Genomic DNA, 69566 nt, shown 5'->3' on the forward strand with positions numbered 1-69566 from the left:
AATAATCTGGTACTATAATGTTTTAGAGGGTTGGGAATTAATGTTATGACTGAAATTCCAAATTTGGCCTAAAATGTCAGTCATACCACAGAAAACATGGTTGTTTAAAATTTGCCTTTTGCAGTATTGAATATTTTAGACATAAAGGATTTATTGGCACCTGAGTTTAAGTGGATAACCTTATTCAGAGACTAATGAGCTTATCCTTTTTTTCTGTTTAAGCGTTAGTTCAAGTGTACACTAACTATAACCTATGTAATAGAGTCTCAGAAGAAAGAATTGCCTACTGTTATAACAGATTGAAACTAGAACCCTTCAGGGGTCTATGGATATAACCTGACTCTGCTTCAGAGACCAAAATGAAGGTGAGAACCAACCAAAAATCCAAAATATGGGTTATTAAATTAAAATAGGCTCTCTCATATGCTATCTGTAGCCACAGCCACATATGAAACTAAGACTCCAGCAGTACTTCAGAGACTTCAAAGCCAATCTACTGACTGTCCAAAAAAGAAGGTAATCTTTCTGATCTCCTAATATCCAACTCATAGAAAGGAAAACTGAGGCAGAGAATTTATGGATTCCAGGAAGAGGTTCTACTAGCAGAAGAGATAACTGGGCTAATCAAAACATAAGTAAAATTCAAACCCATTCCTAAGTGACTATCCACACACAACTCACTTCCAGGTGGAAGGAATCAGAATAAATCAGAAGACAGTGATTTAAATAGTTTATTTTTTTAAAAGGTGGTTATTTTAAAAAAAATTTTGCAATGCCACGGTTATAGGAGTGTATAGAGGTGACACATCGTTTCCTTAACCATGCGTTTTACCTTCCGCAGAAAGGTAAAAATATTTGTTAATCTCCTAGTTAATGGTATAAAACAGAGGTCAGCAAACATTTTCTCCGAAGGGCCAGGTGGTAAATATTTTAGGCTTTAAAGGTCACATAAGGTCTCTGTCACATATTCTTTCTTTTACAACCCTTTAAAGATGTAAAATCCATTGTTAGCTTGCACCATACAAAAACAGACTGGGCAAAATTTGGTTGCTGGCAGTTGTTTGCCCACCCCTGGTATAAAATATCTACTTTCTGTCTTGACAGAGGAATTGCTGTCTTCAGGCTTCTTGACAGTCTACTGCCTGAAGTAGGGAAAGGCCTGTTTACAACCGAATGTGGCTTGTGACAAAAGTAGACATGGAGGAGAGTTCCTACTCACTTTTGACTCTCCCAAGCAGTTTTTCCATTCACTCACTCATTCAATAAATTTGTTGCACCTACTATGTACACTCTTAAATATCTTTGTGTTAGCAGAGATTTCCAGTGTTTCTTCCTTAAAAGGGTTTCTCTAAACTTGTAATTATCAGGTCCTTATATGTTTTAGGGCAGATCAGGATTAAAATCTCTACTAGCACTCAAGAGGATTCATGATTATAAAAAATGAATCTAGCTAACAATGATATCCTTACACTCAATACTGACACATCCTTCTTAAAATCACAGCCCAGATGAGGAAAAATATATAACTATCTCTTATTAAAAGACACTTTGTTTCCTACCATAGGCTGAAACTTTTAAAAAATCTCAAATGTATAACATCCACCAAATAACTTCTTCTCATTTTTCAGTTTGTTGCCATGTAACATAAAGTCTGGATTCAGGTAGGGCTCTTCATCAGCTTCCTATTTCAGCCATAAAACAATACATTTAGGGGTGAATACTACTTCTGAAGCAATTGACACTCCTACATTTCATCCCAGGGAAGGAGTGGTCATGATTCTGCTCCTTCAGGACAAAAACTGTCAGCTTTCTGAATATTCCTGCTCTTCATCCCAGGTGAGGGAAGACTTTTTAAAGTGGCCAAAAGGAGTACAGGACTTCAGTATTAAAATATAAAGGTTGCCCCCATTCCAGATCTTTGGTACAGACATCAACTACAGTAATCTGTTTACCCACACCACAGAGACATGGCACATTTTGTAATTTGAAGTGTTTGTGATTTTCCTTTTGACCATGTAAACAAAAGGGGAAATGCCTTGGGAAACCACTTTTGCAATGTTTTCTCATTTCTCTTAAATACACAAGTGCACAACCAGTTCTCCCTTTGACCAAGTTCATGAGGAGAAAGAATAGAGTGGACCAAGGTTATCGCTTTCGCTCTCCTTTTTGAGTCCTTTTCTTTTCCTTTTCCTTGCGCTCCTGCTTGGCTAGCTTGTCCCTCTCCCTCTGCAGCTTGTCCTGTTCCTTCTTCCTTTGGGACTCATCCCGAAGAGAGTCTCGCTCCAGTTTTCGGGCATTGAGGACATCTTCCACGTTGGTGTTTCGAAACAGAGCTACAGGTGAGTTAAGGGATGAGGGTCCAGGTCACACAGGTCTCAACTACTGCTCTCTCCTCATTCTTGCTGTCGTCTCTCTACATGCTGAGTCTTCAATACTCTCTACCTATCCCTAGTCTTAAAAAAAAAAAAACTTACGTTTATCTTTGGTCTAATGGGAAATCTTAAAACTACCATTAGTAAAAAATTAGAATAAAAATCTCATTCAGACTTATCTGAGTGTTAAATATTTCATGAAAATGAAATTTCATTCTAGAATAAGTACTTATATCATTCACTGATGGAATTATTGTATAGTATCCAGGCTAGTTTCAGTAACTAGAGTATTAAAGTAACTGGCAAAATTTTTATGTACTTGGCATTATTAAAATGCTTGAAAAGAGTTGTTTAACCTAACTAAACTTTATCAGGTTGCCTTTTTCCCTAGACCACTAAAGCTTAAGTGAAAATCATGTTCTAAGGAAATAAGTTTAACCAGTTAGAAAATACCTAGCCAAAAACTCTACTCTTCATTTCTTACAACTTTAAAACATAACCTGTTACTACCAGACAAGCTCCTCTTTACTCTTAAAACATATTTTCTGCTTTAGTGCTTTAAAATGAGTAAGTCTCCATGAAAAAACCCCCCTTCTCAGATAATCCACCATGCTCGTCACGTTTAAGGTGGATTTCTAAATCCACCTTCTCTAGGAAGCTGCTCATAAGTGATTCTGTTGGTAGGGATTTTCCTCAGCACGTATGTTTCAATCTGTCCGTATTCTAACTTAAAGTCTTCAGTGTTTGTAGTCTCTTTCCACTGAATTATAAGGTCTTTGAGGACAAAGACCAAAACTGCAGTATTGTTCTATTTGCTTCCACATTGCTCGGAAACCCAGCGCTATACACAAGGAATATAGATTCTCATTTTCCCTTAGAAATCCTTTCTCTAAACTAACCCCTTCACAGTTCATGTTAACATATTTTCTTTGGGGAAAATTCTTGCTAAATTGACTATTTAGTACTGTCCTAGGACTGGGGCTCACAATGCTGGCCTGACCTGTGTCCTTGGAGGTAAATGGAGGCCCCAGCAAGGACAGTAAAATAAAAACTGACCCACAAGAATATTCTATGGAGAAACACATGGGGATGGACACAGAGAAGGATACATTTCTCAGAACCAGTGCTCATCATGGTGGCACCTGCATCATCCTTCTCATCTGCTTCAGTGAGTGACGTTAAGGAAAGTCGGATGGAAAACAAAGGTTAGCACATCCCAACCCAACATCAGAAAATAGTGATTTGGGCTTCTCTGGTGGCGCAGTGGTTAAGAACCTGCCTGCCAATGCAGGGGACACGGCTTCAAGCCCTAGTCCAGGAAGATCCCACATGCCACGGAGCAACAAAGCCCATGCGCCACAACTACTGAGCCTGTGCTCTAGAGCTTGTGAGCCACAACTACTGAGCCCACATGCCACAACTACTGAAGCCTGCACACCTAGAGCCCGTGCTCCGCAACGAGAAGCCACTGCAATGAGAAGCCCGTGCACCGCAACGAAGAGTAGCCCCCACTCACTGCAACTAGAGAAATCCCGTGCACAGCAACGAAGACCCAACGCAGCCAAAAATAAATAAATAAAAATTAAAAAAAAAAAAGAAAATAGTGACTAAGGTGATGGGTAGCAAAAGCACGCTGAATGGAAGGACTCTGTCAGGGATATGACGGTAGACCCAGGAGAGTCATCTCTGGAAGTCTCAACTTGGGGGAGATTGCTCAGAGCTTCTGTAAAATCCTTATCTGTCAGAGGCTGAAAAGAAACTGAAGCTGGTCTGGGTGGACTGCCACATTACCTGGGAGTCAGGGGATGGCAAGATAACCTCAAAAACAGTGGTTCTCAAAGTGTGGTTCCCAGAACTCCCCGAGAACTTGTGAGAAATACACATTCTTGGGCCCCACTCTGGATCTACTAAATCCAAAACTGTGGGGCATAAGGCCCAGCAATCTGTTTTAACAAGTCCTCCAGGAGAACCACTGCTTAAAACATTCTTTTCTAGCCCAGGAAATGAGATTTTTGTAGTTGGAACCTCCGCTCTGCCAAACCTGGCAAGAAAAATCATGAGGGAAAACAAGAAGAGGAGTTGGCCCCAAAGAGCCTAAGAATTCTTTCCTAACCTAGTGACGTTTCTGGTACGATGTCCACTCCATTCAAGCAGGCTCAGTAAGCTAAGCATTCCCTAAACAAATTTCAAATTCACAGGGAACCAAATCTGCCCCTACCAGCAACACTTTCTTTTTACACAGTCCCCACTCAAATTCCAGGTTTATTCTGGTGCTGCTTTGGGGGGTTCAGTCTCACTTTGGGGGTTCAGTCTCACTTTTATTAATTATGTGGTCACTGGAATATTAAAAAAAAAAAAAAAAAAAAGATTCAAATGAAACTGCTCCAAATTTGGGAATCCAAATTCAAATCCAGGTTCTAGTCCTGGTTTTGCTATTAATTCTCTGAATGTCTCTGATCACCCATTCATCTCTTAGTGCCTCAGTTTCCTTATCAACTGTGAAAAAATATAAAGATGGATTATACATGTAACACTGTACTTCATAGAAAGGTATTATACAAATACAAAGAATCATAAGTGTAAATCAACTATAAAGAATCATAGCTAGAGCATATTTTCTGAAAACACAATAACAGTGGTCCATTCAGGCATTATTTGTTTCACACTGAAGTTTTCAGGAACATATAGACTGTGTCTTAAAAAATGTAAGTCCAGTATCAACCATTCCAACATCATTCCTCACGCCCACCAAGGGGTATAGATCACTGCCATTTTAGAGGAGAAAATTAAGCTATAGAGGGGGATTGGCAGCTTCCCAGAGCTCACTGTAAACCAGCAAAGGCTTTTGGCTCAAGCCTCAGGGAATGGCGCTGAGACTCCAGAAAGGATATTCCTCTTCGTCTGTCACGTCAGCATACTGCGCCAGGAGCGCAGCTTTCCTCTGCTTCTCCTCTTCTGACACCATCCTGGGCTTCACCACAATCTGCGCCTGCTTCTCAATGAGGGTGGCAATGGCCTGGACCTCATCTGGGAGGTGGTGGGAGGGAAGGGAGGGACAACAAGGTTGTATGTGAAAGGAAACACGCTCACCGAACCACTAGTCCATGCTGGCAGTGCTTGGAGTAAAGGCAAGGGCATCTGCTGACTACTTAGAGCTCTGGGGTGCAAAGGAGGTGCCTCGGGGGCCAATGAGAAAGGCAAGGAAAGGCCATGCAGGCCAGGCTTTAGGTCTCATGTCCGTCTTCAATCAGAGCAGCCCTGCTTTTACTTGTTTTATATATTGAAGTTCTGCTGCTTAAAAAAAAAAAAAAAAAGGTTGAAAAGCACTGCATTAGAACCATAGACAATAAAGCCTCCAAACATGAAATTTTCTCTCTTCTCAACTCAGAAACCAAAGAAGGAATCTAGCACCAACTTAAGCTGGTCTATTTCATGTTGATAATTATGCTAGGTGAAATTCTTAGATTATTTTAAAATAAAATCATCTGTTGACTTCTCCATTCTCAAAGAAAGGAGGCAATGGTGTCAAGCAGTGGTTCTCATGCCTGGCTGCATATTAGAATCATCTGGGGGAGCTTTTAAAAAGATAGCAATGCCTGGGTCCCCACCCCGAAGATGTTTATATAATTGGTCCATGGTGCGGCCCAGGCACGGGCACTTTTATTTTTATTTATTTATTTTAAAAATTTATTTATTTTATTTTATTTTTGGCTGTGTTGGGGCTTCATTGCTGCGCGTGGGCTTTCTCTAGTTGCGGCGAGAGGGGGCTACTCTTCACTGTGGTGAGCGGGCTTCTCATTACGGTGGCTTCTCTTGTTGCAGAGCACGGACTCTAGGCACATGGGCTCAGTAGCTGTGGCATGCAGGCTCAGTAGTTGTGGCGCATGGGCTTAGTTGCTCTGCAGCATGTAGGATCTTCCCAGACCAGGGATTGAACCCGTGTCCCCTGCATTGGCAGGCAATTCTTAACTACTGTGCCACCAGGGAAGTCTTGGCACTGGCACTTTTAAACATACAGCAAGCAATTCTAGTGTACAGCCACAACTGAGAACCAACATATAGATAGCTTAGAATAGATTCTATTCAAGTTTGGATTTATGATTTGAGCTTTCTGCAGCTGATTTGTCATCCTAATGGTAACATCTCTTTCATTTTAAAGGGTGGAGGGTTTAGCTGAATAAAGCAAAAGACCAATCATAATTTGTGTTAAGAAATGAGAATATGAAAAAGGTGGGAAAATATAGTTGACCCTATACCTGCAGAGCAAATCTACAAGGGGGAGTGGGAAGAGGAATGAAAACGAAAAAAGAAAAAACCACAATGAAGAGAGCCATGGTCAGCTGAAGCGGAAAAATGTAAAAGGAAAAAAGAAAACCAATGTTCAGTTAAAAAGTTAAAGTAAGCTGCTCTGTGTTTGCCAGTTTAACTTATTTTAGGGCAAATGAGCATCCACTGGAGAAAACTGAAAACTCTTTCTCTAACAGCTGTAGAGTAAAGGTTGTTGGAGATTGGACGTAAAAACTCCAACTCTACCTTCTTTTTTCACTTTGGTGACAACATTCTGAGTTTCCGACCATCGTTCCACAATCTCCTTGCAGATGTTAAGAAGGGAATCTTCTTCCTGGTTGGAAAAGTAGACCAATTAATTTCCTGAGAGCCCTCAACCTGAACAAAGTCTATGCAGAGGGCAGAGCTCCCCCTGCTGGTGATGAGAAGAAATCACAGGGAGGGTTTGGGAGCCACAGAATAGAGATTATGTTTCTCTTCTGAGGCTCCAAACACAGAGGTAATCCTGTGTGTGAGTCCCAGAAGCCACACCTGCTAGGTCAAGAGCACCCACCCCATCCTGCCAAGCTCCAAAGGATAGGATTCTCACCAACTCAGGGCAGTCCTTCTCCTTTTGGGGCAAAAACCTGTTGCTTGAGTCAAAACTCTATGAAATCTTCCTTGGCCAATTTACTCAACTCAGAACACTCTCCAAAGTTTATCAACTTTCTTACTGGAACATATCCACGAGCTTGCTGATCCATAATAAAGAGAAGTTAAGTGAGTAGATGGTCTCCTGTACAACCATCCCTCTCTCCATTTCTCATAAGCAGACATATTCTGCACACCAACCAATCTTCCTCCTTAGCATGGTATGACAAAAAGGATGTTGGCTTTGGTGTCAGACTTACTTAAATTCAAATCCCAGATCTATGAGCAAGTTTCTTAACTTTTCCAAGCTTCACATCTTCCCAGGATTTTAGAGAGGATGAATGTGTATAAAGGGCCTACAGTCCTAACCGCTGGTGGTCCAGCGGTTAGGACTCCGTGCTTTCACTGCCGTGGGCCAGGATTCAATCCCTGGTCAAGGAACTAAGATCCCACATGCTGTGCACCGCCAAAAAAAAAAAGGCCTACACCACTGGGCAAAGAACAGGCATTGCAACAAATATGGGTATTTCCCTCCACCTTCATTATGGCTGCCTTCACCATCTTCATCTTCTACCCCTCAGGATGAGCTGTGAGTGTTCACATTTCCTAACGTGTCAGGCACTGTTCAAATACATAAGAACTCTCAGAGTTCTTAGAACAATCTCAAGAAGCACTCTCAATTTAGAGATGAGGAAACCAAGGCACAGAGGTTAAGTAACTTGCCCAAGGTGATACAAGTAATAAGTGGATTAAGCAGGATTTGAACCCAAGCAGTCTGGCTTTGAGCCCACGTTCTCAACCACTATATTACACCATCTCTCAGAGAAAAGTAAGGAGAGGCAGAACACAGACTTACTGTGGATATCCTTATTTTGTACCCAACAAAGGATTCCATCCTCTACCCTGCATCCTTTTAGCATGCATGCCAGACATATTGAACTTCTTTGGTCCAGAGTTCCTGTCTTGCAAGGATCCCCAGCAGGAAAAGCGAAGGGAGAGGAAAAGAAAAAAGGGTAGGAAAAGGAATGGAGAGGCAAAAGAGAAAGGGCACTCTTGGAGGACGAGGTGGTTTATTCCCCCAATCTCCTCATCCAAACCAAAGAAGTTCATTCCTCCATTCGTTCATTTATTCATCCAGATGGTTCCTGCCATATTCAAGGCACTAAGATGAATGCTAAGAGATGAATGAGAAACAGTCACTAGCCTCATAACACTTACAATTTAGAAGGCTGGTATATAAACAGCTGCGATGAAATGTAATATCCTGTTTACGAAACTCATTGTGATAATCATTTCATGATGTATGTAAGTCAAATTGTTATACCGTACACCTTAAACTTATGTAGTGCTGTATGTCAATTATATCTCAATACAACTGGAAGAAAAAAATGTAACGTCCTACTTAATGCTATGACCCTACTTAAAATTGCTCACCCCTCCATTCCACTCCTGATCCTCTTACAATGCTCCTTTTTTCCTAGCACTAATCATTTTCTAACATACTATATAATTTACTGATTATGTCTCTCCTTACCGGAATATAACCCTTTGAGGGCAGGGATTTCTGTCTGTGTTGTTCCCTAAAGTACCCCAAGCACTTAGGGCAGTGCCTGGCAGAGAGTAATCCATCAATAAAAATCTGATTAATCAGTCTATAAAAATTTGATTAATCAGTCTATCAAATTAATCAGTCTATCAGCGTGGGACTTCCCTGGCAGTCCAGTGGTTAAGACTTTGTCTTCCAATGCAGGAGGTGCGGGTTAGATCCCTGGTGGGGGAGCTTAGATTCCACATGCCTCACGGCCAAAAAACCAAAACATAAAACAGAAGCAATATTGTAACAAATTCAATAAAAGACTTAAAAAAAAAAATCAATCAGCGCAAGTGCAATCAGAAGGAATAAAGGGAAGGATGACAGAAGTTTTTGTTTACTGTCATTTGCTCCCAATTATATATACTATTCTTGAATCTTACCTCAAATTGTTGCTGACAAACTTCTAAATTCCTAATATTGAATCTAGCCCAATATGGCGATTGATTTGGCTATGCCTTTTGTTTTTCCCAGAATGGGATTTGGTACAATAGTCGGGAGCTTCTATATGCAGCCCAACTGACTGACAGACAATAAGCAGTGCTATGAGTGATGTGTTTGGTCTATACCATACTCATTGGCCTTGCTGCCCTGTAAAGTTGCTCCTCAGTTTTCATGGACAGGACCCCTGCCTCCCCATATCATTCCTGGCCAATTCTTCCCAAAGTCATTTTCTACATAGAAGGGGCTGGGAAAACTGTGAGAAAATTAAGCATGGTGTGTGAATTGGGCAGAGGGAGGGAAGCCACCTTAAAAATGAGTTTGTCTTCTGCAGTTTATGCAAACAAGAGGGAGATACAAAGAACCAAATCTGGTCTAGATAACTCTTCTACCAAGAGACTGTTAAGAGTCTAAGGCAAATTCATGCCTGCCTTTATCAGCAGACATACAGTTCTAAGTAATGATACAATGTAAAGAACAGGTCAAGGAGCTGGTACCAATGAGTACCCAAATTACTTCAACTTCTTTTTCATGGAATCTTTAGAAACTTCCCAGTGGGAAATCTTTTAAAAAGTAACTTAAATTGCTTGCCTCCTACTCTTTCCCTCTACGACCTGCAATGTAATGATTCAAGAAAACAATTTATTCCACTGTGTTGTATTTCCACTGAACTTATGAGTTGCATCACAAGCTGTGTTAAGGCTTTCCCATTTATAGGTCAATCTCACCAGAGCAGGCTCTGGAACTAAAAGGGGGCCCTTGCCAGGAGGCCCTGGGACAGCTGCACTAGTGTTATGTTTTAACCACGTGATCAGTCAATGACCTGCACTTTCACCAAGTAAGTGTACATAGAGATTAGGGCAGGAGAAATGATCAGGTTGGAAAAGTGAACATCCTGGTGACTTACTACTTAAATACAGTTTAAAGCACACATTTCTGAATTCTTGAATCTGCTTCTAAAAGGCTAAGTATCAAGTTTATCTCTCTTCTTTAAAACTCTGATCTCTCTTACTCCCCAACCTACTCCCCCCAATGATTACTGCATTTCTAAATACAGTAAAGGATCAAGCACAAAATTTGTTTCCGTTCTGCCTAGGCGTGAAAAGACCTCTACCGCCTAAACTGACCTTTTTTGGACTCCTACCTCCAAAATAGGAAACCGAGAGGGTGCCTCCTGCAGGCTTTTGTCAGGGGCACTGCCTCTTAAAGGGCACAGACATCTCAGAGCACTTAACTCCCCCCTCTGAACACTGTCAGCGGATGGGAACGAAATTGGTTGTTAGACGTTTATGATAAAACTCATTTAGACATTTCAACGCCTTTGGAAGAATACTCACCCAGCTCATCCACAGGCATCTGAGAGGGCCTTGTCCTCAAGAATAAGGGAAAGCCTTTCCTCTCTATGCACCTGCAACCTTCCGGCTCCCAAAACCCTGGATGGGGAGCAACTCCCTTCCCCCGAGGCCCAGGGCTCAGAAGAGTATTCCTCTCCCAGGTGAGACCACTAATCCTCTGGGACACCAAGTAGGGGAAAGGGGATACGAAGTACTGACAGGGGCCGGCAGAGAGGATAAAGGAATGTGTCCGGGGTTCTCACCAGGAAAGCAGAGAGGATACCCTGCAGAGCGTCCAGCTTCTCCTCTTCCTCCTCCTCCTGAAGGACACCCAGGATGTAGGCACCGTAAACGGCTCGGTCCACTCCCAGCGCCTCCAACCGTCCGTCTAGCCACGATTCAAAGCCGCTGCCCCCTCCATCGCTCTCGCCAGAGGTAGCAGCGGCCACTGCGCTGGGCGCCGCCATCTTGGGGCCAGGGTCCTGCCAGCCCCCAGGGCGCCTACCGCAGCGCCTGACGGGCCGCGCCACGGGCTCACTGCGCGTGCTCAGAAACGAAATCCACGCCCCGGCGCGCGGGGCGTAGAATCTAGTCGACCCGTAGTGACCTGCCGGGGCGTTTTGTACCTTCTAAGTAGAGCGCATCTTGGCTTACGCACGGTCACGTGGTCTCTCAGGAATCCTGGCTGGTGAGTAGTCTTAACCGACTCTTTTTTTACAGTTGGGGAAGTTCGGAGGGGTTCAGTGACTTGGCCAAAGTCACGCGGCTAATAACTAAACGGGACTGGAACTCACCTTCGATTCTAGCGCCTCGACCGGCCTCACCAAGCCGCGCTTTCACGCCACTCGTGGGAAGCTAAGCCACCCACTCCCACACAGCTTTCAAGGGGGAAACAGCTGGCTCTGTCGGGAACGCCCACTGTCTCTATCAACTGCTACCACCTGCGCCTTTGCATGCTCCTCCCGTATGAAAACTCAAGCTCCAGAAAACCTTCCCTGATTCCCTGCAATCTGTGTTAAGACCACGCCAGTGTGCTGCGGTTGCTTCTCTGCATTTACATGCTGTGCTTAACGCGCTACTGGACACATAGTGGGTGCTCAATAAATGAACAGGCAACCTCGAGTCATTTCTTTCATTCACTCACTCAACACTTAAACAGAAATAACTCTGAGGAGCCTTCTTTACCCATTGTCAAGCATTATCTAAGACCTTCTGATACATTATCTCTTTAATCCTCCCAACAACCGTGTGAGGAGATGCTTTTATTGTCCACATAGTAAAGATAAGGAAAATGAAACACAGAGTCACACAGTTACAGGGAGCCTAACCAGAGGCAAGTGTTCCTGCACAGCCGGCGGAGCCTCAGATGGCTCTCAAAACACCAGGCTTTGGGCTGAAATGAATTACCCAAGAACCCGGGTTGGCTTTGCCTGAACTGCAGAGGAGACTGGCAGGTCACTGGCCTGACTTTTTCATTCACTAAATATTTATTGGCATTGCTGCTAGGCACTGAAATATAAAGATAAATGTCACAAAAGCTCTCCCTTCAAAGGGTCTTCAGTGGAAACAGACATGTTTAATCATGACAATACAGTGAGATAAGTGTTTCAATGTCTAATGGAGATTGCAGTAGGTTGCCTGGAAGAAGATTAGCTTAACATTGCCTGTTGGATTGGAGTTGGAAACTGGAGATGGGAGATCTGGGAAGGCTTCTGGTGGAGGTGATACTTTCACTTTTTTGAAGAACAAGTGAGAGTTCTTTAGGCAGAAAGACTAGAAGAGAAAGGGAGCAGGCCCAGATGCACGGCGCTGTGTGGGCCCTCCAGAGAATCATGGATGGCTTGAGCAGCAGAGTTCAGATAGAAGATTTTCAAGGGATGACAACAAAAGGAAAGGAAGGGTCTTATATACCTGGCAGAGCACCTCCTGAGAGAATCCTCTACCCTTATTATCGTTGGGATAATGTAAATGAATGAACATGGAACATTGTAAAGCTCAGTAGAAATACAGGATACTGTGACTATTAGCCCCATGTCTTCTGTGTGCTCCCTGAGTTAGAATGTGACAATAATGGAGTCAGAGGCCAGAGTCAGCCCCCAAAGACTTGCCGCTATTTCAGATACTCAGATGTACTTTCTAATCCAGTTGCTGTCTCGCAGGTGGGGTTTGTTGGTTAACAGACTTGGGAGCCATCATGACTCAAGGATCATAGTTTGAGGTCAGAACCCCCACGATCAGAAAAGGAGCACAGGGGACTTCCCTGGTGACGCGGTGGATAAGACTCCAAGCTCCCAATGCAGGGGGCCGGGGTTCGATCCCTGGTCAGGGAACTAGATCCCACATGCATGCTGCAACTAAGACCAGGTGCAACCAAATAAATAAATATTAAAAAAAGAAAAAGGAACACAAAATTTTGTTCCTTTTTAAGTTTTCACTTTGAAATAATTACAGACTCACAGGGAGTTGCAAAAGTAGTACATAGAGACCTGTGCACCTTCACTCAGTTTCCCCCAATGGTAACATCTTACATAGCTATAGTATAATATCAAAATCAGGAAATCGATATTGGTACAGTGCACAAAGGCTTTTTGAAGACATCCTAGAAACTTCTTACAAAACTGAGTGAAGGTTCTACAGACCCTGCATTTTAAAAAATCCTCATTGGCTATTTTATTACAAAAGTTATAGCTTATAGTTCAAAAAACCAATTCATACCACTGGACAAATGACAGAAAGCTTACAGAAAAAATCAAGATGGCTTTTTACACTGTAAAACAAATAGTGTCATTTATAATTTTTAAAATATGCAAATTAAACTTGCAATGAGATAACATGTTTTCTTCTCAGATTTGAAAGTCTGATAATACTGTGTTAATCTGAGATTGGGTAACAGGCACTGGAAAATGTTTCTGCAGAACGTAAATTGGTACAGTCTTGTTGGAGGGCAACTTGAAAAGACCCAGCATTTATCCTTCTGGGAATTTATTATAATACATGCATGTATTGTACATGCATGTACATGCATGTACATGCAGAATGACATATTTATAAGGATATTCGTTGCAGTGATGCTAATTGTAGTGGAAAGACAGGAATAGTCTACATTCTATCTATAGGAGACTGACTCAAAAAAGCCACAGAAGGAAGTATTGTGCAGCCATAAAAGTGGAAGAAGCTCTTTATGTAGTGACACGTAACAAAATTCAAGATACATTATTAAAGAAAAAAGCGAGGCTCAGAACAGTATGTAATGTTTGCTACCATTTGTGTTTAAATAGTTGGAGGGATGGGGAGAAATACACACACACATATCTGACCTGGCATGTGCATAAAATATCTCTGGAAAGATAGACAAGGGAATGTGAAGATGGTCGTCACTGAGGAGGAGAACTCAGGGAGACTAGTTTTAAAACATCTTGTTTTAAAAGTATGAGCTATTTGTTATATTAATTTTACCTTGCATCTTTTAAAAATATTTATTTTACTTTTGGCTGCATTGGGTCTTTGTTGCTGCATGCGGGCTTTCTCTAGTTGCAGCGAGTGGGGGCTACTCTGTTGCAGTGCGCGGGCTTCTCATTGCGGTGGCTCCTCTTATTGCGGAGCATGGGCTCTAGGCCTGAGGGCTTCAGTAGTTGCGGCTCGCGAGTTCTAGAGGGCGGGCTTAGTAGTTGTGGCGCACGGGTTTAGCTGCTCCGCGGCATGTGGGATCTTCCCGGACCAGGGATTGAACCTGTGTCCCCTGCATTGGCAGGCGGATTCTTAACCACTGCGCCACCAGGGAAGCCCCATCTTTTTATTTTAAAGAAATAATGCCTCCAATCTCCTTTTCTTCCTTCCCTACCAAGAGGTAGCCTCTATTCCTGAATTTGGTATTTGTCCTCCTCTTGAATGTTTTTAAACATAGTACATATTACTACATATGTAGTACATATTATAATGTATGTGTGTATGTGTCCATGTGTATGTATCCATAAACAATATATCACATTGTTTTGCATGTTAGACTTTTCATTCTGCAGTATGCTTTTTTCACTTAAGATCTTGAAAATATTTACCCATGTTGATACATGTAGCTCTTATCCATTCATTTAAAGCACTGCATAGTATTCCACTGCTTGAATATAGCCCAGCTGATCCATTCCTCCGCTGATGGATGTTTAGATTATTTCCCAGTTCTTCAAACAGTGCTTCAAGTCACATTCTTTTTTATGTCTCCTTGCCCACCTGTGGAAAAGTTTCTCTAGGCCAGTGACCATCAAACATATTTTTGCCACATTCTGTTAGCAGTAAAAATATTTTTGCTGTGCACCCCTAAAATATGAATATGTATTTATTTATGAATTACATATGTGAACCACTATTCCAAATTAGTATGACCATCATAAGATATACAAAAAGATAACTGTAAAAAGGGCAATTGAAAAGAGAAGGAAATAATATATTACAAATATTTATTTATTTGTAGTACAAAAATCATTAGTGAGGGACTTCCCTGGTGGTCCAGTGGCTAAGACTCCGTGCTCCCAATACAGGGGGCCCGGGTTCGATCCCTGGTCAGGGAACTAGATCCCACACGCCGCAACTAAGACCCGGTGCAGCCAAATAATAAATTTTTTTTTTTTTAAATCATTAGTGAAAATAGTGTGGCTGAATATGCTTCATTACTTTCCCACCTTATTATTTATTATTTTTTAAAAATTTTAATTGTGGTAAAATGCCCATAATATAAAATTTACCGTCTGAACCACTTTTATGAATTCAGTAGTGTTAAAGATTCATTACTGGCAAGAGCTTCTCTTGAACTTCAGTGATTTTTCTCACCCATTGACCAGCTGACTCTCTCATTGAACCTGAGAGTTTGTACTCACACTTGTGTGTGAGTCATTAGGATTATTTGTAATCTTAATCTTGCTTCTTTGGAGGAATCTTGTTAAGCCTCTTGTTCACTTTTGGGGGCTAGGAAAATCCAGATAGCATAATCTGTAATTCCATTTATCTGGGGATATGTAAACTGTGGAGAACAGTGAAAAACACGCCACCAAACCCTGAAAAGAAAACACAGACAACCCCTCCAAATATGAAGCTCCCTTACCCTTTACCCAGATAACTCATTTGCTTTACTTCCTAACCCAGGATCTCTGACAAGAGCACAGGGAGGGCACCAGCATCAGTCTGTTTCCTAACGATTAGTAAAACTTACTTGTTTTTCTTTTGGATAAAAAAATATATTTAAATACTAATGCTTCCTTTTGGTACCTCTGTGATTATCTTGTGTCTGAGGGATGCACACCTCTCTTTGGAGACCAGCATATACCTAGAAACAGAATTGCTGAGTTGAAGGGCATAAACCTTGTGGATATCACCATATTGCTCTCCCAAGGGCTTGTCCCAGTTTGCATTCCCACCCTTGCCTTCACGTTTTTACTAAAACTTGCTTTTAATATACTTTAATTTTTGCCAGTCAAAGAGGTGTGAAAGAGCATCTAATTTAATTTGCATTACTAGTTTAATTTGCATTTAACTGCTAGTGAGTCTGAGCACTTTTAATACATTTATCAGCCATTAAAATTTCCTCATCTTTGATCAGTTTGATGTTTTGTGACAATCTAGAGGGGTGGGAGGGAGGCTCAAGAGGGAGGGGATATAGGGATGTATATATACATATAGCTGATTTACTTTGTTTTTTTGTTTGTTTGTTAATTTTTATTTATTTGTTTATGCCTGTGTTGGGTCTTCATTGCTGCGCACAGGCTTTTTCTAGTTGCGGCGGGCGGGGACTACTCTTCCTTGCGGTGCATGGGCTTCTCACTGTGGTGGCTTCTCTTGTTGTGGACTATGGGCTCTAGGCGCTCAGGCTTCAGTAGTTGTGGCCCACGGGCTCAGTAGTTGTGGCACACGGGCTTAGTTGCTCTGCGGCATGTGGGGTCTTCCCGGACCAGGGATCAAACCCGTGTCCCCCGCATTGGCAGGCGTATTCTTAACCACTGCGCCACGAGGGAAGTCCCAGCTGATTTACATTGTTGTACAGCAGAAACTAACACAACATTGTAAAGCAGTTATACTCCAATAAAGATATAAAAAAAAAAGAAAGTGAGCAAAAGACATGAAGATATTTTACCAAATAAGAAACACAAGTGGCATATAAGCACATAACAAGGTGTTCAACATCATTAGCCATAAAAGAAATGCAAATAAAAACCACTCTGAGTGAAAAAAGTCAAAAAAAAAATTTCCTCATCTTTGAATTGCCTGTTTATATCCCTTTTGGGTTTTTCTATTGGATCATTTGTCTTTGCCATGCTAATTTGTAGGAGTCTACTTTTTCTTTCCTTTTTTCTTTCTTTTCTTAATTTTTTCATTAATTTCATTAATTTTTCTTAATTTCATTAATTTCTATCCTTTACTATTTCTGACCATCTGTAATCTTTGGGTGTGCTCTTCATTTTCTGACCTCTCAAGGTGAACACTTAGCTGATTCATTTTCAGTCTGTCTTATTTTCTAATATAGCATATACATTTAAGGTCATATATTTCTCTCTGGTTACTTAGCTGAATTTTACAACTTTTTAAAAGGAATCTCACAGCTTTTGATATATCGTTTTTCATTGTTGCAGTTCTAGATATATTACAATTTCCATTGTAATTGTTTTATTCTCCTATCATGAATTATTTAGAAATGTGGTTTTTTAAATTCCAGAGTAATGCATTTTGTTTTATCCTTTAACAAAAAACAAAAAACTTACCTTTTTGTTTTTGATTTCTAACTTCATCATATTGTGGTCATAGGATGTGTTCTGTATGGTGTCGATTTTTTGGTATCGGTTGATACTTTAGTAGCATAGTATGTCAATTTTTATAATGTTCCATGTGTACTTGAACATATTTTCTAATATTTATATATTAATGTTTGTTAGTTATATAATTGAATCTTTTATATGTTGCTAATGTCGTCTTATTTTTGTTTCAGCTATCATCTTTTTTGGAGAAAAGTATCTTAAAATGCCCAGTATATTTGTAGATTTTACAGTCTTCCCTTGTATTTCTGGCTTAAATATTTTGATGTTGTTAGAGTCATATAAGTACTAGGTTATTTCTTCCCTGGCAAATTGTTTATCGTCAAGGAATGACACCTGTATTCCTAATAATCCTTTATCTCTTGAAATCTATCCTGTCAGATTTTAATATCACCGTATCAGTTTTCCATTTTGCCCTACACTGAGAGGCAGCAGAGAGCAATGTTAAGAGCATGGACTCTGAAGTCAGGCTGCTGGGGTTCAAATCCCAGCACTGACACCTTCTAGCTGTGTGACCTCAAGCAGGTTTTAACCTCAGTGTTCCCATGTATAAAATGGGCGCAGTTACTACCTACCTCAAAGGACTATTATGAGGATTAAACTAATTACTATTTTTAAAGCACTTTGAACATCATAGTAAGCACTCCATAGGTATTTGTAAAATAAATAATTAAATATATATGTGCAGCCCTTTTCTGTGTCATTATTTTATAGGTATTTGTCTGACAAACACCATATAGCTGCTAGATACTGTAATGCTGCAGTAGATACCTTTATTACATAAGTCATATCCCATATGTCTGAGTGTATCTCTAGAATAACTCCTAGAAATGGGATTGCTGGGTGGAAAGATATGTGCATTTGTAATTTTCCTAGATAATGCCAAATTGCCTTACATAGGAGTCTGGTGCAACCCCAATGTAAGGCAATTTGGCACTATCTAGCAAAATTGATCTTTGCCAGGCTGTTAAGTGAAAAATGGTATTTCAGTATAGATGTAATTTGCATTTCTCTTATTTTAAGTGAGGTTGAGCATATTTGAATGTTCTTTGTATTTCCTTTTCTATGAATGTTCCCTTACCCATTTTCAATTCGGTGGTTGATCTTTCCTGGATCTATTTGTTCAAGTTTTTTAGATATTGGGAAATCAGTCCTTGTTCTATGATATAAGCTGATTTTTTTTTTCTAAGCACTTCCTCTCAGGAATCAAGAAAAACAATGAGAGAGAAGAACTTGAACTATTATCTCAAAATATTTTTGCCGAGTGGTAAAAGCTACCTTTTTCTGTTCACAGACTTTGTGCTAAACACATCTTTAATCTTTAAAACCTCACTTCCTGGTAGATAATATTATCTTCACTTTACAAATGAAAAAAACTGAAGATCAGAGAGATTCATTTTTTTTTCACTCATTCAACAAATATTCATTAAGAACCTACTAAATTCTTGGGGGCTTCCCTGGTGTCGCAGTGGTTAAGAATCTGCCTGCCAATGCAGGGGACACGGGTTTGAGCCCTGGTCTGGGAAGATCCCACATTCCGCGGAGCAACTAAGCCGGTGCGCCACAACTACTGAGCCTGTGCTCTAGAGCTCGTGAGCCACAACTACTGAGTCCGTGTGCCACAACTACTGAAGCCCGCGCACCTAGAGCCCATGCTCCGCAACAAGAGAAGCCGCTGCAATGAGAAGCCTGTGCACCGCAGCAGAGTAGCCCCTGCTCGCTGCAGCTAGAGATATCCCACGCGCAGCAAAGAGGACCCAATGCAGCCAAAAATAAAATAAATAAATTATTTTAAAATTAAAAAAAAAGAACCTACTAAATTCTTTACTTAGGGGATATAGCAGTGAGTAAAACAGAAAAGGTCCTTGTTCTACGGACTTACATTCTAGGGCGGAAATATAGACCACAAACAAGAAAGCAAATAAGATACTTTCTGATAGTGGTAAGTGCTGTGAAGAAAATAAACCGAAATGGTGTAACTGGCAAGGAATGGGGGCGCTACTGTTAGGTTGGGTGGTCTCAGAAGTCCTAGCTGGAAAAAAAAATGAGATTTGATCTGATGCCTAAAAGGAAAGTTCCATTTTCCTTTTGGAACTGTTAGTGCAAAGCCCCTAAGGCAGGAATGAGCTAGGCTTGTTCAAGACTCAGAGAGGTTTGGTCTGAGGAGCAAACTGGGAAAGCTGCTCGGAGTTTTTGAAAAGGAGGGTAATATGATGTGATTTTGTCAGTGAGGATAAGGTAGGTTCTGGTTTTAGGCCTTTTTCCATTTTTTAAAATGGAGAATGCCAAACAGCTTTTTTGTTTATGTGTGTATTTGTTATCTATTGCTGTGTAACAAATCACCCCAAAATTTAATGACTTAAAACAACACTAATCATTTATTTTCTCTGGTTTCTGCGGGCCTGCAGTTTGGGAGCAGCTTGGCTGGGATTTTATGACTTGGGACCTCTTGTGAGGTTGCAGTCATCTGAAAGCTAGACTAAGGCTGAAGGATCTGCTTGCCAGATGGCTCAATCACAGGATGGGTAAGTTGGGGCTGGCTATTAGCAGGAAGCCTCCCTTCCTCTCCACGCGAGCCTCTCCACAGGCATACTTGTGTGTCCTCATGTCATGGCTGCTGGCTTCCCCTATATCAGGTGATCTAAGAAACAGCACTACAGATATTGAAATGTCTTTTATGACCTAGCCTCAGAAGCCACACATTATTATTTCCTCAATACTCTATTGGTACATAGCCCTGTTGGATGTGGGCATGCTATCAGGAGTCGAGGATAGTCAATGCAGGCCATCTTGGAGACCAGCCACCACAATGTGGGTATCTTTAAATTTATACTAATAAATATATTTTATGTATTTGTGTGTGTATATATATTCTTATAAAATCATATTTGATATTTACCATCTTAGGAATTAAACCAAAGTTTTAAAATACTAGTTTGTTCATTTAAAAATAAGCCCTCTGAGATGGGATAGGGAGGGTGGGAGGGAGGCTCAAGAGGGAGGGGATATACATATAGCTGATTCACTTTGTTGTACAGCAGAAACTAACACAATATTGTAAAGCAATTATACTCCAATAAAGATGTGAAAAAAAATAAAAATTAAAAATAGGGACTTCCGTGGTGGCACAGTGGTTAAGAATCCGCCTGCCAATGCAGGGGACATGGGTTCGAGTCCTGGTCCAGGACGATCCCACATGCCGCGGAGCTACTAAGCCCATGTGCCACAACTACTGAACCTGCGCTCCAGAGCCCTCGAGCCACAACTACTGAGCCTGCGTGCCACAACTACTGAAGCCCGCATGCCTAGAGCCCATGCTCTGCAACAAGAGAAGCCACTGCAATGAGAAGGCCGCGCAACACAACGAAGAGTAGCCCCCACTCGCCGCAACTAGAGAAAGCCCACGCGCAGCAACGAAGAACAAATGCAGCCAAAAATATAAATAAATAAATTTTTAAAAATAAAAATAAGCCGGGTCCGAGTGGAGCGAGCGAGCTGAGTGGTTGTGTAGTCGAGTCCCGGAGACCGGTAGCGCTTGCAGCATGTCTGACCAGCTGACTGAAGAGCATATTGCAGAATTCAAAGAAGCTTTTTCACTATTTGACAAGGATGGTGATGGAACTATAACAACAAAGGAGTTGGGAACTGTAATGAGGTCTCTTGGGCAGAATCCCACAGAAGTAGAGTTACAGGACATGATTAATGAGGTGGATGCTGATGGTAACAGCACAATTGACTTCCCGGAATTTCTGACAATGATGGCAAGAAAAATGAAAGACACAGACAGTGAAGAAGAAATTAGAGAAGCATTCCGTGTGTTTGATGAGGATGGTAATGGCTATATTAGTGCAGCAGAGCTCCGCCATGTGATGACAAACCTTGGAGAGAAGTTAACAGATGAAGAGGTTGATGAAATGATCAGGGAAGCAGATATTGATGGTGATGGTCAAGTAAACTATGAAGAGTTTTTACAAATGATGACAGCAAACTGAAGACATTGTACAGAATGTGTTAAATTTCTTGTACAAAATTGTTTATTTGCCTTTTCTTTGTTTGTAACTTATCTGTAAAAGGTTTCCCCCTATTGTCAAAAAAAATATGCATGTATAGTAATTAGGACTTCATTCCTCCATGTTTTCTTCCCTTATCTTACTGTCATTGTCCTGAAACCTTATTTTAGAAAAATTGATCAAATAACATGTTGCATGTGGCTTACTCTGGATATATCTAATAAGCCCTTCTGCACATCTAAACTTAGGTGGAGTTGGTCAAATGAGGGAACATCTGGGTTATGCCTTTTTTTTTTAAGTAGTTTTCTTTAGGAACTGTCAGCATGTTGTTGTTGAAGTGTGGAGTTGTAACTCTGCGTGGACTATGGACAGTCAACAATACGTACTTAAAAGTTGCACTATTGCAAAACGGGTGTTTTATCCAGGTACTCGTACACTATTTTTTTGTACTGCTGGTCCTGTACCAGAAACATTTTCTTTTATTGTTACTTGCTTTTTAAACTTTGTTTTAGCCACTTAAAGAAAATCTGCTTATGGCACAATTTGCCTCAAATCCATTCCAAGTGGTATATTTGTTTTCCAATAAAAAAATTACAATTTAAAAAATAAATAAATAAATAAAAATAAGCCCTCTGAGGGACTTCCCTGGTAGCACAGTGGTTAAGAATCTGCCTGCCAGTGCAGGGGACACGGGTTCGATCCCTGGTCCAGGAAGATCCCACATGCCACGGAGCAGCTAAGCCCATGCGCCACAACTGCTGATCCTGTGTGCCACAGCTACTGAAGCCCACACGCCTAGAGCCCATGCTCCACAACAAGAGAAGCCACCGCAATGAGAAGCCCGCGCGGAGCAATGAAGACCCAACAGAGCCAAAAATAAATAAATAAATAAATATTTAAATAAATAAATAAATAAAAATAAGCCCTCTGTGTGTTAACATAAATGATGTATTTTTAATGGAAATAGAATTAGAAGAGTGGCATTATTGTACATTTCTGCAAATCTCTTTAATACCTGATTTAACAGAAGAGTGTTGGATTCTCATTTTTGCCTCTGCATACTCCACTGAACATTCATGAGAGAAAGAGAGCAAAAATGGGTAATGAGCATTCGGTGCCCTGAGAGTGAAGCTACAGGAGTGGACCTTTCTTGGGATAACCAAACCTATGCCAAGAGAACGGGCTGGAAACAGGTTCTGTGGTGTTCTTGGTCACCCATTTATGGAATTTCAGAAGGGCAGTGGAGATTACTGCCAGGCACAGCATGACCTCTGTGCAGACAAGTGAACTGTAGAAATTCATTACTACTCCACCAAGAAGCCCCCATAAAAGTGGTTAACCTGGACACAGAAGTGTTGAACTGAAATCCTCAGAGCGTTGTACTTCCTTTCTACTGCCTCAGTATTACTGGATTGAAGAATTGCTGCTTCTTGTTAGGAGGTTCATTTCATTTCCCATTACTCCCAACTTCATACTCAAAAGCACTGAGAATTTCAAGTGGAGTGTATTGAAGTAGACTCAGTTTCTTTGCATCATTTCTGTATTCAGTTTTTAAAATTCTTTCATAACCCTATTGAGTGTTTTTTAACTAAATTAACATGGCTCAAATGATCCACGCAGCTCCTGTGGAAGTCACTTACAAGAACATGAGATTTCTTATTACACACAGTCCAACAAATGTGACCTTAAACAAATTTATAGAGGACCTTAAGAAGCATGGAATTACCACAATAGTAAGAGTATGTGAAGCAACTTATGACACTACTCTCGTGGAGAAAGAAGGCATCCATGTTCTCGACTGGCCTTTTGATGATGGCACACCACCATCTAACCAGATTGTTGATGATTGGTTAAGTCTTGTGAAAATTAAGTTCCGTGAAGACCCTGGTTGTTGTATTGCTGTTCATTGTGTTGCAGGCCTTGGGAGAGCTCCAGTGCTTGTTGCCCTAGCATTAATTGAAAGTGGAATGAAATGTGAAGATGCAGTACAGTTCATAAGACAAAAGCGGCTTGGAGCTTTGAAGAGCAAGCAACTTTTGTATTTGGAGAAGTATCGTCCTAAAATGTGGCTGTGCTTCAAAGACTCCAGTGGTCATAGAAACAACTGTTGCCTTCAGTAAAACTGGGGTGCCTGATGCCATTGCTTGGAAGTGGAAACTAGACGGGATGGAATTTGTCATACGTGTTAGCCAGCACGTTGGCTTGGTGAAGTCTGATGAAGCTTCCATAGGAGTGTTGAAAAGCAGTTTTACCAGGCCAAAACCTGGCAGAATTGCAACCTCTATGTTTGGGTTATGATCAACCTACTTGGGACACTTAGCAAAGGATTCTTGCTGTTCAGCATTTAAAATGTGCTTATCATTTGTACCAATTGACCTTTCCTGAAATCATGCAGTATTGAGTCATGTCTTTAAATCTGTTTCCATGCCAGAATCTTATCAATATATAAGAAATTTAGAAAGACTAGGTGCCAAAATACCCAGGACAATACCTGTATATTTTTGGTATCATATAGGACTAAAATCCCAGGAACTATGAACACTCTGGACCTTGTGTAGTTTATTCCTTCCATCATTTCAAACATAGAAAGTAGGGCCTATAAGGTTCTTTGCTCACAATTCCCACATTCATACCAGTATACATCAGATTTGCTCCTTTTGTTTTTTTTTTTTAATTAACCAAGTCTTACAGTGATTATCTAATGTCTTTCTGTACATCTCATTTTGTGCTGTTATAGAAGACCTCCATTTTGAAAATCTACATTGTACAGAAGCACATGTCTTTAATGTCTCCAGACAAAAAAGCCTTACAGTTAATTTTAATGTTTGCACTTCGGGGTGCAACTTACAGGGAGGGCCTGATGAAAGAATGGGAGGGGGCTATTAAGTACTTTTAGTAAAATGTTGCCTTTGTCCTGTGCAGGACATACAGAATATGCCCTTTAACTTAGTAAATATTTTTTAAAAGGTAGAAATACTTTGTTATTGTAGCTAAAACAATTCTTAATCATAAAATTTCTGAAATTCTTGTAATTATTTTTCAAACTTATCTGAAGTTGTTTACCAACTTAATTTTGTTTTGAAGTGTGATTCCCAACCTCTCTTGCAAAAAAAAAAAAAAAAAAAGAAGTGGGTTTACATTTAATACTTTATATGCCTTTTGAGCTGTGTAACTTAATATTTGGATACTTGACAGTTTGTTTTATTATGTAATTGATAAAATGGTGATGTGCATTAACGTTAGCTCAACCATATATTTATACTGCCCGGGAACATGTGGTTATAGTTCTGTGGGAGAAATAATTTGTCAGTGTTCACCAGCTTGTAAAAATCTAGTGCGAGGGCTTAAACCTTAAATCAATGATGAAAAGCATTTATCGTCATTGAAAAAAAAAGGATAATGATGTTAGTATCACTGTAAAAAGTTTCGACCTCATGGAACCTTCTGAAAGGGCTGAACCACACTTTGACAATCTTGAGCTAGATTCTGATATGGTAACAAATGATGCCCAAATCTCAGTAGGTTACAACAACAAAGGTTTATTTCTTTTTTTCTTTTTTTTTTTTAAGGTGAATGGCTTTTTAAAAAAATTTGATTTATTTTATTTTTGGCTGCATTGAGTCTTCGTTGCTGCGTGCAGGCTTTTCTCTAGTTGCGGCGAGCGGGGGCTACTCTTCCTTGTGGTGCGCGGGCTTCTCATTGTGGTGGCTTCTCTTGTTGTGGAGCACAGGCTCTAGGAGCGCGGGCTTCAGTAGTTTTGGCTCGTGGGCTCAGTAGTTGTGGCTTGCGGCTCTAGAGCACAGGCTCAGTAGTTGTGGCGCACGGGCTTAATTGCTCCAAGGCATGTGGGATCTTCCCGGACCAGGGCTGGAACCCGTGTCCCCTGCGTTGGCAGGTGGATTCTTAACCACTGCGCCACCAGGGAAGCCGTATTTCTTGCTCATGCTACACATCCATTATGGCTTGCCCATGGTTCTGTTCCAGGTACTCTTCACCAAAGAACCCATGTTGACAGGGCACCCTTTGGCTGGACATTGCTAGATAGGGGAAGAGAGAACTTGGTAAACCAGCCTGCCTTTTAAAACTTATTCTTGGAAATGATGTGTGACTTTTTTCCTTTTTTCGTAGCCAAAGCAAGTCACATGGCCAAGCTGGATTCTTCAGAGCTGAAATGTATAATCTTCTGCAGGGAGAGGCCCCATGGATACCAAGTATATGTGGTATATAAACTACCATGGTGCTTAAAGAATATCACTGGTTGCTCACGGAGAATGGATTATACTGGGAAGAGGTAGGAAGCTATTCAAGAGTAGAAGTACGTTAGGAATTGACTGCAGTACTTTAGGCAAGAAGTAACAGTGGGTTGGACTACAGTGGTGGCAGTGATCTGATTCAAGATGGAATTGGTAGAATTTGTTCTGGGAGTGGGGTGGGGATAAGGGAAAGTACTGAAAGGTAACTTCTAGGTTTGAACAACTGAGTGGATGATGTGACATTTACTGAGATGGGATAGGCTGAGAAAAGGATAGGTGAGGTTTTTTGGGGGGGGTGGAACAAATGTTAAACATGTTAAGCCTGAGATGCCTATTTTACACCTAAATGGAAATGTCTAGTAGGTACTTGAATATATGTCTGGAGATCCGGGGAGATGTCAGAACTCGGGCGTTAGCATAGAGCTGAATTGTAAGGCCATGGAGTTGGAAGAGCTCTCCTTGGGAGAAAGTGTTAATAGGGAAGAGAAGAGGGCTGAGGGTTAAGGGCTAAAGCCTTGGCCTACGCCAACATTTTTAAATGGAAGTGGCTTTGGATCCAGCAAAGGAGGTTGAGGAGGAGCCATTGAGGTAAGATGAAAATGGGTAGAAATGGAAGCAAAAAGAAGAAAGTGTTTCAAGAAGGAGGGAGTAGTCTGTTTCAATGTTCTGTAAGTCAGATAGGATTGGGGAAAACGCAAGTCACAGTTGATAAGTGGAGGGGTGAGGATCAAACTCTAATTGGGTGAGTTGAAGAAAAAATGGGAAGTGAGGAATGGAGACACCACTTTTGAGAATTTTTTGGGGGGGGCGGGTGGATAAGTGGAAAAAGGGAGACAAAAGATGTGAAGATGAAATTATGTGTACGTGAAATCTTTATGTAAACTACAAGCGTTAGGCTTATTTTGTTATTTATTATTGAACTCCTAGGAATTTCAAACTAGCGCAGTGTGAAGAATCACTAAGATGCTACTGCTAGTCTCCAGCTTGCTGGCTATTAAGGCTCAAAATATCTCCAGCCTATGAAAAGCCGAGACATGAAGAGACAGAAATAGAGAACAGAGCGGAAAACGAAGGGGAAGGGGGGGGGGGGGGGGGAAGGTTTGCTGAGTTAATATTGTCCTCCCAGGGCCCCCGTAGGGCAGTCTTGCAGCTCTTACGTAATTTTAGAGGCGGAGCGGACAGGAAATTTAAACTGAAGCCGCGGCCCAGGGCGCCTAAGAGAGTGATGTTATAGTTACAGAGGAACAGCCGGTGCACTGGCGGCTGAAAGAGCTCATGGAACCCGCGAATGTGATACGGCGGCCTTAAAGGAGTACGGAGGCCGAGAAAGAGCCGAGAATTTGAGGAGGGAGCCGGGAAAGGGTACGGATGCCGGGAAGGGGAAGCAGGGGTAAGTAGCAAGGCGGAAAGGGTCCTAAGAGTTAAAGAAGGGTACGGGGTTGGAAAGTGGACACAGGAATTGGGGAACAGATAGGTCCGGGAGCTGGGGAGAGTAGAGGGACCGGGAAGGGGGTCACAGGAATAGAGGGGACAGAGGTCTAAAGGGGGCAGAGGGACTGGGGGGACAAGAGCCTGGAGGGAGGCACGGGAATTGAAATGTAAGGCAAGGGGTGGCGAAGAGGCCACGGGAGTTGAGGGAGCAGAGTGTGAAAGGGGGCGGAGGGACTGAGGGATAAGAGCCTAGAAGGAGGCGCGGGAGTGGAGAGGGGACGTGGGTTGGGATGGAGTTGAGTCTTGGGGTTCCCGGGACCCTCGATGGGAATTGTGCGGGGTTTGGGAGGCGGGAGGAGGGGATGATGGAAGGTCGAAGGCTAGTGAAGGTGGTTCAGCTGCTGTTTTGTCCTTCTTTTTCAGGCAACGATTGCCTTGAACTGGAGAGTTCAATGGCTGAGAGTAGGCTCCGAGCTCCGGACCTAGGTGGGTAGCAGGTCAAACCTAGGGATGCAAGGTCACAGTTGCTACTCCCGCCCCAAAGTCTCTTGGGAAGAAAAGGCCGAGAAATGTTAGCTCTCTTAAGGTTTTCTAATTACTTTGTGTGGCGGAGGGGGAGGGGGGGAGTGGAGTATGTGTTGAGGGATGTTATGGATCATTTAGGAATTCATGATAAAGGTCAAACAAGAGCTTTCAGTCAGATATTATGAATAAGATTAGAAGACTTGCTAAGTATTAACTTATAAAACCCGTATTCATGGTTATTTTTACCATAAAATTCTTAAAGTTATCGATAAACTTAAACGGCCCCACCCAATTAGATAAGTATTTTAGCATGTAGTCACTTCCCTCCGTACTGCCTTCTCCCCTCTTTAGCATTATCTATTGAGTTCTGGATTTTTACAGATATGCCATTTGTTTGTTGCCTTTTAAACAGTGATACACTTCACTAAATTATTTACTCTCCCTTCCCATGTCTTGTTGCTTTCTTCTGGATCTATTTCTCTTTTTGCTGATGAACTTTCTCCAGGAGTGTTTTCAAAAGGGGGCTTTATGTGATAAACTTTCCGAGGCTTGTATGCCTGAGAACATGTTTATTTCACCCTTGTATTAAAATTCTTGAGTCAAAGTTTTTTTTCCTTCAACACATTGAAAAATGACAGTGGTTTCTTCTTGCAAAAAGTAGGTGCTGTTGAAAATTGATGTCAGTCTGATTCTTGTTCCTTAGTTTGTGACCTGCTTTTCTCTGTAGAAGATTTTAGATTATTCTCTTTATATTTGTTCTTAAAATTCACTATACCATACCATGTGTGAATTCTGGAGGGTTTTAGTTTTCATAAAAATAAAATTATGAGAAATGAAAACAAAAATTACAGTTTTATGCTTACACAGTTTATTTTTTATTTTATTTTTTTAATTTATTTATTTATTATTTATTTTTGGCTGTGTTGGGTCTTTGTTGCTGCGCGCAGGCTTTCTCTAGTTGCGGCGAGCAGGGGCTACTCTTCATTGCGGTGCGAGGGCTTCTCATTGCAGTGGCTGCTCTTGTTGCGGAGCACGGGCACTAGGCGCACAGGCTTCAGTAGTTGTGGCTCGCAGGCTCAGTAGTTGTGGCACACGGGCTTAGTTGCTCCGCAGCATGTGGGATCTTCCCGGACCAGGGCTTGAACCCATGTCCCCTGCATTGGCAGGCGGATTCTTAAGCACTGCACCACCAGGGAAGTCCCTATGCTTGCACAGTTTAAAAGGCCAAGGTATATCTCACACACACACATACACACACACACACACACACACACAAGAATGGGAGTTGCTCCTCCTTTCTTAACTCCTGATTCCCACTCCCTAGGGTACAACCATTTATGCTCTTTTAGCTAGTTCTTCTAGTATTTACCTTCTTATTTCTAAATAGCATGCTCATACTGCTTTTGTTGTTTTCTATTTTAAATTATATCTATTGATTTTCTAATATAGAGGATAAAGAGATTTTTCTGGCCCCCTCTCCTCTATGCCACACATAAACACATACACATTTCCCTCCTCTCCTCCCATCCCCCCAATATATATGTAGTAATTTTTGTTGTCATTTTTGTATTTATATTATGATGATATTAGCTGAGCCATATAGCAAACTGAAATAAGCTTTGTTTTCTGTGTATGGATCACTAATTCATGTCCAAACTCTTTGCCAAAAATATAAACCTTCTCTCAATACTTTCAAGCTCATCAGAGAATCAGTTTCTTCTTTGTCTGGGGGACATACCTCCTGAGACCATTTGTCTTAGTACCACAGTCTGGTCCAGCTGTGCACTAGGCCTGTTGCACTGATTCCATCCTAGGATCTCCCTTCATCATTCTGTGGAATTCCCTTTGCCGCTTTCCTCTGTAGGGTTCCCTGTGTTCTAAATTCCGTATTTTCCTCTCTGTTCGTTTACGTCCTCATTTTGGTCGAGTACATCTTCTAGTATAGCTTCCTGAGAAAGGGTATGTGACAAATAAATTTTTTGAGACCTTGTAGGTATGACAGTTCTTTATGCCACATAAAGAGTTCTAGGTTGGAAATAGTTTTCTCTCAGAGTTTTGAAGACACATTTCATCTTTTAGCTTCCACTGTGCTGTGGCAAAGTCTGATGTTGTATTTCCACCCTCCTCCTGAACACTGCAAGAGCCTAGACCCCATGTGCTCTGAACCACCCTTACCCCATCTAGCATGATTGCTGTATAGCAACAATACTGTTGTTATTATATGTCTCTCCTTTTTACTTCCGAATTAGTCGTCATTATGATTGTTTTACACAGTCAGTGATTGTTTAGATTTATATATATTTTTACCAGTTTGGGGACATTTCAGTCCTTCCTTCTGGGTTCAGTTTCCTTCTTTCCAAAGTACACCTTTTAGAAGTCCTTTAGTAATAATTGGTTGATGATAAACTGTTTGGGCTTTTGTTTAAAAAATGTGTTTAGTTTACCCTCATTCTTTATTTAATCAGATGTAAAATTCAAAGTTGACATTTATTTTCCCCCAGCATTGTAAATACTTATTTTAATAAAATTAAAGTATTTAATAATTTAAATACTTATTTTATAGTCTATGTCTGATCATTCTGTTTGAAGCTCTTGGGGATCCAATCTTGCTGTCTTTAATTTCTGCTGATTCTTATCCGTGATGGTTTGTTTTCTTTGTATGTTTTTTAATGTTGGAGTGTGAGCTAATGTTAGATGATGCTTTATCTGAGGAAATTCAGGGAACTCTGGACTGAGCTATGGACCTCTAGAGTTGTTTTGCTTTTGATTATTTGAGGTGTGGCCAAGGTGTTACTAGCTGGGATTACTTTTTACATTAATCTCTCTGTTTGGTGATGGTGGTAGTGGGTTCTTAGACCACATGACTAGTATGAATTTGAATTCCAGACTCTTGGGAATCCTGTGGTTTTGGATTCTCAGTTAAGACTTTCCTTTCATGTGGAGCCCAGGCTAAGGTAGATGGTATTCCTTTTTGTCTCTTCTGGTGGATGAATTATTTTCTGGCTTCCCTTTTCTCCTAGATTCATGCAGGAGTTCTCAATCCTCACTCCCCACTTTAGACTGGCACAAGACCTCATCTCCAGGGCTCCATCGGGCTCTTCGATCCTAAGCCCTTTGCTTTTAAGCCCATGGACTTCCTCAGGGCAGTCAGCGTTCACTTTCACCACTGTGGTTGTCAGTTTTCTCAAAATTTGGGGCACTTCTGTTGTCCTCTTACTTATCAGTGGACTTATCAGTTAGATGGGATTTGAATTTATATTTCAACTGGTATTTTGAGGTATTTTGTATTAGGAGGGCTTTTAGATAACCTGGTCTCCAGTATTGCCTGAAATGAAACCAAAATCCTCTCTTTCTCCTCAGTGTCCTGAAATTTCATGACCCATTTTATTTCATGGAGCTAGGTGGAAACTTCCAATCTGGAAGCTTATATTCTTTAGTTCTGGAAGTTGTTGGCATTATTTCTGTAATAGCCATCTCCTCCATTTTCTTTCTCTTCTGTTTCTGATACTCTGCGTTGTTCAGATATTGGATCTCATGGGCTGGTCTTCCATCTTTCATCTATTTGTCTTGCCTTCTATTCTCTGGAAATTTTCTTCAACTTAATCTTAAATCTTTATGTTGAATTTACTTCCATTGCATATTTATACATTTCTAAGAGCTTTTTCTTCTCTGCATGTTTCCTTTCTTATAGTCTTCTCTGTGTTTAATGGGTGCATCGTACGTATTCCTTTACCTCTCTGAGGATACTAATGGTATTGTTTTTGTTTGTTTTCAGTTTTCTTCTGCTTCCTGCATCGTCTCTATTTCCTCTAAGTTCTTTTTTTGGTTTGTTAGCCTAATTTCTCGTTCAAAGCTTTCTTTAAATGTCTGGTGATCTTTGATTACACATTCATATTTAAGAGTGAGGCAATCAAATGCTAATTGGAAGTTCATGAGAGGGAGCTTTTCAGCTGGCAGACTTTGTTGTAGGTAATCTGGCTGGTACCTGGCAGTTGGGAAGATGTCTTAGTTCACTCTGTTTTAACAAAATTCTATAGACTGGGTGCCTTAAACAACAGACATTTATTTCTCATAGTACTGGGGGCTGGGACATCCAAGATCAAGGTGCCAGCAGAATCAGTTCTTGGTAAAGGCCCTCTTCCTGCCTTGCAGATGGTGCCATCTTGTTATGTATTCATATGTCCTCTTTTTTTAATGCACTCAATGGAGAGAGTGAGCTGTGGTCCCTCTTCCTCTTATAAGGACATCAGTCCCATTATGGAGGCTCCACCTTGTGATCTGTTCTAAACCTAATTACCTTCCAAAGGCTACACCTCCTAATATCATTATAGTGGGAGTTAGGGCTTCAACATAGGAATTTAGGGAGGCACAGATATTCAGTGCATGACAAGGGGAACCCCAAATGTAACTATTTGTATGTTTTTGTCTTGAACCAGTAAGTTCCCTACAGAGGAATTCCTCTGATCCTCTGTCTGGTAAGTGTAAGTGTGGTTGTCAGCATTCTGGTAGCTCAGTGGGGGAATTGGTCTGCGTGTCTCACTGTTCAGTATATAGACATCCTCTTAATCTGTATTTTCTTTTCTTTCTTTAAAAATTTTTTTAAATTGCAATATAATTGATGTGCAATATTATATAAGCTTCAGGTGTACAACATAGTGATTCACAATTTTTAAAGGTTATACTCCATTTATAGTTATTATAAAATATTGGCTGGGAATTCCCTGGCTGTCCAGTGGTTAAGACTCCGTGCTTCCACTGCAGGGGACACGGGTTCGATCCCAAGTCGGGAAACTAGGATCCCGCATGCTGTGCGGCACAGCCAGAAAAAAAAAAAATTGGCTGTATTCCCTGTGCTGTACAATATATCCTTGTAGCTTATTTATTTTACACATAGTAGTTTGTACCTCTTAATCCCCTACCCCTATCTTGCCTCTCCCCCAATCTTCTGTATTTTCGTTGGGGCTTAATCCCTGTTCTCAGCAGGTTTTCTCAATGTCAGTACTATTGACATTTTGAGCTAGATAATTCTTTGTTGTAGGAGGTTGTCCTGTGTTTTGTAAGACATTAAGCAGCATGCCTGGCTTCTACCCACTAGATGCCAGTAGCACACCCCACTCCCAGTTGTGACAACCAAAAATGTTTCCAAACATTGCCAGATTTCCCCTGAGGGGGCAAAATCTCCCCCAGTTAAGAACCGCAGCTCTAGTCTTCTGCTGGGGTGGGAGAGGGTTCTGGGAGTCTAGCTGTTCCTTTTAAAGGCTTTCAGATAATCTTCTTTTTCAGCCCCATTTTACTCTGGCATTCTCCTACATCTGCTCCCTCCAGTTTTGGGGCCTTTTGAACTCCAGATTGCTTCTTCTTGGCTTCAGGTTCAGCTTTCCCTTGTCTCCTGTCTGTTTTTCACTCATCCATCTGCTTCCAGCTTCCAAAATTTTACGGCATCTCTTACCTGGTATCATATTCTTGCCAGTGTCTTTGTTCACTTTTACTCCTTCTCTTGTCATTTTAGTGGGATTTGGGGAGAGAACAAAAGTTCTCCACATTTATTCAGAAGCCTGGACCATTATTTCTTCAAATATTTTCTTCACCCCATTATTTTTTTTTCATCTTTGCAACTCCTCTGATGTTCTTAACACTTCTTTCCCTACCCTTTGTGTTTCTTCATTTCCCTGATGTCCAGTTCTTTATCTCTTCCTGATACCTTCTGATTTCAACCTGATCTACCAGCTTACACTATGTTATGATATTCAATTCATCTGTTGAGGTTTTATTTTTCTTTTCATTCTTCATTTTGAAATAATTTCAGACTTACAGAAACTTTTCAAAAATAGTGAACGGGCTCTTGTATACTCTTTACGCAGCTTCTCCCAAATAGTAACATCTTATGTAACCATAGTACAGATAGAAAATGAGGAAACTAGTGTAAAATATTAACTAATCTACAGATCTTACTCAGATTACCAGTCGTCCCCAATGTCCATTTCCTGGCTTCAGATCCAACCCAGAATCACTTGTTGCTTTTAGTTGTCATGTCTCCTGAGCCTCCTCTCCTCCTGTTTGGGAGTAGGTTCTCATTCTTTCTTTGTTGTTCACGCCCTTGATACTTTTGAGGGACAGACTGTCCCTCAATTTGAGTTTGCTTGCTTTGTCCCCACGATCAAATTCAGGTTGACACAGAAGTGATGTTGTGCCCTTCTTACTGTATGGTGTCAGGAGGCACGTGACAACGATAAGGCTCATCACTGGTCACATTAACTTTGAGCCCTTGATTAAAGTGGTGTCTGCTGGGTTTCTCCAATATAAAATCACTCTTTTACCTTTTGTAATTAATAATTTATCTTATGGGAAGACACTTTGAGATAAGGAAATATTGAAGTTTAAAAATTGTTTTTGGGAATTCCCTGGCGGTCCAGTGGTTAGGACTGGAGCTGGGGGCCAGTGAGCCCGGGTTTGATCTCTGGTCAGAGAACTAAGATCCCGCAAGCCGCGCAGCATGGCCAAAAATTTAAAAAAAAAAAAAAAAAGAAAAGTTTTTTTATTGAAGTATAGCTGATTTACAATATTATATTAGTTTCAAGTGTACAGCATAGTGATTCAGTATTTTTACAGATTATACTTCATTAAAAGTTATTACAGGGGGGCTTCCCTGGTGGCGCAGTGGTTAAGAACCTGCCTGCCAGTGCAGGGGACACAGGTTCGAGCCCTTGTCCAGGAAGATCCCACATGCCACGGAGCAACTAAGCCCGTGCACCACAACTACTGAGCCTGTGCTCTAGGGCCCGCGAGCCACAACTGCTGAGCCCATGTGCCACAACTACTGAAGCCCACGCACCTAGAGCCTGTTCTCCACAACAAGAGAAGCCACTGCAATGAGAAGCCTGCGCACAGCAACGAAGAGCAGCCCCTGCTCGCCGCAACTAGAGAAAGCCCGTGCACAGCAACAAAGACCCAATGCAACCAAAAATAAATAATAAATAAGTAAATAAATTTTTTTAAAAAAGATATTACAGGGAGTTCCCTGGTGGCCTAGTGGTTAGGATTCCAGGCATTCACTGCCGTGACCCAGGTTCAATCCCTGCCTGGTTGGGGAACTGAGATCCTGCAAGCCACGCAGCGCAGCCAAAAAAAAAAAAAAGTTATTGTACAATAATGGCTATAATTCCCTGTGCTATACAGTATATCCTTGTTGCTTTAAAAAAAGATTTAACAGCAGTTTTATTGAGATATAATTCACACACCATACAGTTTATCCTTGTAAAGTGTACAGTTCAGTGACTTCTAGTATTGTATATTCACAGAGTTGTGCAACCATCACTATAATCAGTTTTAGAACTTTCATCACCCCAAAGGAGAACCCCACACCTATTGACAGTCACTCTCAATTTTCTCCTAAGCCCCCAGCTCTATACAGCCACTGATCTACTTTCTAACTATAGATTTGCCTATTCTGAACATTTCATATAATTGGAGTCCTACAATATGTAGCTCTTGTGATTCATTCCTTTCACTTCGCATGATGTTTTCACAGTTCATCCGTGTTGTAGCATGAATCAGTGCAGCATTCCCTTTTTTTTAATTAAAAAAATTTTTTATTGAGGTACAATTGACATACAACATTCCTTTTTATTGTTGAATATTATTCTGTTGTGTGGATTACCACATTTTATCCATTCAACAGTTGATGGACATGAGTTTCCACTTTCTGGCTATTATGAATAATAGTACTGTAAACATTTGTTTCCAGGTTATCATGTGGACGTATATTTTTTTCCTGGAGTGTACACCTAAGAGTCATATTGCTGGGTCATATGGTAACTCTCTGTGTAACCTTTTGAAGAACTGACAGACTTTTCCAATTGGCTGCACCATTTTACATTCCCACCAGCAAAGAATGAGGGTTCCAATTTCTCTGCGTTCTCACCAACACTTGTTATTATCTGTCTTTTTTTGTTAAAGCCATCCTAGTGGGTATAAAGTGGTATCTCTTTGTGGTTTCAGTTTGCATTTTCCTAATGGCCAATGACCTTGTGCATCTTTTCATGTGCTTATTGGCCATTTGTATATCTTTGGAGAAATGTCTATTCATTGCCCATTTTTAAATTGGATTTTTTTTTTTAATATTTGAGGTTTTTTTTAACTATTATAGTTTTTAGGTCCATTATCTCCAATTAATTCTTTTCTTTACCTGCTGTTCCTATTTTATGTTTCTAGTATGCTCCTTGCCTTCTTGAGGATATTTATTATGCTTTAAAATTCTTTTTTCTGTCTGGTCCATTACTTACGAGAGAAAGACAACCTATACCAGAGAAAGCATCTTTTATAGTACTTGCTTTCTTCAGTTGCCTCATATTTTCTTAGAAGCTACTGTTCTCTTGAGACTGTTAGCCACTCTGATTGGTAACGTGCTCCTGGAAGAAGATGCAAAAGCTTAGGTTCCCATGTTATGCCCCTCCTTTGAGTTTAGGGGTTGGGGGTTGGATAGAAGAGGAAAACCACCCCAAGGTGGGGAGCCCCTGGTTCCAGTGTGGGCTCAGTCACCCCCCCATTTGCAGCAGCATTCTGAGCCCCCCAGTACACACACATTGCTTTGTACTACTCATTTGCAAGAACTGTTTCCTTGAGTTGTAATTACCAAACTAACCAAATGGATGGGGCTAGGGAGGGAGGCTCATTCGTGCCAGCTTGACCTCTTGTTAACTGTTTCTCTTTCTCACACACACACAAGCATATTCACCCCAAGGTAGGCTCCACCACTGCCCTGATGTTACCCTACTGTCTCTGGTTGGTGCTGGGCTGCTTATCTGGCACTGGCAGTGACCCACTGAGCAAAACTAGAAGGCATTCTCCAGTCTCACCCTCCTGCGAGTCCTGGCATTCCGCTCCAGGCTTGCTGTTCACCCAGCCTTCTGTTTCTGACTCTGGCATCCATCTAATTCCCTCTTCAGTGGCTTTCCTAGGATTAGGTCCTGTGGAGAATGTCACAGGCCTTGTGTGAAAGTCAAAAGGGCTTATTCTGAGAAAGCCTTCTATACAAATATTGAATCCTTATGTTGTATCACCTGGAACTAATATAATGTTGTATGTCAGTTATACCTCAATAAAAAGAAAAAGAGGGACTTCCCTGGTGGCACAGTGGTTAAGAACCTGCCTGCCAGTGCAGGGGACACGGGTTCGAGCCCTGGTCTGGGAAGATCCCACATGCCGTGGAGCAACTAAGCCCGTGCGCCACAACTACTGAGCCTGCACTCTAGAGCCCGACAACCACAACTACTGAAGCCTGCGTGCTTGGAGCCCATGCTTCGCAAAAAGAGAAGCCACCGCAGTGAGAAGCCCACGCACCGCAGCGAAGAGTAGCCCCGCTCGCCACAACTAGAGAGCCCCTGCGCAGCAACAAAGACCCAATGCAGCCATAAATTAATTAATTAATTAATTATTTTTTAAAAAAGCAAAGGAAAAGAAAGCCTTCTGGAGAAGGTGGCCTTGGGGAGGGAACCAAAATAGCTACAGTTATAATAATTCCCCTGGCTGACATTCAGCGCATACTCCTGGTATGGCTGTATCAGATGTTTCTGGCTAGTCTCCATTCTGAATGGTTGGTGCCTGTTAAGTATTTGAATAGCTCCTCAATGAGGGTGGGTATTTATCATTATCACTATTTCAGAAGTGAGGAAATAGGGTTTCATAGACACTAAGTGAGATTATTGTGACTTACCCAGGGTTACACAGCTAGTAAGAGGGTGAGGCAGGACTCAGAACAAAGGCCTTTTCTGTAAAATGCCAAGCTGACTTTCCAGTATTTTCTGTCTCTATATACCTAGGACTTTCAGGAAAAGGGAGGTTTATGGGACCAGAAGGTAAGTGCTTGAGGGTCAGGTGCCAGCTGAGGATGGGCGAGCAGGATCTGGTTTAAGCATTATGGGAATGATGATGATTAAGTCAGAGGTCTCTTCCCAAAATGGTTCCCAGTCTACTGGGGAGGTCAGAGGTGGACCTGAAGGAGTGAGTAAACAAGAATATGAAGCTGAAAATACTAAGAGGACAGACAATAAGTAATATGGAACTCAGAGAAAGAAAAACAGTATCTCATCAGGGCAAGCAGGGTTTAACTGAGGAGGTCCAATCAAAAGTCTGACTGGGTGGTAGATAGGAAAAACGCAGGAATTCATGGAATCGAAGAGTTTTAGAAGATTTTATAAATTTATTTATTTATTTATTTTTGGCTGTGTTGGGTCTTCGTTTCTGTGCAAGGGCTTTCTCCAGTTGCGGCGAGCGGGGGCCACTCTTCATCGCGGTGCGCGGGCCTCTCACTGTCGTGGCCCCTCCCGCTGCGGAGCACAGGCTCCAGACGCGCAGACTCAGTAGTTGTGGCTCACGGGCCTAGTTGCTCCGCGGCATGTGGGATCTTCCCAGACCAGGGCTCGAACCCGTGTCCCCTGCATTGGCAGGCGGACTCCCAACCACTGCACCACCAGGGAAGCCCCTAGAAGATTTTTTTTTTTAATGTTTTTTTTTTATTATATTTTATTTTAAAATTTATTTTTGTCTGCGTTGGGTCTTTGTTGCTGCGCGCGGGCTTCTAGTTACGGCGAGTGGGGGCTGCTCTTCATTGCGGTGCGCGGGCTTCTCATTGCAGTGGCTTCTCGTTGCGGAGCATGGGCTCTAGGCACGCGGGCTTCAGTAGTTGTGGCGTGCAGGCTCAGTTGTTTTGGTTCACAGGCCTAGTTGCTCCGCGGCATGTGGAATCTTCCCGGACCGGAGCTTGAACCCGTGTCCCCTGCATTGGCAGGCGGATTCTTAACCACTGCGCCACCAGGGAAGCCCCCCCTAGAAGATTTTTTAAAATACCAGGTCCATGGGACTTCCGTGGTGGTCCAGTGGGTAAGACTCTGCGCTCCCAATGCAGGGGCCTCGGGTTCGATCCCTGGCCAGGGAAATAGATCCCGCATGCCTCGACTAAAAGATCCCGCACACGGCAGCGAAGATCCCGCATGCCGCAACTAAGACCCAGCGCAGCCAAATAAATAAATAAATATTAAAAAAAAAATCAGGTCCAAACCCCTCATTTAAAGTCTAGAAGTTTTACTAACTATATCTTGGTATCAGCTATTCTGGGTCAATTTTATAAGTATGTGTCTTGCTCTTTCAATATGTTAGTTTCAAATCTGTATTTTTATTTCAGGAAAGTTTTTAGAGTTTTTAGTGTTCTGGGTGTTTTTGTTTGTTTGTTTTAGTTTTTGTCTTCAGAGACTCTGATTATCTGTATATTAGAACTTCTGTGCTTATCTTCAGTATTTGCCACTTTCTCTTGAATCCTTTTTATCTCTTCAAATGTTAACATTTTGTTGTGGAAGTTTTCAAACCTGCAACAAAGTCGAAAGCAACAGTGAGCACAGACACACCACTTAGATTTTATCATTGACGTTTTATTTGTTGTGTGTGTGTGTGTATGTGTTTTGGGGTTTTGTTTGTTTGTTTTGTTTTGTTGTTTTTTTGACCACACCATGCGGGTTTTGGGATCTTAGTTCCCTGACCAGGGAATGAACCTGGGCCCTGGCAGTGAAAGCACCGAGTCCTAACCACTGGGAATTCCCTATCATTGATATTTTAATACATTTGTTTTATCACATATCTATCCATCTTATTTTTGATACACTTCAAGTAATTTGTAGACATTATAATAATTCAACATGCATTTCATTGACCAGAATTCCATACTTGTTTGTAGTTTTTTTCCTTTTAATGTAAAATGTGTATACAATGAAATGCACAATTCTCAAAGGTATGTTCATTGAGGTGGGGTTTTTTTAGCTTTATTGAGTTATAATTTACATACTGTAAAATTCATTTTTTGTAAATGTACACTTGCAATGCTTTTTAGGTAATTTACAGAGTTGTGCAATTAACACAACAATCTAATTGCAGAACATTTCCATCACCCCAAAAAGAACCTCATGCCAGTTTGCAAACACTCCTCATCCCCACCCCCAGCCCTAAGCAGCCACTAATCTAATTTCTGTCTCTATATATTTTCCTTTTCTGAACATTTCATAAAAATGTAATTTACAGTATGTGGTCTTTTGTGTCAGGCTTTTCTCACTCAGCATATTTCTGAGGTTCAGAACTGTAGCCTGTTGCTGTAGCCTGTGTCCATAGTTCATTCGTTTTTATTGTCAAATAGTATTCCATCGTATGGATAGACCACATTTTGCTTACCATTTTATTTACATTTGAATTGTTTCCACTTTGGGGCCAAAATGAATAATGCTGCTGTTAACATTCTTGCACAAGTTTTATTTGGAAGTATGTTTTCATTTCTCGTGGGGGAATGCCTAGGAGTGGAATTGCTGGGTTTCGTGTTAACTCTATGTTTAACCTTTTGAGAAACTGCCACACTGTTTTCTAAAGTGGCTGCACCATTTTACATTCCCACCATCCATGTATGAGGGTTGGGTTTCTCCGCATCTGGGCTTCCCGAGGACAGGAACACAAGCCTCGCGTCCACCTTGGTGGACGGGTGCCCGGGGCCTGGCCAGGTGCCATGCAGGGGCTGTTGGCGAGGGCTGATTGACCTGCAGGACTCTCTCTTACCTCAGGCTTCTCACTTTGCTCCCCTTTGTTGTTGTTTTCTAGGGGCTCAGCTAGGAGTTTCCAGTTGTCTGGGAAAATGCCAGAAGAGCTCACCAGATGCTGGGAGGCAGCCCTTTTCTGGAAAGTCCTTTTACTTGGATCTGCCCGCTGGCAAGAACCTCCAGTTTTTGACGGGGGCCATCCAGCAGCTGGGTGGGGTATGTAACCTGCTTCTCTCCTGTGGTACCATGTGCCTTTGTGCGTTGTAGGCCAGGAGCTGGAGAGGGATTATATCTGTGACCTCCAGGTATTTTCAGGGGTATCACTACATTTTCCAAAGCAATTTAAGTATAAACCATTTTTTAAAAATAAAGTTAAATTTGTTCCCTAATTGGAAAAGTAATATCTGTTCATTCTAGAGACTTTGGAGAACATGGAACTGTTCAAGTAACAACCATCATTGTGGTATATTTATTTTCCTGTTGTTTCTTTTCTTCTTTCCCTTCCCTTCCCTTCCCTTCCCATCCTCTTTCTTTCTCTCTCTCTCGTGGCTTTATTGAGATATAATTCACGTACCATACAATTCACCCATTTAAAATATACAGTTCAATCGTTCTTAGTATATTCACAGAGATGTGCAAATTGTGTGATTACACAGTCAATTCTAGAACATTTTCATCACCCCACCCCAAAAAAACCCATACCTATCATCAGTCACTCCCCATTTCCCTCAACACTCTCAACCCTGTATAACCACTCATCTACTTTTTTTAATTTAATGCTTATTTTCTGTGTGGCTATGATCATGAATACATTTTTGATTGCCAACTTTTTGCCCATAACCTTAAAGCATTAGCACTTTCCTATCATTCTTATCCCTCATGGACATTCTTTGTAATGAGTATATAATATCCTTTTGAGTGGATTATTAATTTATTAAACAGTTAACCTATGGGCATTTAGATTATTTCTAAATTTTAGCTCTTATAAATAGTACTGTGGTGAACAACTTTAAGCATTATGGGAATGATAATGATGTGTAACTTTGGGGGAAAAGCATTTGCTGTATCTGAGTCCATTACAATATTTTCTAGAGCACATCATACAGTACTTTTAGTAAGGGGTTGACAGGGGTATTTCTGTGTTTAGAAAATAGGACGATAACACTTGGCCCAAAAGAGGCAGGTAACTGGGGAAATTGCATGAATAGGATCAGAATGCAGAGGCTCTTTGCCATCAAATGAATGGAAACTCAGGGATATAGAAACTCAGCAGTGGGGATGGACAGAATGAGGATTATACACCCAAACTGGCCCAAAATTACATGTTGAACTTTCAGTCTGTTCTTTCATTTAGCCTTTGCTGTGTAAAAAACCACTGCAGAACTTGGGCTTAAAACAATTTATTGTTTCTCACTGTTCTGTGTACTGGCTGAGCGGTTTCTCTGCTGGTTTCATAAGGGCTCACACCTGCAGCTGCATTCGGCTGCAAGGTCAGCTGGGCTGGAAGGACCAAAGATGACCTCACTCACACAGCTGGCAGTTGGTGCTGGCTGCCTCTATGTGACTTCTCATATATTGTATGAGAAGTGTCTTACATACATCATATGTATATACACCATCATATGTACATACAGTGAGCTAGACCAGCTAATTTACAAGGTGGTCTTAGGGCAGCTTTCCCAGAAGATGAAGGGAGAAGCCAGAAGGTCTCTTGAGGTCTAGGCTGTAGAACTCACACGTATTACTTTCACCACATTCTGTTGGTCAAAAGGAGTCCAATTCAAGGGAGTGGACACATAGGCTCCATCTCCTGATGGGAGGAACAGCAAAGTCAAAGGAGTGGGTTTGTTGGGATAGGAGGAACGTGTGGCCCTGAAATCATCTGTCTTTTTGCCATATTACAGAAGATAGACACACTCCTTCAAGCCATAGCTTTAAAGATTTTTTAAAATTGTGATAAAATGTATATGACATAAAATATGCCTTTTTAACCATTTATAAATTCATTCTTTTAAGTTCATTGGCATTAATTACATTCATCCTGTTGTATAAGCATCACTATCTGTTTCCAAAACTTTTTTCACCCCAAACAGAAACTCTGTAACCTTTAAGCAATAACTTCCCATTTCACCTCCCCCAGCCCCCGTAATGCAAATCTACATTATGTTTCTGAATTTGCCCATTCTAGATACCGCATATCAGTGGAATCACTGATGTTTGTCCTTTTGTGTCTGGCTTATTACACTTTAGCATAAAGTTTTCAAGGTTCACCCATGTTGTAGAATAGATCAGAGCTTCATTTCTTTCTCATGGCTGAATAGTGCTCCATTGTATGGATAGACCACATTTTGCTTATCCATTCATCCATTGATGGACACTCGGGTTGTTTCTGCTTTTTAGCTATTATGAATAATGCTGCAGTGAACATTGGTGAACAAGCATCCATTCGAGTCCCTGTTTTTAATTCTGTTGGGTGTATACCTCGGAGTGGAATTGCCGGGTCATATGGTAATCCATGTTTAGCTTTTTGAGGAATCTAAACTTTTTTTTTTAAACCTAAGTGTCAGGTTTCTCATCCAGTCACACTTCAGAGAGATCATCCATCCTTACTTTCACAGGTGTGCTGGAGCTGGCAGCTACCGGCTCACGAGAACCAGTTGTTACCATCTCTTTCCAGTTCCACATTCATTGATGTCATCTGGCTAGCTTGAAATCAGCCACAGTAGTATTTTACCCCACAGAAATTGGCAAATGCTACAAAGCAGGTTTTTTCACCCAGAGAGAGTTGGTCATTAAGCATTTGCCAGCTCACTACTGCTTATTTCCATCTTTTCTTCTTCGCACAGACATGAGTTTTGTCATTGTGTTTCCGGCACTGTGTTGGGTTCTTGGGATGCAAGATGAGTCAGACCCTCTCAGTGCCGTGACAGGCTCACAGGTAGGATGAGCAGATATTTAGGCAGCTGAGTCATAGCCAAAACCCATTTCTGTTTCAGGCTCCTTTTGGTAAGGTGGTCAAGATTACCGATGCAGCGTCTGGATGTCCCAGTGTATCTTCACAGCAAAATCATGGCTTAGCCAAGCTCTAATCTTCTCCGATCACTTCGGTGTGCTCTGACTGCATGCAAACTCAAACTAGTCAGATACTCAGAGCCTCCGGGCTTCTGCTGCTGGGTCAGGAGGAGCTGCAGTTCTGGAGACAAGAACCTGTGTTATATATATATATATATATATATATATATAAACCCTGTTGTATTTCAAGATGATGTCTTCTTGGGGGCCTGGCACTGAACTGCATTTGGTCTATTTAAAGACATTGATTCTAGAACTTCTGGCGGCCAAGATTTCCTTCCCCTACCTCTTGATATTGATGATTTTACTTCTGCCTTTTGGGTTTTAGCCACCTCTGTGATCTGGTTTCAGGTAATTGAGGGTTTTCTGAGCAAAGAAGTAAGTTACATCGTGTCCAGCCGCAGGGAGGCGAAGGCCGAGATCAGCGGGACAAGTCACAGAGGCTCCCCCAGCCCCAGCGAGGTCACAGTGGAAACACTGTCCGTAGCCAACCCAAAAGGCAGCCGTGCCAGGCCCGTACAGAAAGCCGTGGACTCGGTAAGAACCTCGTGGGGCAGGAAGTGTGTGTCCGATAAACGAAGGAAGTAGGCCTCGGTGAGCCCGCTTCGGCAGTTTCTGGTTTTAGTTTCATCTGGTTTATTTTAATCTCACATTTGAATTCAGGGGCTGAAACTATCTTATCATAGCTCTGGATCCACACACCTCAGCGACATGCTATCCCCACGCCCTCCCTTCTGTGATAAATGTTCACTTTTTCTGGGACTTCAGAGTCTGAGGTTCAGAAACAGTAGGAGAGTCCTCTGTAAACCAGAGAGGGCTTGTTGGATTCGCCGAAGCTTGTCTGCCGGGGAGTGCGGGCTCTTCAAGAGAGGTCTCAGGACATTTGTAATGCTTGATCTTAGGTGAATTCAGAATGCCCTTCACCAGGCTCCAAGCTGCCTTGGCTGCAGCTCCCTGTGGGTGACCTGAACTTGAGTGTGGCTTTACCTTTACCTCTGAAAGGTTCTCCGGGCTCTCACTTCTGCCACTCCTCAGCTGTCACTGCTCCCAGCTTTCCGAGGGACGTGACTCCCAGACGTCCTTGCCAGCCCCCGTGGAAACATCTGTTTGTGTACAGGTGGTCTCCACAGCTGCCCCCATTGCTCCTCTCTTCCGCCAGGTGCCTCTGAGCAGAGGGAAGGAGCTCCTGCAGAAGGCCATCAGAAACCAGGTGAGCTGAGGGGGACGGGCTGGAGGCCGGTGTCTCTGGCACAGGGACGGAGTTAGCCTTGCCTCCGGAGGTTCTTCTGAAGCACTAACACAAAAGGCACACCCGGGCAGACGTGTAGAATTGTCGAGATTTCCTCCTTACAGACGAGGAAGTGGGGCTCAGAGAAGTTAAATGATCTGCCCAGAGTCACCCAGGGTGGAGGTGGTAGAGCCAGGATTTGACTCCATGATCTTTCCAACTCCAGGACCTCCCAAGAGAACTTGGGAGAAATGCTGTGGGGCGTGTCAGACTTTGTTCGGCTTTCACAAGTAGCTGTTTATCCTTTCTGTGAGAATCCAGGGCCATTACAGTTAAGTGGCAGGAGGAGGAGTTAAGGTGATCTTGCAAAGGAGTCGTTCAGGTGCCATCAATGGATGCCTTGGCTGTGGCTGTGACGCGGGAGGGTGGTGTCGCCGGACTCGGACAGCCAGCGTAGTTTCCTGCTCGATGATGGTGACTGTCACCAGTGCTTATTGTGTCCTTCTGGTCCCAAGGTGGCCGGAGCAGAGCCTATAGGCAGATCAGCAGTCCATGCCCTCCCGATGTGGCCAGCCCGTGCGGAGGACAGGGTCTTCCTGGGGGTTGGGGTCAACCGTCCAGGCTCTGTGCTCTCGCCGCTGTCCGCCCTCCCCCAACAACCCCACGCATGGATGACCCGGAGCTCCCAGAAGCCAGGCCAGCCTGTCCCCTGGTGGTCAGGCCTTGGGGGGTCTCATGCTCCTGCCTGACTTGGCTTGTCTTTCCAGGGCAGCAGCGGCGGAGGCGGTGGCGGGCGCGGCAGCAGCCTCCTGAGCAACGCCCGCTCCTGGGGGGTGCGGATTCTCCACGTGGATGGTACCCTTCCTGCCCGGGGCCTGCGGAGGGGAGGGTTGCCGACTTTGTCTGGGAACCTCGGCTATGATAGAGACCAGAGTCATGTACAAGTTGAAGCCAGATGTACTCAGTTACTTACCGTGTTGCTCTGCTAAGGTGGGGGGGCGTGGAGAGCAGCACTAGCGATAGCAGAGCGCAGGTGCTGGGAGATGCTGCTTTGTTTAACCCACGCGACAGCTCTCCTCAGCTGGTGTGATGATCCTGTTTTACAAATAAGAAACAAATCCTAATATCCATGACCCCTTATCAGGTATTTACGCTGTGCTAGGAATCGCCTTATTTAATCCTCACCACAGTCTTCTGCCCATTGTACAGATGAGGAAATTGAGCCTCAGAGAATGGATTAAGTAAATTATTCATAGTCTCACCAGGAGTCAATAGTGTGGCTCACATTCCCACCTATTTTGGCTCAACTAAATTTCATGTTTTTTCTTTCCTCTAGGGTTGCCTCACACTATAACCACCTGTTTGCAGGTTGTAATAAATTTACGTGAGAATAGCTGTCTTGAATCTGCTGGCAGTGGCTGGCCCTCACACCCAGCTCCACTTTGAGTCTGGGGTTTTTTCTCTGACCCATTGAAGGGGGATGGTCCAGATCCAGCCCTAGATCTGTGGTCGGTGGGGGGGTGCGGGTGGTAGGGAACTGTGCCGGGGAAGGTCCTGGTCTGGGATGCTGGGGGGTTCCATCGTCACTGGAAAACCAGCCATTTCTTACTTGATCTAATTTCCTGCCTTCCGTGTATTAGAGAAGCTGCAGCATGTGTAGCCCCTGCTGGGTCTGCCACCTAAGGGTGCATCTGAGTAACTGCCATGGCTTGGTCTCCCCCACAGAAGCCGCTCTTCAGTAGTACCTTAAAGCCCTTTATGGGTCATAAGGCACCTCCTGTTCAAGACTTGTATTCAGTGCTCCAGAGGAGCATGAAGCCAGCTTAGGTATTTTTCCAGGGATAGAGGACCCAGCCCTCTCTTTTATTATCAGCAGGTGCAGAGATGACATGTAGCCAGAAGGTGGCAGGCAAGGCTGGTGTGAGCCAGTGAGCCAGGCCCGGTGAGAAGTTTAGTCCCCCAGCCCCAAGATGGGGCTGTGCTGGGGAAACGAGGAGAGGAAGGCTTTGGCCGCAGCCCTCTGTTTCCTCCACAGAAATCATGATGCATGTGCAGCAGCTGTCTCTTGATGTGCCATGTGTGAAGAAACAAGGGCCAAGGAAGCCAGAGGTAGGTCATTCCCCTGAACTGAAGGGCAACAGTAAAGTCTGTGACAACGCTGGTAAATCCATGACCCACTCCAGCCACCTCCTTCTGGCCTTGACTGAGAGGAGCTCGGCCTCTCGGTCAGCTCGTCCCTGGTGCTCACAGCCCTGCGTTGCCCTGTCTTCTCTCCTCCCTGTGCTACCTGCGCATCCCCCGTGCTACACTGAGGCGTTCATTGCGGCCTGGGCTGTGGACTGCCTGCGGGTAGTCCTGGCCTGGATAAAACATAAACACTCATGGCCTGCTGGCCAGGCTGCCCTTCTGGGGATGGCTCTTGGCCCGGGAATGAGCCTACAGATTGCATGGGTGGCGGCAGCAGGGTGATGGTGTTGGAAATAGCTGCCATATTCCAAATTCTTATTTGGCTTTTCCTTCCTTTGCTGGAGTTAGAAATTGATGTGTACCACATCAAGAGAGCCGGGCTGATTTAAAGCCACGGGGTATTCACCCAACCTGAATCCGAGGAAAAATTAAGCCCTACAGGTCCATCCAGGGCCTGATACCCAGGAGCAGAACCACATCCAAACCAGATGGCGCGCTCGACACCCCTTGCCCCACCCCCTCTGGTTTGGGCATCTTTAGGGTTTTGCTGCCGCTGCTAAATAGATTTACATTGCTCGCATTTGGGAAAAGTATACGATGAAAGTCTCGTTCCCCTCCAACTCCTGCTTCCCAGCCACCGACCTCCCTCCCTGAGGTCAACAATGTGAACAGTTTCTCAAGTGTCCTTCCAGGACTCCAAGCATCTACAAGCAGATACGTCAAAACTCCCCCCTTTTACGTGAATACACAGTATTTTTACTTTGCTTTGTTCGCTTAATAATCTCTTTTGTAGTCACTTGGGACCCTTTCGGAGCTAGTTCTGGGTGCAATCTGCTAATAGGTGAGGGCAGGTGGAAGGCTTCTTCGGGCTGTGTTTGCCCTGGCGGTGTGGCCTGGAGGAGAATCTGGAACCTCCTTGGGCCCAGAGGCACAGACAGTCATGGAGCCATTGGATCTCTCATCCTATCCACACCCTCCCAACTCTTTAACTGATTTTTAAAAATGTGTTCCATTTGGTTTTTAATATTAGCTTTGTTTGACCTTGGCCTAAAAGTTGGTTGTTGTTTTTTTTTTAATTTATTTTATTTATTTATTTTTGGCTGCGTGGGTCTTTGTTGCTGCATGCGGGCTGTCTCTAGTTGCAGCAAGTGGGGGCTACTCTTCGTGGTGGCGCACAGGCTTCTCATTGCAGTGGCTTCTCTTGTTGTGGAGCACGGGCTCTAGGCGCACGGGCTTCAGTAGTTGTGGCTTGCGGGCTCTAGAGCGCAAGCTCAGTAGTTGTGGCGCACGGGCTTAGCTGCTCCTCAGCATGTGGGATCTTCCCGGACCAGGGCTCAAACCTGTGTCCCCTGCATCGGCAGACGGATTCCTAACCACTGCGCCACCACGGAAGTCCCCTAAAAGTTGATTTTGACAAACACAGTCAGGGTATGCAAGATAGGGCACCGTAAGCAAAAGGCGTTGTCTTCACCCTTTTCCTATCAGCTGCCCTGAAATGGCAGCTGTGCCTAGAAAATACAGGCTGCCATTAGCAAGCACCTACTCTGTGTCAAGTCTGTTACCTGCTGGAATTTCATCTGTGCCACATCCAAAGAGTTAAGTGGGAACTCCGCACATCGGCCCCCTAGCCCTTGCTCTTTGTTTTGCCCTGCATTCCCTGCACAAAGTCAGCTGCCGTTGAGATTCACGCACAGAGTTCACCACGCTTCAAGTCCCTGGGGAGGTGGAGGGAGCCGTGGTGCTCAGGTCCACTGCAGCTCACGGTCCAGCCGCGGGCAGGAAGCTAAGTGGGGCAGACTGGTGGCAACTCGGCTCCCTGGGCCCAGTTCCTCAACCCCCCCCCCACCCCGCCCCGGCTCCCTCACATCCTTAACCTATTTTCCCTTTCCATTTAGGGAACATGTCCAGCAGAGTCAAGAACACGGAAAGGTCAGTGTGATAGCTCTTCCTCATTTAATTGCCATCCCTCCCTCCCTAAATGCTTCCCCACGACTCCCTCTGTGGCAGTATCTGCTCACTTTTCTGCGGCAGGAAGCAAGTCCAGGTTGTATTGCCCCATCATGTTTCCAGGGTCTGAGCTTCGGAGAGGAGAGTGGTGGGAGAGAGGCCTCCACGAGCAAGTCCCGGGCTGCTGGGCCGGGCCTTCTTTTTAGAGCCAAGACCTCATGCGGTCGCTCTGGCTCCTGCATCCTCTGGCTGTTCCTGGTCATTGATCGAAGTTCAGCATCCTTTTCCTTCTGATTCAGGAGCAGTTTGGGGTGGGCACTTTGACAGCTGCCTACCACTTTCAGAAATGCCAGACTCCCTGAAATTGACAAACAGGCAGATTGATAGGCCCGGCTCCCGGCTCCTCTTGGACAGCAGGAGAGTTTCTCCCCCTGGATGTTTCTCCCAAAGATGCTCTTTAAGTGGCATTTATTCGTGCACAAACAGGAGCTAAGAAAAGTCACTTGGCACCTCTCACGTTTGAAATTCAAGGAAATCTGTAGGGGAATAGATTTTAATCACTGTCTCAGTTAATTAGAAAGATGAGAAGTCGCCCCAAAAAGTAATTAATGGGAGCTGCTGCTGCGCAAGGAGAAAGGCTGCTTCTGTTTGGGCACTGGCGGCCTGGAGCGGGTCGGGGAGCTGAGAGGGGCAGCCTCTGTGGGGATTTGGTGGCTGCTAGTTCTGCCCAGGCTTCCAGTGCCTTGGCTGCCCCTTTGACAGGACTTCTGGCCATTGTGGGAGCATGGAAGTGGTTTGTAATGCCCAAGAGAGTCTGTAAACTGTGCAGATAGCCAGCTAGTAGGGGATGAATCTCTTGATTAATTGACTCCAAATTTGTCTTCTCAGCACCCCTTTGCCCTGTTTTTTCAGGAACCAGATTTCACTTTTGATATTTTTTTACTGTCCTTCTGCCAAGACCTCGAAACACTCTTTAGCTCCCTTCCTCACTGCTCCTCCCCTCAAAACACCCAGGATCCTCATGGAGAATTCTGTCTAGGAGCTGTTCTCAGGCCCCTTGGGATTCTGAGACACCAGGAGTAAAGGCCTGGGAAGGAGCTGAGGCTTTTAGCAGAAACCAACAGGGGCTAGGTCTCTCCCACGCAGCCAAGTTTCTGACGGTCGAGGTTGACAGCCTCCAGCACCCACACGCAGGAGGCTGAGGGCGGGCACACCTAGGACCCCGGGCACCCTGCAGCCTCTCCCCCCAAGAGTTGCTGCCTCTCTCCCAGGGTAGAGGCTGGAGGAATTGGGAGTGGGTGCCTCGCTCTGCGAATGGAAAGGCGCACCTCGGGGCGGCGAGTGTTCCAGCTCCGAGAGCCTTTTAGGCTTTGGCAGAGCCTCGCCTCCCTGAGCGTTTCCTGCATGTAGAGCTCAGGCCCCGCACCGGAGCAGACAGATGGCTAACGGGCGCACTCTTCCTTCCAGTGGCCAGACTGAAGGCACCGTTCCTCAAAGTCGAAGATGAGAGCAGGTGAGTGGGCCACCAGACGCACATGGAGGAGAGGTATTCGGGGGCCCCAAGCTGCCATGGGGACGTGGAGCCCCTCAGCCCTGCACTTTTGTCTTCCCCGGAAGCCACTTTGTCCCCTCTGTCATGGAGAAGTCTCACACGGTGCCTCTCAGGAGGCACCGTGCCCAGCTGGCACTCCTCTTGGTCACGAGTCAGAGGTTAATGGTCCTGTGTGTGAATTCCCTCCGTTTAATGCTCTGCTTTTATGAGTCCATGTTGTCCCATCCAGGCTCAGTTTTGCTCCTCGTTTCCCCCCCCATGTACACTGACGCTTAATACCGAATCGTTGCTGGTATTAGTGCTAGTACAGTCTTGGATGAAGTGAAGATCTCTGGGGTGATATTGGGGTTCCCTTGTCAGACCTCCCTGTACTTGATGAAGCCTTTCTGTTTGGCTGTGTAAAACCCTTTCCTGGCACATGTTATCTTGTGACAGCCCTGGGTAAAACTGGCATGAGGAGAGTCCATCCTCTTCCCAGTGGGGAAACTGAGGTCAGAGAAATTAAGGGACACGAACATGGCCACTTTCCTAATGAGTCTTAGCCCAAAGCTAGAATCCACATCCAGCCTGGCGCCCTCTCCCCTCTGCCCTGTCTGTCCCCCATGAGGGCCCCTTCTTACCTAGAGCAGGAAGGTCACATCGATGATAACCTGACGAGCTGTTAGCCACCTGGGTCACCACTGACTCGTCCATAGAAACTAGATCAGGAGTCTGTGAGAATCCAGAATTAACCCGAAAAGTTCTTTAAAAGAGAAAAAGCCCACATGTACCCAGCAGCGACTCCTGGACCAGAATTGTCTGTGTCCCTCAGCTCAGGTGGGCCAGCTAAAGACCCAGCCCCAGGAGCCTGGCCTGCCTGCCCATCCTCCAGATGGCACCGGCACACAGTACAGAGTTGGGTCTGGCAGCTCGAAAGCCAGTAGAAAGAACACAGGGATGGAAGGAGGCCCTCTCGTCTGCTGTTCCAGTGGGCCAGGAGACACATCCTTCACACTCAGCCCCTTCACGACCAGCTAAGTCAAGTAGTCATGACTCCAACGCAGTGGCTGAGACGCCGCCAGGGCCTCAGTATCTCTGCACACGGCATGCACAGGCCGTGTCACTGTTACCAGAGCAGGGTACATGGGTTTGTGTGCCCCTGGCATCGTAGGCAAGATCCAAGTGGGGCTGAGTTTTCTCACGATCCTTTTTTACGTGTGGTTCTAAAGCAGGCGGTCTTCAAGGCCCAACATAGCCACACCAACCTCAACTTTCCAGGCTCCTAAGCAGGAACAAAGAAACATGGAGGAGGCGAAAGGCGGGTACCAGGGCTGTGAAGGGCGCCGCCTTCTCCTTCAGGGTCCAAGAAGACTTTTTTTTTGGCTGTGCCGCACAGCTTGCGGGATCTTAGTTCCCCGACCAGGGCTTGAACCCGAGCCCCCTGCAGTGGAAGCGCCGAGTCTTAACCACTGGACCGCCAGGGAAGTCCCCGAGAAGACTCATTTGTTAATTCACTCCTGAGGCCACGAGGCTCTTACTGTGCCACCCAGGAACCCAGGGCCTGCTCTCCTCTGGAGCACCGGCCACTGCAACCCAACACGGTGTGCCCAGGGTTTGCTGAGTATCCACAGATCACAAGATCTGGCTCTGAAAGTCTCCTGAATGTGAGCAACTTGAAGCAAACCCCCCAAACCACTCAGTATAGGTCTGACTATCCAGAACCTTCACTGTACCTCTCTTTTCCTTTCAGAGCACCACCCCTCAGATAGTACAAAGGACCAGCCCAGAGCAAAGATGTTCCTCTTCATGGAACAGGAAGATCACTGTTCTGGTTTAAACATCCTTGCATTTAGATTCTGCCAGGCTAGAGTCCTCAGAGGTCGCTTGAAGATCGAGAAACAAAATGGAAAGGTGGGAGGAACTAGATCAGGAGTTGGGAGACGTGACTTCCCATCTGGACTTGGCCACTTACAGGTCGTGAGCCCTTGGGCAAGTCACAAATCCTTTTGGGCTTCGTTTCCTCTGGTGTAAAACAGGGTAACACCGTTGTTCCGCTCAGCTCAGAGGTTACAGGATTCAGGGGAGGCAGTAAGTGTAAACAGTCTTGGAAAGTAGACAGGAAGAGTGTTAATTTAAAATACTAATCTAACCTAGTAAGGCAGATGAGAGCGTAGTTCTAGAATTTAGAAGTTGGGCAGGTGAGAGTGGAATTCTCGGGAGTTGGGCCAGCCCCCCTTCCTCACCCTTTCCACTTCCCCACTGTAGTCAAAGTGGAAGTTTTCTGTGTTTCAGGAAGTTTCGTCCTTTCCACCATCAGTTTAAATCCTTTCCTGAAATTTCTTTTCTGGGACCCAAAGACGCAAGTCCCTTTGAGGCCCCGACGACTCCAGGCAGCTCACACCATACCAGGTGGGTCTTTCTGGTTCCTGAGTACCAAGAGCTGGTTCCAGGCCAAAGTCCTCCCCGTCAGGGGCCTGCTGGTCAGATTTGGGAATGGCCATGTGTTAGCTCCTTAGGCGAGGTCTATTCCGGGAACTTAGCCCAGAGAAGAGAGACACCAGGAGTGTTCATCCGTTTTATTTGGTGTTCTCCATCCATACTGAAGAATTTGACTTGTGTCCAGAGGGCAAGAGGCCAGTTTCTGAAACTCGGATTATAGACCACCTTCATCAGAGTCCACTGGGGTCCCTTTAAAAATGCAGGGTCCTGGACTCCACACTCATAGAATCACAGTCTCTGGTGATGGAGCCCCCAAACCTGCATGCATGTTCATGGGCTCCCCATGTGATTTCAGTGCACATCAAAGTTCGAGGCCTTTTGCGCTAAACATGGGGGCAGGGGATCTAGGGGACCTGCCACACCATGTGGTCCAGAGTGGCTTGTAGGCTGGTCAGTACTCCTACTCTGCAGATGGGTGAGAGTTTGAAACTTCACTGACCAAATCACAGAAGGAAGGCGGTTCGGGTGATGGCCTGGACACCTTCTCAGCCCCTTTCTAACTTATGGGCCGCAGGGTTAGTTTACAGACCAGGAGAATAGAAGGCAGATGTTCAGCCCGAGGGTCCCCAGGGCCAAGGAGGACCTGTGGCTTCCACCAGCAGACAAGGGCCACGTGGTCAGGAAACAGTGCTAATGGTAAGAAAAACAGAAAGGGAATGTGGCAGTAGATGGAAAGCAGAGGAAGGCAAGAACAGGCTGGGGTGAAGTCCAGGTGCCCTTCATCCCTTTCCTAGAAGGTGCGAGGGACAGCAGAGAGGAAGTCATGAGGCCGCCCGGGCTGGGCCTGGGCGGGGTGCTCGGCCTGGGATGGCCTGGGGATGGCAGCGGAGCCGACAGGTTGTAAAGGGAAGACAATGAAGCAGTGAAGCTTTGGTGACCAGATGTGAGGAACGGAGAGGGGGTGGCCCAGCGTTCTGGGGGTGTGCATAGAAAATCTGTGGGAGGAAATGTTTAATTTTAAAATTGTTATATTTTGGTTCAAAATTCAAGAGTTACAAAGGGTTTAAAGTGAAAAACCTGTATTCTACACCCATCCCCCAATCTCCAGCCTGTGAGTCTCACTCCAGAGAGAGTTTATGGACAGAAGTACATTGTGTACCCTTTGTTCCCTCTTCTCACAATATTCTTCCCTGTGCTGGATCTTGCTTTTCCACTTAATATATCTTAGATTAATTTCTATTAGTACCTAAAAAGCATCTTCATTCCCTTTAATGGCTGCAGGGTATCCCATGGTATGGATTTACCCTGTTTTATTTAACAGACACGTAGATGATTTCGTCTTTGGCTATCATAAACAGTGCTGCAGTGAGTAGTCCTGTTCAGAGTAAATTTATGACTGTTCAAGTATATTTGCAGGATAAATTCCTATAAGTGGAAATCCCAGGTCAAAGGATGCTTACATTTATAATTTTGAGAAACGCGGCCAAATTGCTTTTCATGGAGGTGAAGCCAGGGTACGCTGTCACCCGCACTGGACCAGAGCCCGTTTCCCCATCCCCTTGGCTAATACTGTGAGCTGTCAGACCTGTTGACTTCGGCCAATCTTATAGATTAAAAACCGTATCTCAGTGTAATTGTAATTTTAATTTTTTTTTCTTTTTATGAATGAGCTTAAGTATGTTTTCCTATGATGGATCATTTGAATTTCTTTTTGTGTAAACCTTTTTCATATCCTTTGCCCATTTTTCTATTCAGTTATTGATCACTTACTGATTTGTAAGGAGCCCTTTGTGTTTCAGGGAAATGAGCCCTTTGCTATGTTATTAGTTATAAATATCCTCCCCAGTTTATGGTTTGTGTTTTAACTTTGCTTATGTTTTCTGCCATGCATATATATTTTTTAATTGCATGTAGTTGAATTTTTCAGCTTTTTTCTGTTTTCTGGGTTTTGTGTCATACTTAGAAAGTCCTTAGGGGAATATTTTGGACCCGTTGAGTTTGCTGGGACAGCCAAATACCATTACCCTACAGACTGTTAAAAATGCAGGACTGACTACAAATAATAAATGCTGGAGAGGGTATGGAGGAAAGGGAACCCTCCTACACTGTTGGTGGGAATGTAAATTGGTATAGCCACTATGGAAAACAGTATGGAGTTTCCTTAAAAAACTAAAAATAGAGTTTTAGTTTTGATGCCATATGATCCATCAGTCCCAAGACATGGAAGCAACCTAAATGTCCATCGACAGATGAATGGCTAAAGAAGATGTGGTGTACACACACACACACACACACACACACACACACACACACACAGTGGAATACTGCTCAGCCATGAAAGACACTGAAATAATGCCATTTGCAGCAACATAGGTGAACCTAGAGATTATCATACAAGTGAAGTAAATCAGGTAGAGAAAGACAAATACCATATGATAGCACTTATATGCTGAGTCTAAAAAATAATACAAATGAATTTATTTACAAAATAGAAACAGACTCACAGACATAGAAAACAAACTTATGGTTACCAAAGGGGAAAGGGGGTGGAGGAGGGATAATTTAGGAGTTTGGGATTAACAGATACAAACTACTGTATATAAAATAGATAAACAAGAAGGTCCTACTGTATAGCACAGGCAACTATATTCACTATCCTATAATAAACCATAATGGAAAAGAGTATGAGAAAGAAAAAATACACACACATATATATATAAACTGAATCACTTTGCTATATAGCAGAAACTAACACAACATTGCAAATGAACTATACTTCAATTCAAACAAACAAACAAACAAACAAAAATACAGGACTGAAATTCAGAGGAGAGGTCAGGTTCGAGAAAGATGTGAAAGTCCTCAGTGAAGGTGCAGCTGTGCGGGTCAAATGAACATGGGTTTGGGTGTGCGCGTAGAGCTGGAATGTCCTCAGGGATTCTTGCTGCCACTCATCAGCCGTCCTCACCTGTGGTTTGAGATGTGTGGGCAGGTACAGGACAGAGCTAAGAAAGGGTACTCACAGGGAGGCCTCGCCTTCCTTGCTGCCTCTCCTGAGGCCAAGTGTAGGCAGGCCAGCCTGTGCCTGCCCGGCTCTGGCCATTTTGGTCCATCCCCGCCCTGGTCTGGGCTCCAGGCCCCGGAGCAGCAGTTCCCGCTCTGAGAGCCCCAGCAGTGACCGCTTTCCCCCACCTGTCCCCTCCCCAGAGAAGCCAAGGATCAGGAGCCAAGCCGGCGATCGGCTGCCTGCACGGTGCCCAGGAGGAAGAAGGGGTACTGCGAGTGCTGCCAAGAGGCCTTCGAGGAGCTGCGCAGGGTGAGCTCCTTCCCCACCACACGCAGCAGCTCCCAGCCTGTCCTGAGGCCGCCTGCCCCGCCCGGTCTCTCCCGCCTGGTCCGCTTGTCTCCCGCCTGGTCTGCTTGTCTCCCGCCCTGGTCTGGTCTAATGCCCCTGCCTCCTCTCACCCTGGGCAGCATCTTCAGAGCCCCCAGCACCGGGGCTTTGCCCTGGAAGCCCGCCCGTACGCCGAAGTGGATCGGATCGTCGCCCAGCTGAGCCACAGCTTTGTGGACATCCCCTTCCAGGCCAGCCTCCCCGGGTGAGCGCCACCGTGCCGCCCTGCCGCGGGTGGCGGGCACAACCGCCCTGAGGTGGGAAGGACCCTCAGGTTGGCAGCAGCAGGGACCAGGCTATGGCGTTCCTTCCCTTTCTTTCCCGCCATCTTCTGTCCTGTTTGTTCGGGAGGTTTGGGGGGGGAAGGCCTCCATTTGTGGTTTCAGCTGATCAGATCAGGATGGGCCCTGATCAGAGTGTGGCTCCCTTTTTAACGCCCAGGCATCGCCACAGCTGGGGGCACAAGAGGAGCAGTTCAGCTGCTGTTTCCTGGCATGTGCCTGGTCGTGTGCCTTTCTGGCCTTCTAGAAGTGGGGAGGGGGATTCCTGGGTCCTTCCCAGGTGGGTGAAGAGGAGGATCTTTCTGCTTCTCTAGACATTTACCCCCAGAAAGGATTGCAGGGGATTCAGCAGAATCCCAGGGCCCTCTGAGCCCCAGCTTCCTGCTGCTGCCCACCAAGGAGCTGTGGCTTCACCTCCCACCCCAAGTCTCCACCCCAGGCAGCCTCCCTGGGCTCAGGTTGGACAGCCAGGACCTGTGCTGCTTTCTCTAGCCACCAAAGGGCACAGCCTCCTGTGTGAAGTTAATAAATGGAACAGCCTCTAACCTGTTCCTCTGGCCAGCCCCGAGCACAGGCCGCAGAGCCAAGAACGGGCCTCTCACAGGGACCCAGAATGGCCAGCTGTCTTTCAGCACAACCAAAACACAGAAGGCCCCCACTCTGCCCTCAGCCCCAGCCTCAGCCCGGGAGGACCCCAACTTGCCACCTGCTCTGGAGTTGAACGCTATGTCCCTCTGGGTGCTTTTATCCCCACAGGCAGCCAGGCTCCTTGGCTTCCGATTGTGACCCTCTGTGTCCTGAGACTCCGCCTCCCGGCCAGCCCTCCTATCTCAGGGCAGCATCTCCCAGGAGGAGGAAAGAAGACGATCACCAGGCCCCAGGTGCCTCAGAGCACGATGGGACAGTGGGCGGCATGAGAGCAGCAGCTGAACCTGTGGAGGCTGGCAAGATACCTGGACCAATAGCAAGCCACCAGGAGCCGGGAGGGTCGGCTGATGTCTTTGTGGACCCCCGAGAGACACCAGTGTCCAGGAGCCCTGCTTACCAGTGCCTGCTGACCAGCTCTGGATTTGCTGAACTCTCCTCTGGCCCAGACCTGGCACTTTTTGGCCACAAGCGGAAGGTTCAGTTCCCCAGTGGCAATGCCAAGAAGAGGGCAGGGGTGTCCTGGCCACAGGCCTCATTCTTCGTCCCGAGAGCCCCCAGCCCCTGTGGCACCAGGACAACCAGTGGCAAGCATCTTCTCTCCCTTCCCCTTCCAGGCCATGAGCCCGGGCCTCTGGCCTCCCTCCAGCCCGTTTGCCACCAGCAGACCTGCCTCTCCCTCCCGGGCCCCTTTCCCGGGCAGCCCACAGACAGGCCAGCAGAGTTCTGGGCCACACAGGCCCCCTGGCCTGGGGGAGGATGGCCCCCAGGATCTAAGGATTCTGAGTGCACAGCCTCTGGCCCTGTCTCCCAGCAGGCTGAGCAGCTCCCCAGCGGCCCCGCAGCTCCAGGCCAGCTGCCAGCCCACCTGCACTCAGCTGCGGGCACACAGACCCCAGGAGGACCTGCAGAGAGCCAGGCTACCTCTCTGCCCCCGCCCCTTCCAGCCAGCGGGGGGGCCAGCCGCTCCCGATGGTTCTGGACCCCCCAGCCTCTCCCTGTCTCCCAGTCCCAACCCCAGCCCAGTGCCAGCAGAGAACTACTCCTTTGAGTCCCTCCGGGCACGCAGCTCTGGGGCCAGACGGCTCCCGACTCAGGGCAAGTTACACCTCTGCTGAGTGCTGCACACGCAGCCCGGGCTGACCAGGCACACAGGGAGGACCTGCGCCCGGGGCCTGGCCCTTGAAGTCCACGTGAACAGCTGTGGTCATGGCCAAGCTCTGTGGGGTTGACGGGGCCAGTCCTCCCACCCGCCAGGTCTTCAGGTGGGACCAAGAGGGTCTGGGCTGGGGGCTGCCCTCTCTCCTTCCTCCAGCCGTGGCTTGTGCAGCCATGGCCAGCTGCCCAGGCCAGCAGGCAGAGGCAAGGTTGGCGTAGGGAGGGCCCACGGAGAAGCTAGAGCAGCAGGCGCCCTGGCCTGGCTTACCGTCCCTCTGCGGGCACTTGCTGTGCAGAGCCGAGAGGGTTAGTTGTCGGTGTTCCCCCCCAAGCAGCCTCCTTTCCCACAAGCATGTGGCTCTCCTGCTTTCTGAGATGCCTGCGTGTTGTCCCCTCCCCCAACCCCCCACGCTGGTGCACACAGATCCTCAGGAACATATGAAGCAGAGGAGGGGCTCGGCTGCGCCACATCCAGAGCTCCCTCCCTGCTGCACTTAGTGGGGGCCCAGCACTGACCTCTCCCCTGAGCCCAGGATGTAGCCAGAGCCCCCTCTGGGGACCCCTCTCAGTTCTTCCCTGCCGCTCAGCTCTGGCTGCCCACCCAGAGTTCGGTTCCAGGGTCAGTGGCTCACCTGCCAACTTCTGCAATCACCCTCCTCCCTCTCTCCTTCCCCAAGGACCTCCCCCCATTTCTTTCAGCCAAGCCATTAATCTGGAGACAGAGATGAGTTTGCTATCGATTCTTTGGCCACTTTTTTTTTTTTTTTTTTTTTTTTTTTTTACATTTTGTACTGTGGTTCTTCTCACCCTTCTCTGCCTCTGTGTGTTTGTCTCTTTAAATGTGGAAGCTACCAGAAGCCTGGTGCTATTCTGTATCTCATTTTGGAGGAGGAAAGGGGGGCCTACCTGCGGGTGAGGACCTGAGTTGTTAGTTTGGAAATAGAGCAACTATGTGTACAACCCTCATAGAGGTCATGTTTGTCCTTTTTATGCCATCCTGTTAAATTTCACAATTAATCTTGGTTCAGGAGACGTAAAATAAATTTGTTAATAACAAATATCAAAGAGAGGGGGGCTGGAGTATGTGTGTTGGGCCTTGATCTCCCCTCCAGGGACCTGAGCAGGCTGACAGCCCAGCAGATACAGACAGAACAGCTGGTAACAGGACGGGTGCCTCCTGCAAGTGGGAGAGCATGTGTGGGTGTCACCACCCTCCTGAGGGGTGTGGGGAGGTGGGGCCGTGCCTGTCCAGTCTCCTCAGGTCACTCACTGGCCCTGCTGCCCACTGAGTGGTCGCCTGCCGAGGGCATGCTCGCCGCCCACTCCCAAAGAAACTCCTTTGCCCTAATGAGCGTTCTGCTCCAGGCCCTCTCCCCTTCCCTGGGACCCAGACAGTAGCTCCCTTCTGAGCTCCCTGATAGGTGCATCCCTTTCCTTTTGTGACACATGGGCATGCCTCATCCCCCACTGCCTTTCCCATGATGCTGCCACTCTGGGTGGGGAGCTCCCCCGCCCCTTTCTGAGACCTCTGATAGCCTCACGTGCTATTCACTCCAAGACCAATGCACCAGGTCCTAATGCCCTCATCACCATCTGCCTAGGACTTCACATCCAACTGTATGGAATTCCCCTCCCATTTCAACAACTTCATGTGACCTTGGACATCACATCTCTGCCAGGTCGAGCCCCAAGGTCACATCTCTCCACAGCCATGTCTCTGTTCTGGCCTCCAGGATATAAGTTGAGAGGAACCCAGGACGTCTGAGATCTGAGACGGGACAGGTAGGTGCTGCTTGACATAAATTAGCCCCCTTGGTGGCTCCTCCACACGGGGACTGTTCAAACCTTCCACTCCCTCCCTCTCAGCAGATGACCTTGGCCCAGACTCAGCAGGCACTGCCTCGCCCTGCTCAGCATCCCCCTTCAACATCTGACTCTCGAAGGATGCAGTGTCCTTCCTCCCCGTGCTCTCCAGCCCACTTCGCCAGCCTTGGCAGTTTCCTCCAGCTCTCCACCTCTCCTCTCTGCCCAAAAATTCCAGCCTGGAAAACACTTGCATTGATTCAGCAGCTGAAAGAAAGTTCCCTCCTGTTCTCTGGCTACTTCCTGCGGTCTACAGCCACGGCCTCCATGCCTGAACCTCCTTCCCTAGCCAACCTCTGTGTTGCCTCTGCCTGAGGCACTCCACTGGGATCTTCCGTTCCAAGGTCACCAGATAACCTGATAATGACCAAAGTCAGGTTCCTTCTCTCTTTTTCCACCTTGTTGAAACCGGGCTCCCCCACTCCTGCTGACCCCACTTTAGCCTGGATCCCCTCCCTCCCCAGCCTCTGCCCTCTCTACCGTGTGCACCGGTTCCCTGAGCAGCACAAGTCTCCAGCTCTCACTGCCTCCCCAGATGTGAGCCTGGGACCTAGTCCTTGCCTCTGAGCTCTGGTTCTTTCGGGCGAATTGGTAGCTCCACCCCTGACTCGCTTCTGAGTTCCAGTCTTCACCTGTGCTGGGTGGGAAGGCAGGAGATTTAGCCGCACTCAACACAAGTCCCTTTACTACTCTGGGCCTCGGTTTCCTCATCTTTAAGTGAGGGGGCTTGTTTGAGATGATTTCAATGGTCCTTCCTCCGATAGTAAAATACCATAACCTCCTAGGAATCCCTGCGTCCCTCCTGTCCTGCTGCCACCACAGAGGGACTCTGGTCCGAGCCTGGATCCCCTGCCCACTTCGTCATACGTCTCTCCTGTTTCCTCTGCCAGCCCCAAGGCCCTCCTGTGCGCTCTCCCTGCTGACAGTCCTCCGCTTAACCCACCCTGCCTCCCTGTCCTCTCCGCCCCCTCCTTCCCGGACCCCATCCAGCCAGACCATCGCGGGCAGTCCAGCCCCACGTCCTCACTCTTGGACCCTGACCTAGAATGACCCTCCAAAACAGCCGGAATGCCCACTCTTCAAGGCACAGCTTCCATATTTTCCACGAACCCTGTAGCCTTCAGGCCACACAGGCCTGAGTTTAAATCCAGATCCTGCCACTTTGTGACCTTGGGCAAACTCCTGAAAGTCAGTTTTCTTAATCTGAAAAATGGAAGTAATTGTCATTGCCACGTCACCAGGAAGTAAGAATTAAATCTTATGTCAGCGAGGTGCTTGGCACGTTGTAAACACTCAGCAAACTAACTTATTATTACATCCCCCCACCAACACACACCTGCGAGGCCTCCATTCTAGACATTTCAACAGAGATGAATTTCACTCCTCTCCCACCTCATGATGGCTCTCTGACCCATAGCCCCATCTCCAGTGTAAATTTGTGGATGAAGCTGCTAAGGGGCTCTGTGAGACACCCCATCCCTGGGCGCCCCACTTTCCAACAGCCGGTTCCCCAGAACTCCAGGAGGATCCCTTGCATGGGACAGGAGGGGCAGTGGGGCAGGTGTACTGTTGGCCCCCTGGGGGCACGACTGCATTTGTGCACTGTGAACCTCTCAAAGGATGGGTGTCCCCAGGATTCTGGCACGCCAGGCACCTCCAACTCCTCCCTGAGGCGAGGCCTCAGAGCTTCAGAGATTAAAGGAGGGGGCCACCCAGACAACTAAGAGGGAGGAACATGAGGCTTCCCTTGGAGGGATATTCAGATGACAAGAACCGTCCTCTCCTGGTGGAAAGGACAGGGCACTGGGTGGGACCTGGGAGGAAGCAGAATGAACTTCTTATTCCACCCCCCCACCCCTCAATATCATGTCATCAGGCACAGTCTCCCCACGTGCTGGGTAGAGAGGACCCCGAGGCCCCCAAGCCGTAAAGGAAAAGGAGTCCCTTGGGTCCTGGGCAACAGCCAGGAGCTGGTTTCCTCCTTGGCACCGTAAGGGCAACATGAACAGTGTGAGCCCAGGGTGGGTGAGCCCTTCTGTCATCAGGCACTGCTCTGAGCACCTGAGGCTCATCCACTCATTTATCTCCCCCGCAACACTGCAGGGAAGACTTTTTAACCCCCATTTCACAGATGAGGAAACGGAGGCTCAGAGAGGTTGTGGGACTTGCTCAAGGTCACACAGCGGTTAACCAGGATTGGGACCCCAGTGGGTTGCCTGCAGCCCTGAGTCCTACTCTTACCCACCTCACCACCCTGCCCCCTTGCCTGGCGTGGTCTCTGCTGCAGGCCTCGCAGACTAGGCAGGGGGCCTAGACTGCCTCTGTTGGCAGGAATCCCCGCCCACCATGCCACCCCAGGGCGGGGGCAGCAGACACCCCTCGCTTACCTGCATCTGCTGCTGGGACTAGGTCTTGGTCCCACATAAGCCCAGCTTCGCCCCTGTGCAGGAAAATTTGAGGGGAAAATTGGCTGAACGGCAGGAAGAATGTACAGGGAAGGAGGCCCCAGCCTCCTGATGGTAGGGGGGCTCCTGTGAGAGGGCTGGGGGTGGGGACCAGAGCCTAACAGCTCCCCCAGAGGGTGGCCCGAGGATGGCATCAAGACAGCAGTGGCCACCAACCTCTGATTTCTTCCATGTGGGGAAACAAGTGATGGGCAGAGGGTCCAAAGGAGCCCACCATAGCTGTGGGGTTAGGGTGGGCATTCCCCCAGGGAAGCCAACCCCTGTTTGAGGGGGAGACACAGGCCCTGCCCTTAGGGGGCCCCATCTAAGGAGAAAGCCATCCTTGCTATCAGGGGCCAAGTAGGATGGGGTGGCAATCCCTACTCTTGTGAAGTCCCAGTCTGAGGAGAGGCTGTCTACAGCCGCCCCCACCGATGTCAGGCGAGAGGTTGCGTGAGGGAATTGAAGCAAGCCTCCTGCTTGGGAGTGGCGTGCAGCTTGTAGCAGAGCTGCCACTGAGGACAAGATGGGGAGGAGGGGCCTTGGGCGGGGAGTGCAGTATGGTCAAGGGAAGGTCAAGCTGTCCAGCTGGGTCTGCTCAAAGCTGGGAACCCAGAGAGATAAGGGGCTGTTGGAGGCCAGTGGGCCCTACAATTGAGCTCCAGGGGAGCTGGCCCAGAAAGCCACGGGAGACGTGTCACTCAGGGCCAGCAAGATCTCCCCACCAGGAAGCCCAAGGAACCAGGGCCACAGAAGTTGTAGGAATGTGCTTCAGCCCAGGAGGTCCGGGCCACAGATTGGGGTCTCTGTGTGGTCTTGGGCATGTTGCAGGAGGGGATCCAGACTCCCACAGGCCCAAAGCCCTCCATGGTGAAATGAAGCCCCACCTATCCTGGGAGGCCCTGTAACATGGCGAGGGTAAGGTAGGACAGACTCACCCTGGTAGTGTCTGGGGTGCCAACCAAAGGGGTAGAGGGTGGGATAGATGGACCAGATGGGCCATTCCCTTCTAGGTCCCAGACAGAAGGCAAAGGTGGGGATAGGGGTGGCCAGGGAGGAGGGGGACCCTGGAATATGGGATGTACCTCTCATCGACCAGCTGTTTGACTTTGGGAGGCTCGCGTAGCCTCTCGGAGCCTTAGTTTCCCCACCTGTAAAATGAGAAACACAGTATCCGCCTCCTGGATAATTGTGGGTTTCCAGGGAATATCACACAGTAGGTCCTACTTCCTCAGAGCCCCTACACCCTGGAGGACGTTTCCAAGATGTCTCCAGGATGAAGGAACAATTGATTCAGACTTGCTGAGCATCTGGGTCTGGAATGGCAGGTGGTTGGATGGGGGGGAGGGGGAGTCACCCTGTTCCCAGCATTGATGTCAGTGCCTCCTGGGAAATCACCTTCTCACCTCTCCTGGGCCTAAAATAGAGCTGGGGGGGCCTGTCACGAGCCAGAGGCAGCTCCCTCCCTGGCAGAGGCCCTGGGTCCCCGGGGAAGCAGAGGACCCAGCAAGGGGATCCCTGCCTCCACTCCTGCTCCTCAGTGATCTGTGGTCTCCCAGTGTGGGTGCGAGGATGCTCTGGCTTGGGGCACAAAGTCAGGGTGAGGCCTCACCAGCGGTGCTCACGTCTTACCACACCTTAACCCATCACTGACTCTTAGGATCCCTAGCAGGGGTCAGAGATCCCAAGCCCCCAGTGTGGGCACCCACCTTGCCCAGGAACTTGGGAGCTGAGCTGAGGGCACAGCTGGGGAGGTAGGTTGGGAGGCCAGATGGTCTATAGACAGGGCAACCTAGTTTGGCAAGAGAGGGGAAGCTGAGGCTGCAGAGGTATCTTCTACTCCTCAAGATGTGGGCTGGCAAGGGAGGGACAGAAATTGGACATGCTAACCTCATATAAATTACCTGGCTAGTTTACATATTTAGGGGAAGGGGAAAGAATTGGGGTGCCCTGTGTGAGGGACTCAGCCCAGTGAGGGGAGGCCCCCCTGGTGACAGCAATGCCTGAAGCCCTCCTGGAGGCAAGGGCATCATTCGCCCAGAGAAGGAGGCTGCTGGATGGAAAGGGGTCTGGCCCAAGCGTTTGAGAGGACCCAGCAGTGCCCTGCTCCACGGGGAGAGATCCCAGAGGCACCGAGTCGGGTTGGCCACAAGAGGCCCTGCCCCTCGCTTCCATCCCTGGGGCCTCAGCCTTCCCAGCTCCAATAGCCTTCAGTGGAGCAGGGCTCTGGGGACTGGGTCCAGGGAAGCCCTCTCCCGGGTACGAAGCCAGAGGGGTGACCCCAGGCGGGGCAGCCACGCCCCCGCACCTGGATCACGCGGGTCCCCAGAAGGGCCGTCACCAGATCAGAGCCCGGGGGTCCCTCTGTACCCTGCCTCCCTTCCCCTATGAATCGACGGGTCCTCGGAGCTCCCCAAGCAAGGGCAGCCGAGGAGGGGATCGCGAGGTGGACACCGCGTGCGCCCAGCCCTGCACCTGCCGAGGGGGCCGAGGAGGGGCGGGAAGGCTGGTCCCGGGCGGCGCCTCTTTTGTCCTCCCGTCGCGGCGGCCCCGGCCCTGCCTGGCTGGGGGTGGGGGTGGGGGGCCGCGTGGGGCGGGGGCGGGCCCTCCGCTCACGTGCTCGCCGCTCGGCTCTTAACCCGGCCCGCCGCCCCGCCGGGATGGCCGCGGCCGGAGCGCGCTGAGCCGGGCGTCCTCCCTGCCGCCGCCGCCGCCGCCGCCGCCGCCGGCCCGCGCCCCCCACCCGCCCCTCTCCCGACTGCCCGGCGCCCCCGCCCGCGGCTCCCGCAGCCCGCGCCTCCCCGCCCGCCCTTCCTCGCGCCCGCGCCGCGCAGCTCGCCGCCGCAGCCCCCGGACCCGGAGGATTATGAGCGAGCCATGAGGCGGCTGCGGCGCTGGGCGTTCGCGGCGCTGCTGCTGCTGCTGCCGCTGCTCCCCCCGCCCGGTGAGTGACCCCCGCCCGGCCCGGCCTCGGCGCCCCCTCCCTGCCCCCGCCCCGGGTTTTGCGGCGGTTTCTGCTGCAGCCACGTTTTCCTGCAGTGCTCGGGGTGACAGCCGGTCCAGAGCGCGGGAGGGCGTGGGGGGGGGGAGGGAGGGAGGGAGGGTGCGTGCACCCACCTGTCCACATCTGCCCCCCACCGCGGCCAGCCCCCTGCCGCCGGCCGGCGGACTCTGCAGGTCTCTGAGGCTTTGGTGGGGGGGCAGTCGTGACGGTCGGGCTGGAGTGCAGCTCCTGGCCCCCGCCCCATCGGGTTCTTCCCTCTTCAGGGCAGCAGATCCTCCCACCCAGATCCCCCCAGGGTTCCAGGGGCCACATCAGAGTGGGGGATGGGCGTGCCGTACCCACCCCATTCCCGTTTCTTGCCCCACGGTGGGCATCTGTCTGCAGCTATGGCCTTTTCTCCCCAGGTGTGGGGACCCGGGGTCCCGCCGGAGCTCTGCGCTGGAGGGTCTCTCCCCCGTTGGGGGGCCCGGAAGCCCCGGAGGTCACAGAGCCCAGCCGTCTGGTGGGGGAGAGCTCCGGGGGAGAGGTCCGAAAGCAGCAGTTGGACACCAGGGTCCGCCAGGAGCCTCCTGGTGGCCCGGTGAGTGGGGCTGGCAGTGAGGCCAAGGGGCTGGAGCAGGCCTTAGAGCCCAGGGGAGACCACGGGGCAGCCAGGGCTTGGGTGCCTGCCTCCCCAGCAGCCGGCTCCTGCAGCTTCCCCTTCTGTACAATGGGCTACCAAGGGGGTGCTGGAGCCCACTAGTGGGAGCACCCACCTGCCCCGCTCCAGGCCCCCTCTCATCAGGGTGGGGATCCCCTGCCCTCAGCAGACCCAGAAGGCCCAGGGCTCAGTCCAGCCTTGGTCAGCTTTCCGCCAGCCCCCTCTCCTGCCAAAGCAAGCCGTCCTACACCAGATGGGGCTTGGGGAGGGCAGTGAGAGGCAGGAAGAAGCAGCTAAGAGGCCAGTCAGGGGTTAGGGCTCCTGGGTGCCCGCCACAGCCCCCCTCAGTGGTTTTCTTTGGGGACCAGCTTAGTGCTTGCTTCTGCCTCAGTTTCCCCCTGTGCCCTGATCGAATTGTTGTTCTCCTTTCCGTTCTCGCTGTGGGTGGGGCCTTGGGAAAATGTTCGAGGCCCCAAGCTCACTCACAAATGCCAACTCCACTCACCCGCTGTCCCTTTCAGCTGCCAGGCCCCTCCTGCCTCCCTGAGGAAGGTTGGGAATGGAGATTAATTGCAATTAATAATTAATTAATATCATGTGAATAATAATCACCCAGATGGAATATTCATTCAGCATGCCTAGGCTCTCCAGGAGCTCGAAGCTGAAGGTTAGCCAGGCCAAGGGGGTCACCGAGGGCAGGACAGCAAAGGCCTGGCAGAAATAGGAGGAGGAGAGAGACTCAAAGGAGGGGTACAACCAAGGTCTGGGAAGTTTTGGCAGCTGGGAGTGGTGGGAGGTAGATTGGGCTGGGCAGAGGGAGGAAGCAGGGAAACGGAGGCTAACATTGCGGACATCTGTCAGACTGGCATCTGGACCTGCCTAATGTACTTGGTTAAAAGCCCTTAGGGGGGTGGAGGGGGCTGTGGAGGTGCGGGGGGGAGGGCGGGGGTACTCGGGGAAATGGAATGGAGCAGGAAGGCGGCATGCATAATAGATGGACCATCACTCAGGGCAGTGCGGAGAGGGGGAGGGGGTGGTTAATGGTCCTGAGCCGGCAGGCCTGGTGAAGATGGGGAGGGGCGGGGGAGGTGGGCTGGGAGGGAGGGGAAGGGGGTGGAGGCTGCCTTTGGGGCCTGCCCAGGCTCCCTGGCAGGTGGCAGATGGGCAGTAGGGATGGTCCCAGGGCCAGGGATAGGGTGTCCTGGCTGGGTTTGGCCCTTAGTCTGACTTTCTTCCTTGGTGGCCCCCTTCCTGTGAACTGTGCACCCCAAGCCTGTGTTGGCTGGGAGTTGACTGCATTCCTGGCTGCTGGGACTCTGACTGGTGTTTTAGGGGATGTCCAGATTGGAGGATGGGGTGCTGCCACAGTGGGGTCAGAGGACAGGGATGAGGGAAAGCTGGGGGGCCAGGGAAGGATGAAGAGTGGGTGCTCCTTCAGTTTAGTCCTTCCTGAAGAGAGAGAGTCGGGGCAGGAGTCTGAGGTATGGTGGCGCCTGTGACGGTGGGGAGATGGAGATGGGTGCGCTTGGACTGGATGGGTTGAGTATGCAGAGGATGGGGGAGTCTCTCTGGGTGTCGCTCTGCTGGGTGAGTGGGTGGCATGTGTGTATGTGTTACATGTGTGAGTGACCAAGTCTGAATAAGCCCAACCGGGTGTCTGGAGGGTGGGAGTGGAGCTTCTGTGGAGCTGTGGGGCAGTGGTCACGGTCGATTCCAGTGGGGATCTCTCTGGGACTGAGCCTTCCCTGGGACCTCCCTGCAGCCTCCCAATGAGACTCACTCATTGTCCTGACTTGTCTGTACCCTAGTTTCCCCTGGGGTGGAATTCTCACAACTCCGTAAGGCGGGTAACTTTTGTCTGCCCATTTTGCAGATGAGCAAACTGCGGCTCAGAGAGATTAAGTAACTTGCCCAAAGTCAATGAGATCTTAATCAGTGGGGTGATTTTCTCCAAGAGCAGGGCTCTTCCCACAGTGCCGTTCTGCCTCTAGGCACTCTCTGGGTTTTGGCACAGGGGGGGGCATTTCCCAACCCCCCCCGCCCCCCAGCACAAGGTGGAGGAAGACCAAGGGAGACAGAAAGACACGTCCAGAATATTCTCACCTGACCGGAAGGAGGCCCCTCTAGCTCCCACTTGGCATTTCTCCCTGGAGCACTTCTGGCCTCAGAACCCCAGGGGCCAATGGTGGAGCCCGTGCAACGTTGAGCCCAATGTCCCAACAGGAAGTGTCCCACCCTGCCGCTGTGTGGTTTTGTCTGAAGTTCTTGCACCCATTTGGGATCTCAAGCCAAACAAGGTCTTGGGTCAGCAGCAAGATCTCCATCTGATGTGGGTCATGTGACAAGTTTGGGGGCACATGCTGGCCGGCAGGGCTGGGATGGTGAGACCCAGGGTGCTCACCTGCTCTGGCCTTGGGCCAGCACCTTTCTGAGCCCGGATCCCTCAAATCAGGATGACGAGAACATTGATCTCGGACCCACCCACTGCCAGGAGGTAGTGATGGGGAAAGACTCCTGGCTTTTGTGAGGGGGGACCAGGGAGAGGGAAGCTGTCCAGGAAGGAGTTCGAAGCTAGAGAAATTACAATTTACTGGGCCGTCAACGAGGCAGGTGCTGTTCTACCTTTCTATGTTATTAACTTATTTCATCCGCATCACAACTCCAGGAGGTGGGGCTATTATTATTCCCATTTCACAGATGGGGAAACAGGCACAGAGAGGTGAAGTAACTACCCCAGGTCACTCAGCACTTAAGCAGCATGGTCAAGATTGATTTCCAGGGCAGCCCTCTTAGCCAGTGCATGCCGGCCCCTCGCTCAAGGGTACAGCAAAGAGAGGCCCAGGGGACTCTGCCCTCTTTGCCACGGCTCTCAACATCTCACTTCTGTCCAGTTTGGAAACAGGCTAGGCCTGAGGCCGAAAGGTCGGGGAGCTTCTGGAAGTGTAGAAACCTGGGATCACGGGGAGCCTGCAGCTGGGTGTGAGGCAGAAGAACAAGCAGGGCCACAGTGTACAGTTGGGATGGTTGTTCACTGCACAGGGGTGCCCGGGCCAGTGGGCTGAATGAATCGGAGGGCTCATGAGGCTGCATGTGTTCTGAAGGGACCATTTTTCTAATCCACACAAAGCGGCTGTGCAGGTTGTGCCTCCCCCTGAAAAACCCAGCCTCCTTCGGAACCGAGGAGAGGGCAGGATGTGAGTTAGTGAACCGGGGGATGGAGGGTCCCAGGCCCAGGAGTCAGCTGGCAGAGGGGACCTCAGTCACTGCGTTGAGCTCCTGTGAGAGCTGCCCAGACCAGCATTTGCCACCTGGAAGCCCTTAACCGAGGGCGTGTGCTGTGGTGTTCGTGTTTTCTTGCTGCAGAGGAGTGGGGGGCAGTTAGGCAAGGCTCAGTCCCCAGCCCCTTGCAAGATGGCAGTCACGGGCAGGAAGCCACAGGGTCTGTGCCTGGAGCCCTAGTACCCGACCTGGGCCAAGGTCACAGCTCTGCCCTGGG

At 46.9% G+C, this 69566-nt stretch overlaps 5 protein-coding genes across 9 annotated transcripts in view; 4 read left to right on the forward strand and 1 right to left on the reverse strand.

Annotated features, from left to right (window-relative positions):
• Positions 1-715: 715 nt before the first annotated feature.
• Positions 716-11249, reverse strand: CCDC43 (coiled-coil domain containing 43). Its single transcript, XM_068529834.1, has 5 exons — positions 10919-11249; positions 6906-6993; positions 5264-5399; positions 3482-3540; positions 716-2333 (listed from the first exon to the last, which is right to left on the reverse strand). Exons 1-5 carry the CDS (start codon positions 11120-11122, stop codon positions 2146-2148), a joined length of 675 nt encoding a protein of 224 aa, XP_068385935.1. The 5' UTR covers positions 11123-11249; the 3' UTR covers positions 716-2145.
• DBF4B (DBF4B-CDC7 kinase regulatory subunit) lies at positions 11057-59142 on the forward strand. 4 transcript variants are annotated; one of them, XM_068529830.1, is made up of 16 exons: positions 11057-11343; positions 19858-19974; positions 25588-25750; positions 26947-27074; positions 27567-27629; positions 40299-40453; positions 43661-43846; positions 44469-44519; positions 45305-45392; positions 46573-46646; positions 48620-48653; positions 50139-50184; positions 52495-52611; positions 55849-55957; positions 56116-56240; positions 57073-59142. In XM_068529830.1, exons 2-16 carry the CDS (start codon positions 19971-19973, stop codon positions 58010-58012), a joined length of 2283 nt encoding a protein of 760 aa, XP_068385931.1. In that variant the 5' UTR covers positions 11057-11343; positions 19858-19970; the 3' UTR covers positions 58013-59142. The 4 variants fall into 4 exon arrangements, with proteins under 4 accessions (XP_068385931.1, XP_068385933.1, XP_068385932.1 ...); XM_068529832.1 differs by lacking the exon at positions 52495-52611; XM_068529831.1 differs by lacking the exon at positions 19858-19974.
• LOC137755336 (calmodulin-1-like) lies at positions 20935-22018 on the forward strand. The gene has a single exon (XM_068531462.1). It carries the CDS (start codon positions 20992-20994, stop codon positions 21439-21441), a length of 450 nt encoding a protein of 149 aa, XP_068387563.1. The 5' UTR covers positions 20935-20991; the 3' UTR covers positions 21442-22018.
• LOC137755088 (protein tyrosine phosphatase type IVA 1-like) lies at positions 23058-23579 on the forward strand. 2 transcript variants are annotated; one of them, XM_068531070.1, is made up of 2 exons: positions 23058-23393; positions 23451-23579. In XM_068531070.1, the coding sequence occupies exons 1-2, from the start codon at positions 23058-23060 to the stop codon at positions 23577-23579; spliced, it is 465 nt and encodes a 154-aa protein (XP_068387171.1). The 2 variants fall into 2 exon arrangements, with proteins under 2 accessions (XP_068387171.1, XP_068387172.1); XM_068531071.1 differs by having other exon boundaries at positions 23067-23162; positions 23256-23579.
• Positions 59143-65303: 6161 nt separating the features above from the next.
• The window catches only part of ADAM11 (ADAM metallopeptidase domain 11), a 16946-nt gene continuing 12683 nt past the window's right edge, over positions 65304-69566 (forward strand). The window contains exons 1-2 of the mRNA XM_068530113.1: positions 65304-65370; positions 65835-66010. Coding sequence (XP_068386214.1) covers positions 65304-65370; positions 65835-66010 — 243 coding nt within the window. The remainder of the gene's footprint in view (positions 65371-65834; positions 66011-69566) is intronic.

This window comes from Eschrichtius robustus, chromosome 20, assembly GCF_028021215.1.
Source record: "Eschrichtius robustus isolate mEscRob2 chromosome 20, mEscRob2.pri, whole genome shotgun sequence".
NCBI classification, from domain to species: domain Eukaryota; kingdom Metazoa; phylum Chordata; class Mammalia; order Artiodactyla; family Eschrichtiidae; genus Eschrichtius; species Eschrichtius robustus.

Coding starts and splice junctions, on each gene's coding strand:
- CCDC43 (XM_068529834.1), bottom strand. CDS start 11,122: ATGGCGGCGCCCAGCGCAGTGGCCGCTGCTACCTCTGGCGAGAGCGAT. Junction 3,541..5,263: donor GACGTGACAGACGAAGAGGA/ATATCCTTTCTG, acceptor AACGTCACTCAC/TGAAGCAGATGAGAAGGATG. Junction 2,334..3,481: donor GAGCACTGGTTCTGAGAAAT/GTATCCTTCTCT, acceptor ACTCACCTGTAG/CTCTGTTTCGAAACACCAAC.
- DBF4B (XM_068529830.1), top strand. Junction 44,520..45,304: donor AGAAGGCCATCAGAAACCAG/GTGAGCTGAGGG, acceptor TTGTCTTTCCAG/GGCAGCAGCGGCGGAGGCGG. Junction 46,647..48,619: donor AAGGGCCAAGGAAGCCAGAG/GTAGGTCATTCC, acceptor CTTTCCATTTAG/GGAACATGTCCAGCAGAGTC.
- LOC137755336 (XM_068531462.1), top strand. CDS start 20,992: ATGTCTGACCAGCTGACTGAAGAGCATATTGCAGAATTCAAAGAAGCT.
- LOC137755088 (XM_068531070.1), top strand. CDS start 23,058: ATGGCTCAAATGATCCACGCAGCTCCTGTGGAAGTCACTTACAAGAAC. Junction 23,394..23,450: donor CAGGCCTTGGGAGAGCTCCA/GTGCTTGTTGCC, acceptor GATGCAGTACAG/TTCATAAGACAAAAGCGGCT.